This window comes from Euphorbia lathyris, chromosome 3, assembly GCF_963576675.1.
Source record: "Euphorbia lathyris chromosome 3, ddEupLath1.1, whole genome shotgun sequence".
Taxonomy (NCBI): domain Eukaryota; kingdom Viridiplantae; phylum Streptophyta; class Magnoliopsida; order Malpighiales; family Euphorbiaceae; genus Euphorbia; species Euphorbia lathyris.
In genome coordinates this window covers 64,734,565-64,806,653 of record NC_088912.1, presented here as the reverse complement: position 1 = coordinate 64,806,653, position 72,089 = coordinate 64,734,565, and the positions used below count along the sequence as shown (strand labels likewise).

Below are 72,089 nucleotides of genomic sequence, written 5' to 3'. Positions count from 1 at the left end.
ATCATTTTAAACACTTAAAATAAATTATTAGTACATAAACATAAATAATTAATTTTGAATTTTAATACCTTGGGGATCTAATTCATTAGTTGTAATTTTTTTATAATAAAAAGTCTTCATCGAAATTGGGTTTCAACAGGCTTAAGGTATACAAAATCCCGCTTACTGGATACAAGTCCACCTATCAATATGTGACACAAATCCTTGCACACTCAATGGTATAGAACCACCTCAATCTGATCAATCACATTATAAATAAAGTGAGACAATGTCCAAGATACACACATTCAATTATTAAGCTCATACTTCACATCTTTAGTTTATTGTTGTGTTTATCCTAATCTCATCCTTAAAAGTTTATTTAAGCATCAGAGTGGGTTAGCCGAACTACAACCCCACATTGGATCCTTTTTCTATCTTATTATAGACTAGTTCAATAATCTACATGATGCACCCACATCACTATTTTCTTTTATTTTCCTTACGTAATAAAATAAGATGGAATTGAATTAAATAATTATTTTTTTAAATTAATCAGCTTTTATGTGTTTGGAAGTTGAATGACTCTTTAAATGTGGGTGTACTTATCTCGTTAGTGTTATATTTTTTATTATTAAAAATATAAAAAATATATTTTCTAATTATTAATGTCTATTTTCCAGTTGGTACGCTTTGGGTGGGAGTCCATTACACGAGAAATTGGAGAGGCATGCTGACCGTATGTGGGGGGGGGGGCGGGGGGGGGGGGGGGGGGGGGGGGGGGGATTTCAGGTTACGGTTTCGGAGGGAGGCTGACAAGCATAGAACTGAATTGTTATAGGTTGTCAGGGCGACTGCTACCCAGGACGGATCAGACGCCCGCTTGGCAAGACAGAAACTAGAGGAAGCTCTAACAAATGAGGACTATTACTAATGCCATCGATCTAAAATGTGATGGTTGTTGAAACAAAATTGCTAAGAGTTTTTGATTCTGACAAAAATAATTTAATCAGAACCCCAAAATTAATTAATCAAGAGGTCTAAATTTAGAATTGATTTATTATCACTAATGTTGTTGTTAATTGATTTAAGACAAATGAATTTTTAGTAAACAAGAAGAAATGGGCTTACAAATAAAAGGCCCAAAGATTATCTAAAAGCCTCATCCAGAAGCCCTACTGATTCAGAAGCCCAGAAGCAAAAGGAAGGACATTCATTCAGGATATAGGATAGCGACGGAGCATTTACTAGGGAATGATAGCGACGGAGCATTTACTAGGGAACTCAGGTGAATTGACTACTGTTCTTGACTGGCCAAAATTATGGAAGCTGAGCATTCCTCCTCGGGTGAAGCTATTTTTATAAAGACCGTGTCACGTATTCCTTCCGCTTTGTGATTGGTTGCTGCTGAAAAGAATGAATATAGTAAATAAGTTTGCCTACTACAGATTGTACGAGGAACACGCCCTCCATCTCTTCCTTGACTTTGACTTTGCTCAGGACTTCTGGAACAAGGTTGATCTCTCTCTGGAAATTGCACCCATTGACTCTATTAGGGAATGGTTTCAAATGTTGCTATCAAACCATAAGTTCAAGGATGTTGAGGCTGGCTGCATGGTGTTGTGGGAAATTTGGCGACCCCGAAATGAACTGATATGGGAAAAACCAACCCTATCTGATGTTATTTGTGTCGATGTGGCTCTAGGGTTCTTGGATCAATTCCAACGCTATAAGAAAATCAACCAGGCCACCAGTCCTAATGCCTAGGTTCTGCATACGCACCATTGGACAAGACTATCGTATTCAAGGTTGAAGCTAAATTGGACGCAACCTCCTTTCTTGATCTCAACTCCATGAGTTAGAGTTTTTCCATTAGGGATGATGGATGGAATATTAGAGGGTTTTACTCAATTGTGATCTGATGCGCTTACGGATAGCGTTCCGATAGACTCGCTAAGTGATAAGTGTACTCCGTCGTTATCAAGTAATAATCTGGACAAGTCCAGGTATCGAATCCACAGGATTTACTCCTACAAGTATCGAGCTACTCGGTTTCTAGTGTTATCTAGGCTTTTGGGGGGGGGGGGGTTAAGATTGAGTTTTGATTATGTTAAACTACTCCTAATTAAGTTATTCTACTCCTAAGTGATCTTTCAACAATGTAATTATCCGAAAGGATATGGAATGATACGATAATGATAGATTCAACCTATTTGAACAACCAATTAGTAATCTAATCTAAGTCACTTATGCCTAAGGCGATTAACCCTACTTATCATTTTGTGGTTCCTAGCTCGTGATTCCCTTGTAAGGCCGAAACTAGCTCTAAGGCTCAGAAATTTGGGCTTAATCTTTTATAGGGTCGTCAATCCTATAGGCTCTGACTAGGTCAGATTCAGCTCGCAATGTGTGCCAAGTGTTTTTTTTGGATTTATGAATGAGTTAAACCAATTAAGCAAAGCGTAAGACAAAGATTAAAAGATAGAACAATCAATTGAACAAAACAGAAAATTGAATTAACATTAAAGATGGAGAAATTATTTGTCACGGTGATACAATTAGCCTAAGATTCCTAGACTGGATCAGAGATAAACATAATGTAAAAGAGAAGAAATCCCTTTCAGGGAACCTGTCGACCAGTGCAACCGTCTTCTTAGGACTTGAAGGATGGAACCTTGAATAATCCTCGAGGAGTGGAGCTTGAGTGTTCTTCAATGGTGGATGGAAGAGATGGAAAGGATTCTTCAAGGAGAAGGCTTAGGGTTTTTAGAAAAGATAAAAAAAAAAAAATTAAATTTACAAACTGATTAATTGAACTGTCTAACAAAAACTGGGTTGATTATTCCTAACAAATGTAACTATTTATAATGAAAAACTAAAAGCTTTCCTAATGAAAGACTAATTAATAAAACCTATCTCTAATAAAATTCTAATGAATAAAAAGCTATTCTAATGAAAAACTAACTCTAACATTATCTAATAAAAATTAATTTATCTTTGGGATAAAAAATTCAATTATTTAAATACAAAAAGCCCAGAGATAATCCCTAAAAATCTGCTAAAATATTCTGCATGATTTTTATTTGAATTTGAACTCTTGAATAGGTCTTGATTCTGATCCTTAAAAATCTCCACATTTATCTCTACAAATCTGCACATAATCTCATAAAATATTATTTAGATAATTCACCCAAAATTAATTAATTATCCTACCAAAAATCCTTTTTAATTACCAAGTCAAATTTGATTTATTTTTGGTAGGTTAATTTCTTAATTTTGGGTACAGATAAAGCTCAAAATAACATATGGAGATTAATTTACTAAAAGTGACAAAATACTTGACAAAAGTTAGGAATATTTAATAAAACGTTAAAAATTAATTTAAAAATCTAAAATTGACAAAACAATGATAAATTACTATTAAAGCAAATAAAAAGATAATAAAAAATACAAAATAATCTCTAAAACCGTACTAAAGGGGTTTTTTGACCCCTATCATGATCCCGAGATTGTGAGAACCTTCGGTGCCAAAAGCTTTGTGTCTCAAGGAAGCCATCTCTTGGCTTAAGTCTCAAAAGTTCTGTGAGATGCTTATTGAGGTAGATTCTAAGGTGGTCGCTACAACTTTCAATAATGATTTTCTCTCTGTAATGAGTTAGGTGGTCTTATTCTGGATTGTAAGCTTCTTGGCTTTGTTTTGAGTCTTATTCTGGATTGTAAGCTTCTTGGCTTTGTTTTAAGTGTTACTCAAATCACCTATGTTTCTAAGCAAGCTAATCGGATCGCCCATAGTCTAGCTCGGGCATCCCACTTTACTGCTAGCCATTCTTATTGGCCTAACGGTCCTCTCTCGTGTTGGCCCTATCTATTTGCTTAGTTTTTTCTATTTAATTGGTAAAAATAATTTTTATAATTATGAATGAAATACCAATCTTGAGATATGCAAATGGTACAGTAGAAAAATTAATTTCAACGAAATTCCAAAGTAATTAGGCATATTAGATCATAACTAATTCAGCATTACATGACAAAATTTCGGATATGAGGAATTTAATCCTATTTGTAATTTCTTGTAACATTTTAACAATATTTATAAATAGGCCCACATGCCTTCTTGAATGTCAATGTGTAGGTTCTCGATTTTCGGGCAACCCAAAATTTCAAGAGAACTTTTTAATAAAATTATAAAATTATTGGTAGAGACCATTTCTTTTGAATTCTAACCTTTAACTTTGTTACAAGTGGAAAGTGAGAATAGAATGTAATGTTTTTTGTTGACCTTTTTTTTTGTTTGTTTAAAATAGTTAGTCATGTCTTTGATTTAGGTTGTAGAATTTCAAGTACAACAAATTAATTTCTCTATTCAAATAAAGTCATACATTAGACCTACTAATTAACTAGAATATAGGAAATCAAGGTATTTTTTTATCCCACATTTTCCTTCATATACAACTATATCTATCACATCCGACCCTAAACGACCTCAATCGGCATCGGGCGTGAAATAGAAAGATCATAAGCAATACTTAGGAGTCTCCAATTTAACCCAATATCATTATATTACAATTGCAATACCAAAGTTCTAACCATAATTCTAATAATAAGCAGCCAACTTCCAAATCTCGCCTAATCGGTCGGTAACCTTCTCTATATCCTGTATTTTATCACCTAAAAACATTAAAACGTTTAAAAACGTGAGACAAAAATCTCAGTAAGAAATTATCAACTATAAAAACCAACTTTACTTAACATAGCTACATATATACATTTATAAAGGGATTTAATCAAAACCTTATAAAATATATTCAAAATTTAAGTTTATAAGATAGTCATCAAAACCTTATAAAATATTCTCAAAACTTAAGTTCATAAAATAAAATTTGTATATATGTATCCATCCTCGAATTCCACCCGTGTAGATCATAACATCAATCATAACAATATCGAGATATCTCATTTATATCTCGTTCCTTGCCTAAAAGTTAGGACTACCAGCCGTGCACTCTGGCCATACCGCCATTAGGTATGGTCTTACAAATACAACTCCTACCCCGGGCAATCCTAGATGGACAAAACCATTTATCTTTCAAAATATCACAACTCATAAAAAATCATATTTGGACTTCAATCCAAAATAATAACAACAATAACCGCAACAGATTTCTCAATCCAAAAACAATTCGTAAGAAATCATCAAATTCATTTTATTTAATATATATATACATTGAAACCAAAAACATATATGTATATATGTAAATCAACCAAATCAAGCCTTAAATCAACGTAATCAAGTAAAAGCTGAAATTCACATAGAAGCATAATCAATAGCTTCATTTGAACCGTAATTTCACAATAAAAAGCAAAATCATGAAAAATCTCAATTTTACAAAATTCTTGCATAACCTTAAAATATCAATTTCTGCCAATTCTTTGATTATATATATATATATATATATATATATATATATATATATATATATATCCATATACATAAAACTCAAAATATAGTTGATAGTTACTTACCTTGGCTAATTGAAGAAAATACACCCGTTCAATTCTCGTCTAAATTCTGTCTAAGACGTTTCCTCCAAACACTGTCGAAACTCAAAAAAATTTCAGTTAGGACTTAGATCTATACATAAGGATGTTATGGTTCCAATTTCGAGTGATTCGGACGGTCGAATCTCCGTAAATCAAAGAAACGGTGGAGAAACGGTTTAGAGAAAACTGATAAATCTGAAAAGAAAAAAAAGGAAAAGGAGAGGATATCGCCGCCTACGGATTGAATTTGAGATATGTATCACAAATTTGTAAAATATCACGTTTGATCCTCCATCTTTCTATAATCTTTTAAAAATTGCTCTAAACTTTTAATTTACAGATAGAACCATCGAATTAACCCCAAACTTTTCCTATAGCACCAAATAAAAATCACATACCCAATAATTCTAATATATACTAACATTGAAACCAAAAACATATATGTATATATGTAAATCAACCAAATCAAGCCTTAAATCAACATAATCAAGTAAAAGCTGAAATTCACATAGAAGCATAATCAATAGCTTCATTTGAACCGTAATTTCATAATAAAAAGTAAAATCATGAAAAATCTCAATTTTACAAAATTCTTGCATAACCTTAAAATATCAATTTCTGCCAATTCTTTGATTATATATATATATATATATATATATATATATATATATATATATATATATATATATATCCATATACATAAAACTCAAAATATAGTTGATAGTTATTTACCTTGGCTACTAATTGAAGAAAATACACCGTTCAATTCTCGTCTAAATTCTGTCTAAGGCGTTTCCCTCCAAACACTGTCGAAACTCAAAAACTTTTCAATTAGGACTTAGATCTATACATAAGGATGCTATGGTTCCAATTTCGAGTGATTCGGACGGTCGAATCTCCGTAAATCAAAGAAACGGTGGAGAAACGATTTAGAGAAAACTGATAAATCTGAAAAGAATAAAAAAGGGAAAAGGAGAGGATATCGCCGCCTACGGATTGAATTTGAGATATATATCTCAAATTTATAAAATATCACGTTTGATCCTCCATCTTTCTATAATCTTTTAAAAATTGCTCTAAACTTTTAATTTACAGATAGAACCATCGAATTAACCCCAAACTTTTCCTATAGCACCAAATAAAAATCACATACCCAATAATTCTAATATATACTAATATCAAGATATAAATTCTAGAAATTTAGACACGGACGTGACAATATCTATTTGACCCTTGATGGTTTCTAATTTAAAAATACTAAACACACTCCAATTATTTAAAAATATCATAAAATTAAAATAAATATTCTTAAAATATCTTTTTTTAGCATTTCTAAAATATCAAATACTATATTAATGTGTACTAAGCGAAACAAACTCGAACTTTTTCCATATTACAATTCATTCTACATGAACTCCAAATAAAAATGCAGAGAAAAAGTATTTTCAAATATGAGATCTCCACGCAAATTCTAATTTCTCTAATACGACAAGAATTTACAAGAACTAATGTTTTGATTATAAATAGGGATAATTACTAATCTAACCCAATCAATGACCCCAATTTACATATCTAACCCACCTTACTTTCATTTACCAAATTAGACATTTAAACCCATTTTGGACAAAACTACCCTCATTTTAGTTTGAAGGTTCATCTCCTACCTCCCGCTGCTTCCACTTCGACTTCCTCACCTGACCTTTCCCATTCAACTTCATTGTGGTTCATCTTCTTCAGTTTCAGTTCGTTTCAACTGCATTTTACGTTTTGAATTCATCACTATATATAATCCGGTCCGTTCTTCTCTGCATTTTCATTTTATTTTCATCTCCTACCTCGGGCCCGTTTTCATCTGCTGCGCGCGACGAGGATGGCGAGAAAACAGAAGGCGGCGGCGGTGGCAAACGAAGAGGAAGGACGGACGAAACATAAGGTAAGCATGCATCATCTTCTTCTTTGTTGTTTCCGCCATTAATGAAGCTTAAATGCGCTCGAATGCGACGTTAATGGCTACCGTGGAAATATTGTCGCATTTGTTACCTAAATGCGCTCAAATGCGATCATATTAATTGTATGTAAACCTGTCGCATTTGTTACCTAAATGAGCTCAAATGCGACAAGCTATTACCTTAAACCTTATCGCATTTGAGCACATTCACAGATGAATGCGATAAGATTGTAAGTAAAACAAGGAATTATACATAGAATATGTCAGATTTGTTAGTGAATTTAATATGTGTATGTTTAAAATTGTTACACCATGATCCCAGGGAAGCCAAAAAGGGCAAACATAGTTCCATTTTCAAATATCCCAAGGCGTCTGATTCGGATGCTCAAATAACAATGCGGTTTAATATGGATTCTGGGGTCATGATAAAGAAGTACTTGAGTGAAAAGCAGTTAGAAATCTATAGGAAAACATGTTTTGGTCAATATTTGGATATGAAGATTATTGGTTTCTCTTCTGCAATAGTTCATCATGTCCTATCACGGGAGATTAAACATAAAGAAAGTAAACACAAGGAGATGTGGTTCAGGGTGAGGGGAGTTGATATGAGGTTTGGAGATTGGGAGTTTGGCCTGATAAGTGGTTTACGGTTTCGGGTAAACACGGGAGAATTCATGGAAAGAATGTATGAATTAGAGATGCCGCAGAGGTTGCGAAAGAAGTACTTCAAGCAATACAAGACAATAACGACAATTAACTTCTTCGAAGTTTTGAAAAGTATAGAATGGAAGAAGAAGGATGCGACTGACAGATTTGACCAAGATGCTGTGATGATTGCCATGTTGTACTTTGTGCATGGCAATGTACTGGACAATGCTAATGACAAGCATGCAAAGGATTGGGTTTTGGATCTTGCAGATTATCCAAAACTATTTAATGAGTTTCCATGGGGTACGTTGGCTTGGGAGGAGACATATAGGACATTGGAATGGGCCATTAGGAAAAGAATGAAGGCAGTCAAGGCAAATGCAGCGGGAGATAGGGGACGTGTTCCATATCAACTTATTGGATTTGCACACGTATTCCAGGTATGGTTTTTATTTTTATATACGGTATTGATTTGACGTATGATTTGTGTATATATGTTTGGTGTATGAATGCGCCCGAATGCGATCACCAAAGTTACATCTGTGTCGCATTTATTGTTGAATGCGCTCAAATGCGACAAGGTTGGGTAGCTAACCTTGTCGCATTTGAGCGCATTCGAGCGCATTCAAATGAAATGCGACAAGGTTATAGTGCTTATCAAGGGATACCTCTTATTTGCAGAGTTGGATTCTTGAGTTGTGGAAGGTGACTCATGCATATTACAGCAGGAGAAGTGGCAACCCACTTCCACGTTTGCTGAGATGGACCCAGAGAATAGTCCCCTCAACCCAAACAGTTAGAGAAACGTTTTCTGTAAGTGGAATGAGATTTATATGTTTCCATTTATTTTTTATTTTTTTACCAATACATTGCTATTTTTTTTGCAATGTAAGGTTGCTGATCCTCCAGAAGCGCGTCTTGTGGTCGAGGATGAAGAGAAAGAGTTCGATTGGTACACGTATTTGGTGGACCATATTGAAGGACGGGAAGCTGATATAGATGCAATATTTTCCCAAATAGGGAAAGGTAAGGAGAAGGTGGAAGATGAGGAGGAGGAAGGTGATGAGGAGGGTGATGATGAGAAGGGACATGCTGAAGAGGGAGGTGATGATGAAGAGGGTGGTGAGGGAGCTGAAGATGATGAGGAAGGGGATGATGAAGTTGATAGATATATCATTGCATCACGTACACAAACGATCGAGATAGTTCAACTTCAGAAAGTTCTGATGGATGTGCTTGATAGGCATCATAGGTGGTGCAAGGGAGAATTTAGCAAGGTCGGTAGTAGGTTGGGCAGCCTAGAGGAACGAGTATCATTGATTGAGAGGGATATAAAAGACTTAAAGGCGACTAGTCGACCCAATACTAATCAGATCGATGAAGATAATACGAATGAGGTTGAGAAGGTTCAGGAGAATGAGGAGGCTGAGACCAGTATTGTTCGGGAGGAGGTTCGGGAGAATGAGGAGGCTGAGACAATGCAATCATATTCACGGGCGCATCACATGGCTTTGGACACCATCGAAATAGATCAGTCATCCTTTTCATTCTATCTTCATCACCATCCTCATATGGGATACGTTGGACGCATTCAGATTGCTTAGCTGTTTCATAAACACTTTTAACAGGAATTTCATTCTGAGTGATATCTTCATTCTCCACATTGTCACCATTATCGTAACAATAATCATTATCATAATACTCATCATAATGATCATGATTATCATTATTCAGATAATCATCATTATTGTAGTTCTGATAATCGATACCATTTCCACCATCTTTGTCATCCTTACCATGTATAGGAGCATCCAGTTTGATGGTGGGATCATTACTTACTACTTCCGTTGGTTTGCTTTGACCAACATGTCCATCATTGTTAGGTCGCAATGCTGAAGCTTGTATTGTTCGCATGTTTAGAGTAGCATAAAATGGAATCAAATCGGTCGGATTCATTCGGCAATACTCTATGAATCCCATTACATCTTCATCATCATCAATATGTGCTATCCCACCACGCAGTTTATTTGGACCATATCTCGTCTGCATGGATATTTGGAGATCATACGAGGTTGAATCAACGTGAAGTGCACCATAAACTTTCTCTTTCAACTTTTGCAAGTCAATCTCTATTGGCAAAACCAACAACTTCGCTTTACCACCCACGTATGTCATCACAGTTCCCTTTATGGTCCACAGTCTGTTCCAAGATAAAAAAAACACGTACACCTCTCTTTGGTTGACATACTTCTACATTTAGTAAAATGGACACATGATCAAAACATAATAAAGCCAATTCATATGTAAATACGACTCAAATGCGACATGCTACACCAAAATGTGACTCAAATGCGACAAGCTATACCAAAATGCGACTCAAATGCGACATGCTACACCAAAATGCGACCGCAAATGCGACATGGCTCTGAATGCGACAAGCTATATGTGAGTCCTTATCGCATTTGATTCTCTGTGTCGCATTTGAGCATCAGAATGCGACACATCGGGCGACAATGGCGGAATCGAAAAATCTCAAGATTCAAGCAAATGCATTCGAATACCAACTGTGTATTTCTAGTAATGTGTATGAAAAATGAAGAAATGATACTTACATGAACTTGAATGGGGTATGGATGTGCTTAGATCTTGGGTTGAGTTGATGAATTTTGCTGTGAGAATGTGAAAGTAAATGAAAGGGAAAGAGGAGATGGTTGTTATATAAGAATAAGGGTAGTTTTGTCCAAAATGGGTTTAAATGTCTAATTTGGTAAAATGGAAGCAAGGTGGGTTAGATATATAAATTGGGGTCCTTGATTGGGTTAGATTAGTAATTATCCCTTATAAATATAGAGATTCAACGTAATTTGAAAGCAACAAATCCAATTAAAAAAACCCACAAAACATAAAGACAAAAACAATAGCACAACATCATCGTAATTCTCATCCAATTAATAAATAAATAAAAATCATCTATATAACATGAAAAATATTTCAAAATAATTAAACACACAAAAAAACTATAATATTCAAAATAATAAAAACAACAAAATATCGCAATTTCAATCACTTCATTTAATTTTAACATCACATAAAATTAATGAAAACCGATAAAATCCATTGAAAGTAGATGAAAGTTATTCTAAATCGATTTGAAAACATTGAATAAACTAATAAAACATAATAAATAATGTGTAATATATTTTTAAAAAAAGTTCCAAAAAGGTAGCATAAAAAAGTTGACATAAATTCATCTCTTTTCAAAATAAATAGAAAGTAGAAGAAATTGATTGCATTTAAATGAAAGAAACTAAAAGAAATATAAAAATGATTTAAAACATAACATAACATTAACAAACATGTGTTAAAAAAATTAGTATATACATAAAAAAAAAGTTAAAGTTCATAACTTTCAAAATGTTCGTGAAAAAAACCAACTTTAAAAACATTATGAAGTACACCTAAAAATTACACTCAAGACAAAGTAATAACAATGCAATGTTTCATAAATAAGAATTTTCGTAAGCACAACTTTAAATACAAGTATCCATAAACTATTGTCACTTTCAGTTGATTTTAATTTAACTTTAACATACATAAAGGGATTAAAAGATACTAAAAGTGATTGAAAATTAAATAAAATTCAGTATAAATAAAAATATGTTTAAATTTAGTTCAAATCAAAATACATATAGGAATTAATTGCTATTACCGTTTTACACAATCTTATTGTGCATCAAATGAATGTTAAACTGCATTTTTGAATGGTGAATTAGAGGAAGAGGTCTATATGGATCAACCTTATGGCTTTGTAATTTCTGATCAAGCTTATAAAGTGTGTAAATTAGATAAATTCTTGTATGGTTTAAAACAAGCACCTAACCAATGGCATAAAAATTTTGACAATCTAATTATTTCGAATGGTTTTAAGGTGAGTGAAAATGATAAATGCATTTGTTATAAAAATGAAAATGATGCTTGCACTATTATATGTTTATATGTTGATGACTTGCTGATTTTTAGGATCTAATATTCACATTGTGAATGATATGAAATCTATGCTATGTGAAAATTTTGACATGAAAGATCTAGGAGAAGAAAATGTCATACCTGGCATCAAGATAACTAGGTCTGGAAATAGAATTTCTTTAGATCAATCTCACTACATAATATTATAAAGAAATATAATTACTTCGACTGCAAACATGCATGCACACCTTATGACCATAGTATAAAGCTTGTTAAGAACATTGGAGATAGTATAAGACAATTAGAGTATGCTAGCATAATTGGCAGCCTTAGATGGACCACTAATTGTACTATACTCGACATAGCTTATATCGTGGGATTATTGTACATATTTACTAGTAGACCTACTGCTGAGCATTGTAATGCTATGGAAAGGATCGTGAGGTACCTTAAAAGAATTATGAAACTTGGATTGTATAACCAAAGGTTTCCAGCTGTCCTTGAGGGGTATAATGATGCTGACTGGAACACATTGTCAGATGATTTCAAGGCAACCAGTGGCTATATTTTTAGTAGTTAGTGGTGTTGTTTCATGGAAGTCTAAGGAACAGACTATTCTAGCTCAATCAACTAATAAGATCAGAACTTATAGGACTAGCCCCAACTAGTGAAGACACATGTTGGTTGAGAAGTCTGTTAGCTGAGATTCCCTTATAGAAAAAACCGATTTCAGCTGTATTGATCCATTATGATAGTACCACAACTATTACTAAGATTGAAAATTGTTACTATAATGGTAAAAAAACGACAAATACGTCGTAAGCATAATACTGTTAGAGAGTTACTCTCTAAAGGAGCGGTTAGAGTGGATAATGTGCGCTTTGAAGAGAATTTAGCTGACCATTTGACGAAAGGATTAGGTAGAGAGAAAGTCCAAATTACCTCGAAAATTGTGGGACTTATGCCCCCTACGGTGATGAGTTACACATAATGGTAACCCAACATATAGACTGGAGATCCTAAGAAATAGGTTCAGGGTAACAACAAGTTATAATGTAACAAAAGTTATATCATGCAACTTGAAACATGAATTAAGCAATATTAGGTTGGGGAAATAGAAACTCTTAAATGAGATATATACTTCATTTAGACTGAAGTACAAAGCTACATAAGTACTTCTTATAGACTCACCTACGTGAATGTGGAATTGGGGGCTGCTTTCTATGAGTTTTAGGACAAAACTCTAAAGCATTTACTATACTAAGATAGACGTGTATGGCCATAAACGCACATACTACTTTAACTACATTAGGTTTGGCGTGGTACAATGTTAGAGATAGAGTTCAAAACTATGAGGCACTCTAGTATAATCTGATTATATTCACTACATAATGGTTCAAATCGAAAGATATATTTGTTTATATTCGATCTTATGTTACTGCTCAGTTAAATGTTTTAAAAAAGAAATTCAAGTGGAGATTATTGGGTTAGGTCTAAGAATATGAATTTTCATTAAGACTAAAAAAAGTCCTAAGATTTGTTTGAGTTCCTCCAAAAGATATAGAAAGTGTAAATATTCCACGTTGGAAAATTGTCATTTATAACTACAATTTATAAGGAGGGAGGGTTTTGACACTTCTAAGTGTACCTTAAGAGGAGGTACCACATTTTTGTAAAAGTTGAAAACCTAGGCGGATGTTTGAACAATTTAAGAGTAATGTTGCAAATACAATTATTGGATTTGGTAGATAAATGCAAATATGAAATTGGTTCAGCTGAAGTCGACACTATTACAAGTATTCCAAAAATAAAAAAGAGGTCATTGAAAAGCTGTCCAATGAACTGGAAATGAATGATATGCTTTGAATTCGAGGAAGATAACTCAAGATTCGGTTCTAAATGCCTCTCCTCGATGTGATTTCACTACAAACAAAATCATCAATTCAACTCCTAATTATTTGCTGCAAATTTAAGATAACATTTCTACATAATTTGAAATATAACAACACCCTTAATTCTATAATTATTATAACAATATCAGATACTATATTCAATTGGATAATAACTATTCAATAAAATCAACTTACTTACATCATTAGTACCGTTAACCAATCCTAAACTGACTAGGTTACAGGCGGGCCATAAATGGATTCTTAATTAGGCTAAGACTCGTGTATTCCATTTATCCTTACATATCCCTCTCCCACACGTAACGGAAACATATTCCATCACTTTGTCTCGTTCATACTTGTAAATAGCTCGTACGATCGGCATATAGTTGAGAACTCAAACGATGTATACTCGTAGGAGATATACAACCTCTCGACTTACGTGTGTAATTAAAAAATATTATGTTTTATCCTAGACTTCATATCACATCCACTGTAACTGTCATTATCTCAATAGTTCATCTATATTCACAAGCGTGCACATATGCACAACTATTCGGATTTGCGAAATATAGGACTATGAGATGTGAACTTGATAAAGTCTTTCCCTCTTATTACGTTCTTTCCGTAATAACTCAATAGATTTAGGCTTGATAACAATGAAGGCTTCAATGGAGAAACCAAATGGATTTCTCTAATCTGTAATGGACGGGTAATGAAACTGGATTTATCAATAAATAAATTAACAGATTTAGACTTACCTCTTGTAACGCAGATCCGTTGAAGAGCAGCGGAAGTAATCAACTTTAACTTCATATCACCCATCGAGGAGGTTACCACACCGAATGAGTAATCTCCGTTGTTCCACAACGAGGACAAAGAGAGGGAGAGGGCGACGATTTTGGAGATAGAGAGAGTAGTCTATGTTTTATGTTTTCTCTTGTGTAGTGTCTTTATATTTAGACTCCTTAGCTATCTATTTATAGCTAGGTTAAACCATTAACTCTAACCCTAATCCTAAACTGATTAGGTTGCGGACGAGTCATAAATGGACACATAACTAGGCCAAGACCCGTTTGCTCCATTTATCCCTACAATTCCATAATGTTTGTCTTTTAAAGATAAATGCACATAAATTAAGGATTGTAATATATATATATATATATATATATTAAAACAGTAATGATAGAATTGAAGTGACACTTCCTCCATTTTTACTGATTAAAACTAATATTCTAAATTATTAATTTAATTAATTTATATAAAATTAAATAACCAAGATAATATTAATTATTATTGAGCTTTGATAAAACATTAATTTTTTTTGAAGAGAATAAAACATTAATCTTTAGAAACATAGATTAATTCAATGTCTTCTGCACCTCATGCCTCTTTTATTACCAATGACTTTATATATATATTTATTTATTTTTATCATTTTTTGCATTAGATATTGTTTTATACACATATTTAGAAACTTAATTAAATAAGTTTATTCCTAAATGGTGCAAAAATATCTGGTACACTTTATGAGACACGACTTTTACATATTGATGATATTGATGAAATTGCCACATTTAAACAAAGGTGATTTTTATAGTTTTTTTTCAATTTAAATGTTTATCAACATTACGACTAATGATTTTCAGCTTCTCGGTCCAAGAAAAAAATTAATAATTTACATATTTTTACGTTCAATTTTATGTTATAGTGAATTACATTTGGCAGTCTCTAAAATTAAGATTACGACGAGGTTGAAAATTCTTATTGAAAGTAAAGTTTTTTTTTTAAATAAAATAATTATATCATTAAATTTATTTATATTTCATTAGTTTAGTTTGCAAATAGGAGTGAGGCTATAGAGAGGGATTCCCTCACTTTTTATTCTAAGGGAAGAATAGACTTACTCCAATTACCAAACAATATCCTTCTAATTTAATTAACCATAAATTCTCCTAATTTAACTAACCAAATTTAATTTAATTAAAATACTAACATCTCTCTTTCTCTCTCCTTCTCTGGAACGATTCACACGGCTCTCTCTCTCTCTAATATTTCCGATTCACGACTCTCTCTAATATAAAAAATTGTTGCTCACATCATTACTCATCATTTTCGAATTTCAATTATTGTGGAAAAAAGAATTATTTTTCATCATCTGTAGCTATAATCCAAAAACAAATAACTACTTAATTGTGAATACTTATGAAAATTTATTTAATTAATTGCTCAAATTATGTTAAGGCCTCACTTGTTTGCTCCAATTAATTAATTACTCATCTTTTTCGATTTTTTTTTCTTTTATAAAAATACCTGCTGTTATTTTACTGTTAATTGAATGCTTTTTCGCTTGATTTTTTTTTTCTTTTGTATAGATGAGCAATTTTGTATATTAGAGAGAGTCGTGAATCGGAAATATTAGAGAGAGAGCCGTGTGAATCGTTCCAGAGAAGGAGAGAGAAAGAGAGGTGTTAGTATTTTAATTAAATTAAATTTGGTTAATTAAATTAGGAGGATTTATGGTTAATTAAATTAGGAGGATATTGTTTGGTAATTGGAGTAAGGCTATTCTTCCCTTAGAATAAAAAGTGAGGGAATCCCTCTCTATAGCCTCACTCTTGCAAATAGTATGCAAGTAATAAATTGAATATTTTGCATTTAGAAATTTTATACTAATAAAAGAACTAAAAAATTTATAAGAGGGTTTCATACTAGTTAATGCTAATATTTTATTCTCACTTTGTTCCACAATACATGTCTTTTAAGAGTAAAACACAAGAATTAAGAAATGTAATTAATTTTAACTAAAAGACTTTGTTACCCTTATATTAATTGCACCAATTAATTAATTTTTAGAGATAAGGTACAAAAATGCCCATAATGTTCACAACAATAAGCAATTTTACCCTTAATATCTAAAATTGTGCAATTTTACATTTAACATTGGTAGCCAAGAGCAATTTTACCCCAACATTGGCAAGTCCGGTCAATTTCAGACATTATTATAAAACACGATATTTTGTTCCTTATTCTGCACTAATTGCATATCAGTTTGTTAAAAAAAAGAATTTATATTTTCTGTAATTTAATAATAGAATTATATATTAATATTTATAAATTCGGTGAAATTTTTTGAATTTTTTTTGTCCAACTTGTACAAAAGACAGTATATTTTTAAATTTTTTTCACGTCTAATCATATGTTTATGATCTATTTTGTTTTGAAACAATTTATGACATGTTATTAATTAGTGAAAAAATGACTCACATGTGAAGTGTAGATGACAGAATTCATTACTAAGAAGACAGTTTGATGAATTATTCCTCAAATTGATCCAACTTGACAATGTTAGGAGTAAAATTGCTCTTAACTGCCAACGTTAGGGGTAAAATTGCACAATTTTAGACGTTAAGGATAAAATTGCTCCTAAACGTTATGTGTATTTTTGCAACTTGTCTCTAATTTTTATTTATTCCCAACATAAAATGCAACTTAAATAGGGTTGTATTTGGTAAAAATAAATTAATGTGTATTGATTAAATCAAGACATTATGTATTGTGGGAAAAATTCACCAGAAAGTCATGTATTGTGGAATGGATTGAGCTGAAAAAATGAGAGATTTACCATTATTAAATGACATATTTACCATTATTACTGCCTCTATATTTTTAAAACTGCCCCTACATTAATTTATATTGTTGCTTGAAACCGTCAGTAAAGTGTCTCAAAACTGTTTCAAAATCGTCGCTAAACTTTCTTAAAACTGTCCCTAAACTATTTCAAAGTCATCGCTAAACTGTCTCAAAACTATCGCTAACTGTTCAAAACCATCATAAAATTGTACCTACTTTGAGAAAGGCTTTGATTAGGTAATTGATGACTACTTATAATAATTATATAACACTAGAAGATTTGTCACTAAAAATTATTAACTTTTCTCTCTCGGTAGTAGGAATGATAGAGAGAAAAGTTAGAGAGAGAAATGGAAAGAGAGAGATTGAAAGCTTTTAGAGAGAGAAGAGTTAGAAAGATAAATGGAAAGAGAGAGAGAGATGAGATACAGAAAATGAAGGAAGAAAGGGAGTGAGTTCTACTTTTTTTTTTTTTTAATTTGAAAGGGATGAAAGTATTTTAGTAATTCCATATTAGGGGTGTGAATTTTTAACTTTTAAAGTGGTCAAAATGCTGACGTGGCAACATTGACCGGTCGTTTTTACCGGTTGTACACTTTAGTGGGAGGTTACTAGAAGGTTGTACACTTTAGTGTGAAAAAATTTTGGTTGTACACCAAATTGTAAAAACAGGTAAATGTTGTACACCACGTATGTAATTTAACCAATTTAATTTGATAAAATTTAAAAAGTTATTTTGATAAATCAACTAAATCTGTATTTTTACTTCTAGAATAAAAACTAAGAAAATTAAAAACAAATTAATAATAAATAAGATATTCTTAAAAACATATAACAAACTCAAACTAAGATGCCGTAAAAAAAACTCAAACATAAGATTTTAGACAAAATAAACCTACTATTTTAAAAAAAATAAAAGTAGATGGACTTTAGCCGTTTCAATTGAATGAATTTACTGAGGCAATTTTTTAAATGCACCCTGAAAAGTCGTCGAGACTAGATGGCCTTAATCCAGGATTTTATCAGCACTTTTGGCCAATGATTGGTAGTGAAATTTTCGAAGCTTGTAAGGGTTGGTTTGAACGTAGGGAATTCCCTGCCAATTTGAATGATACTATCATAGTTCTGATTCCAAAAGTTGATTCCCCAACTACGATGGCTAACTTTAGGCCTATAGCACTATGCAATGTACTGTATAAACTAATCTCAAAAGTCCTTGCTAATAGGTTAAAAGTGACTCTTCCTAACCTAATTAGTGAGACTCAAACAGCTTTTGTCCCTGAAAGGTCTATAATTGACAGTGTGCAAGTAGCCTTCGAAGCTATTCATCACATGAAAAGAAAGAATAGGGGGGCAGGGAGATGTGGCGCTAAAGATTGACATTAGCAAAGCGTATAATAGAGTGGATTGGAGATTTCTGGAAGCAGTCATGAAGGGTCTGGGTTTTAGTGAGGTTTGGATCCAATGGATTATGCTGTGTGTGACAACGGTCAATTATTCAATTTCAATTAACAAAGAATTGGCAGGTCCGGTGAATCGTATGAGAGGAATTCGACAAGGGGATCCATTGTCTCCGTATTTGTTTATATTGTGTGTAGAAGTGCTGTCCCAATTACTATATAAGGCGGAAAGAGACGATCTGATAAGAGGTTGCAAGGTGTGCAGAGGAGAACCGATAGTTTCTCACCTTTTTTTTTGCAGATGATAGCTTCCTGTTCTTTGGGGCAATAGTGGGGGAAGCATAGAGTGTGCTGAGAATCCTGAAAGAGTACGAAAAGGTCTCGGGACAAGCAGTGAATGTCAATAAATCAGGTATTTTCTTTAGCACCAATATGAAGAGAGAAGCCCGATAGGGGATTTGTAATGTATTAGGGGTGTGGTCCCCGTTAAATGCGAGCAAGTATCTAGGCCTACCTTCATTGATTGGAAGGTCAAAGAGGAGTTTGTTTTCTTTTCTCATAGATAGGCTAAGAAAGAGGGTCAATGGTTGGAGCTATAAATTCTTGTCTAGTGTTGGAAAAGATGTGTTGATCAAAACGGTAGCTCAAGCGCTGCCTACATTCTGTATGAGCACGTTTCTTCTTCCCAAATCTATCTGTGAGGAACTACAATGAATAATGAATTCTTCCAACTGAACTATTCTCAGCTGTGGAGATTGAAGCTATTGACAGTATAATCCTGCCAATTAGAGAGAGACCTGGTAGATTGGCATGAAAATTTACAAAAAATGGATGCTATTCTGTCAAGTATGGTTACAAGGCTATTGAGAATGGAAAATGGGAAGGGAAACCTGGAGTGGATTAGAGTAGAATGTGGGATTTGACGATTCCGCCAAAGGTAAAAATGTTTGTCTAGAAATTGTGCTCTAAATGTTTACCTTTGAGATCCTCATTAAGGGCAAGGCATATGCTAATACCGAGCCATTGCTTGACATTGAGCATAGCTGGCATTTGTTTTGCGCTTGCCCATACACGGTTCGTTGTTGGCAGGATATGGGATTAACACCGCCTGAAGGGATCTATGATGATGTTCTTGAATGGCTGGAAGAAAAGTGCAGCAGAGAAAGTGCAGAGTTCTTAAATAAAGTAATTTGCATTCTGTTTACTATTTGGCAACATAGGAATGCGATACTATGGGGTAATGAGTTGATACAAGCGTACAACATAATTAATTTGACAAGAAAACTAATGGAAGATTGGAGGGAAGCGAAGGAGTCAAAAGGAGAGGGAGAAGTCAACGAAAGAATAGGGAGTGAGGAGGAAACAAGGAGAGGGAGGAGGTAAGGGGCGGTCAAAATTAGAAGAGAGTGGGGGGAAGGAAGGCGGGCGGGATCTGTAGGGGGAAATTGAAGGGGAGAAATTGGGGATGCGGAAATGAGAAGCGAGGGAGGGAGAGATGAAACGTACCTGGGTCAGATAGCTGGAAGAAGTGTTAGGTCAATGGTGCAACGGGAATCCGTCGATCAAAGGAACCCGCAGCAATAGGAGGGAGGCGAAGAGTTGCAAGTAAACTGTTGAAACACCTTTCCATATGATTTTGATTTGACAAAATTATTTAAGTACAATTAAATATATTCTAAACACACTAAGTTTAAATGCTTTGATTTATTATACTAATGTGTTTGTTCAATGTTGAGTTATATTGTTTATAAGACATAAATACTAAAAGGCTTTAAGCCCAATACGGAAGTCAAAGCCCAAGTCAAACAGATCAAGACCACTCGGCCCGCGTGTGCAAAACGCTGCCGTTGTGTACAAAACGCAGCTCAGCGAGAAAAGGTTCGAGAAGACCTTCGTTGAAAAACTTCGGAACGAAACTGCTGAGTTGTATCGATAAAGAGTACAAGACAGCAGCTGAGCAAGAACAACTTCCAGACAAAGTATTTCTACTTTGGGTAAAGTTCAGAAGACACAGAAAGCTGTCTAGTTGACCTTACCATAAATGGAGAGACATTCTGCCGGACTGACTAAAAGCTGCTCAGCACTGAACGAAGACAGAAGATACTTGAATCTGATTGGCCGAGAGCACTGAGCAGAACTGAGTGACAACGACAGGAAGCCATTTCCCTCCAATGGTTATTTCGAAATTCGAAATGACTGATGCCTCAGACGTCTCTATAAATAAGGCCTTTCAGTTGCTTCATTCAACACAGAACTTTATCAAACCATTACGCTGACTAAAATTCTACTCAAAGTTCTGTGAGAAAAATCAAAGCAAATACTTACACCAAATTCTATATCTTTCGTGTAAAAGTCTAGAGTGATTATTCAATCATCTAAGGTGTCTTAGCAATTGTTGTTTAGGACAAATCTTTATCATTTCTAGAGATTAGAAAGGAGAGGCTGAGTACTCGGTTATAGTACTCAGCGAGAGATTAAGAGTGAGTAGAGATATAGAGGAAGGTACTCTTGTTATACTCAGCTTCTAAGTTGTAAAAGGTTTGATGCTCTACCGTTAAAGAGCTCAGTAGAGAATTCGAAAGCTCGGAACGTGTTCCGGGGACAGGACGTAGGCTTAGAGGCCGAACCTGGATAAATCTGCTGAGTAACATCTTTCTAACCTTAAACTCCTTAATATATATATTGCTTGCTTAAACAAAACTGACCAAGTAAAGAGGTCACGCTGAGTTGTGTTGTATTGAGTATCTGAGTTCAGGAATAGACTCAAGTGCTATCTCTTGACTCAAAGAAAGAAGCTGACTTAGTCACCAGTTGACTAAGCTAGTGTCTTAATTTACTCAGTGCGCTGTGTAATCCTTTTTCAAAGAAAAAGAAGTCAGCCTTAACGTACTAAAATTTTAAATAGTTCCTATCCCCCCCCCCTTGGAACTAACTTGTTATGTTATAAGGGACCAACAAGTGGTATCAGAGCTTAAAAGCTCACTGTGAAAGGTTTAACTACCTTGAGCTGATCCCCACTATGGCTGAAAACAGCACTCGGTTTCTCCCAGGAAACCAGACAACTCAGATCTTACCTGAGAGGCTATCCATTACTCGGCCTCCCCTATTCTTCGGGTCTAACTACACCTTTTGGAAGAATAGGATGAAAACTTTATTCAGGCAACAAATATGAGTGCATAGCTTTCAATAGTCCAAGGCCCATTTGTTCCTGTTGAAGTTGTGGCTGGCCAAACAGTTGTCAAAGCTGAGGCCAAATGGACAGAAGATGATCTCAAGAAGCTACAAAACCATGCTTCGGCTATAAACATGCTTCACTGTGCGCTTGATGCTGCAGAATATAACAAGATATCAGGTTGTGAGTCAGCGCAAGAGATCTGGAAGAAGCTGGAGGTCACCTACGAAGGAACCAACAAAGTAAAGGAGTCCAAGGTGAACCAGCAGATGAGACTATACGAGCTGTTCGAAATGAACGATGATGAGGGAATCTCTGACATGAATGCAAGGTTTACAAACATCATCAACGAGCTCAAGAGACTTGGGAAGATCTTCACTAAGGAAGAACAAGTCAAGAAGATTCTTAGGAGTCTTCCTAAAAACTGGCAAGCAACGAAGACTGCTGTTGAGGAAGCTCAAGACTTAACCACCTACAAATATGATGAACTCATCGGCTCACTGCTGACCCATGAGATCTCAATGAAGAATTTCGAGGTGAAGGAAAAGTCTGAAGACAAGAAGCAAAAATCTCTTGTCATGAAAGCTGACTCCACTGATGGGAGCTCAACAGATGATGAGGAGATGGCTATGTTCACCAGGAAGATGAAAAGGCTGTTCAGAAAGAATGACAAATATTCTAAGAAGCCTTACAAAAAGTTTGATAAGTATAAAGCTGAGTCCAGCGACAGCAAATACAAGAAGGACAACTCAAAGCCCATTACATGCTTTGAATGTCATCAAACTGGCCATATCAAGTCAAGCTGCCCCACGCCGAGGAAAGAAAGGAAGAACGGCAAAAAGGCAATGGTGGCAACATGGAGCGACAGTGATGAGTCTTCATCATCAGAAGCTGATGCCACTGAGTCAGCAAAGATTTGTTTTATGGCTGACGAACTTGCTGAGCCGTGCGTCTCTGAGCATGCTAACCCCTCCATTGCATCTGACGATGAGGAGCAATCAAATGAGGTAATATCACTACCCCAGCTCAGAAATGAAATGGTTAATGCCCTGAGTGACCTCTACACACTTGTCAAAAAGTGTAATAAGAAAGTTAGAGCACTCAGCAGGCGCTGTGACGAGGTTGAAGAGGTCAAGCTGAGTGACCTCAGATTCCTTCTTCAGGACAACTCAACTTTGCATGATAACATGGAGATCATACATAAGTTTGTCTCTGAAGTCCAATCAGATTCTAAGAAACTGAGAAAGGACGTCACAACTATCCAGAACCAACTAAAGGTTCCAAACAAAAGAAATATTCCTCTGAATACTTAGTACCGAGGTACTGGTCAGCAGAGATGGAATCCTCAGCGGAATGTCCAATGTGACTTCTGTGGGAAGAAAGGACACACCACAAAGGTGTGCTGGCATGCTCAGCACTGGGGTGCTGACCAGTCAGTGAGAAATCCTAAACGGAAAGTCAGTTGTGACTTCTGTGGAAAGAATGGCCATACTGTCCAAGTATGTCGCCATAAAATAAAATATGATGTTTTACCTGTTGAACCTAACAAGCAAGGACCCAAAAAGAATTGGGTACCTAAGAGTAACTAGTTACATTGCAGGTAAGCCTGAGATGTGCTGAGAAGTCAAAGATGTGGTATATTGACAGCGCATGCTCGAGGCATATGACTGGTGATGAAACTCAGTTCATCACATTCGAGCGTAAACGAGGAGGAAGCGTAAGTTTTGGAGACAACAAAAAGGGTAAGATAGTAGGGTCAGGAACCATTGGAGGTAATCCTACTATTGAGTCTGTCTCCCTAGTCAGCGGACTCAAATATAACTTACTCAGCGTAGCTCCTCTATGTGACAATGGGAGAAAAGTTATATTTGATGACACTGGATGTAAAATATTCGAGGGTAAAACTAATGAGTTAATTTTAACTGCCCCTCGCATTGATAATGTCTTCATGCTGAACTTAGAGAAAAAGTTTTCAAAAACTGTATGCTTAGTATCAAAGGAAGAAAATTCCTGGCTATGGCATAGGAGACTTGGTCATGTAAGCATGGACCTCCTGGCCAAATTAGCAAGAAAGCAATTGGTTGAGGGACTGCCAGAACTTAAATTTGAAAAAGATCAACTATGCCATGCTTGCCAAGCGGGAAAACAAACCAAACAATCTTTTCATAGTAAAAATATTGTCTCAACTAAGCGTCTGTTGGAGTTACTACATTTGGATCTCTTCGGTCCAGTCCAGTCGCTGAGTCTGGGTGGAAGAAGATTTTCCTTGGTCATTGCAGATGACTTTTCTCGGTACACTTGGATCATCTTGCTGAGTAGCAAGGATGAGACCTTTGAGACATTTTCAAATTTGGTTAGAAAACTTGAAAATGATAAAGACCTAAAGCTGGCTCACATCCGAAGTGATAATGGTGGAGAATTCAAGAACCAACAGTTTGTTGAATTCTGTGAAACCAACGGCATTGACCATAATTTTTCTGCTCCTAGAATGCCTCAACAAAATGGGGTTGTAGAAAGGAAGAACAGAACCTTGGTTGAAATAGCCAGGACAATGCTGAGTGAGCATAGGCTTCCAAAGTATTTTTGGGGAGAAGATGTCAACACAGCGTGCTATATTCTTAATAGGGCTCTTGTTAGACCTATACTAAAGAAAACCCCCTACGAACTTTGGAAAGGACGAAAGCCCAACATTGGATACTTTCGTGCCTTTGGCTGTAAATGTTTTATTTTAAACACCAAAGATAGCCTAGCTAAGTTTGACTCAAAAGCTGATGAAGCTATCTTTTTAGGCTACTCAACAAACAGCAAAGCATACAGAGTTGACGAACTCAGGTTTTAGAAGAGTCAGTACATGTTGAGTTCGACGAAACTAACCCTGCAGGAAGATATCGGCCGCTGACCGAGGATGATCCACACTCAGTACCCGCTGATCAAGATACAGCCGCTGAGTCATTCCCTCAAGGGCTGACCCAAGGTAAAAGTGAACCTCAAATTGTTTTCACTGACCAGTCTACACCTGCAGAGATTGTTGAAACACAAACAGCACAAGACATCAATCTACCAAAGGAGATAAGGATACCAAGAGGACACTCAGAGAGTGCTATTCTTGATGCCGCTGAGAATACCCTGATGACAAGAAACCAACTCAGGAGATACCTCAGCAACGTAGCCTTCGTCTCAGTTCAGGAACCAAAGAACTTCGCTGATGCTGAGGAAGATGAATTCTGGATGAGCGCAATGCAAGAGGAACTTGATCAATTCAGAAGAAACGATGTATGGGAGTTAGTGCCACATCCAAGAAGTTAGAAGACCATTGGAACAAGATGGGTCTTCCGCAACAAGCTGGATGAACAAGGGAATGTAGTCAGGAACAAAGCAAGGCTTGTAGCTCAGGGCTACAGTCAGCAAGAAGGTATTGACTACGGTGAGACCTTTTCCCCAGTGGCAAGGCTAGAGGCTATTAGAATTTTATGCGCTTATGCAAGTTATATGAACTTTAAACTGTTTCAAATGGATGTTAAAAGTGCATTCCTTAATGGAGTTATAAACGAAGAAGTTTATGTTAATCAACCTCCAGGGTTTGAGGATCCTAAATTCCCAAACCACATTTATAAACTCAAAAAGGCTCTGTACGACCTCAAGCAAGCACCACGTGCTTGGTATGAGAGGCTGACCAGTTTCCTGCTGACTAGAAATTATGTCAGAGGCAAAGCTGATACAACCTTATTCATTAAGAGAAAGGGTAAAGACACCCTGCTGGCTCAAATATATGTTGATGATATTATATTCGGTGCTACTAATGAGTCAATATGCAAGGAATTTAGCAAGCAAATGCAGACTGAGTTTGAAATGTCAATGATGGGAGAACTCAACTTCTTCCTTGGACTTCAAATCAAACAAGGGAAAAATGGCATCTTCATCAGTCAAGCTAAATATGCCAAGGAGATATTGAAGAAATATGATCTTGAAAATTGCAAGCCAATATCTACTCCTATGGGCACTGACACTGTCCTTTGTGCTGACGAGAATGGTAAGTCAGTAGACAGCAAATTGTATCGAGGTATGATAGGCTCTCTACTTTACTTAACAGCAAGTAGACCGGACATTCAGTTCTCAGTATGCTACTGTGCTAGATATCAATCTAAACCTAAGGAATCTCATTACATAGCTGTAAAAAGAATCCTTAGATATTTGCAAAGCTCAGTGAACGCATGTTTATGGTATCCCAACACTCATGGTTTCACACTCGTTGGATACACTGACGCTGACTATGGACGAGACAAGCTTGAACGAAAAAGCACCTCTGGAGGATGTCACTTCTTAGGAAGCTGTCTTGTATCCTGGTTCAGCAAGAAGCAGGCGTCAGTAGCCTTATCTACCACTGAAGCTGAGTACATTGCTGCTGGACACTGTGTTGCTCAAGTCCTATGGATTAAGCAACAGCTTGAAGACTATGGTGTTCAAACAAAGACAATTGAGGTCAAATGTGACAACAAAAGTGCAATTGATCTATCAAAGAACCCAATTATGCACAGCAGGATGAAGCATGTCAGCATCAGACATCACTTCATTAGAGACCATGTACTCAAGGGTGAGATAAAGCTGACCTATGTCCCAACGGATGAGTAGCTTGCGGATATCTTCACAAAGCCACTGGCTCGTGAGCAGTTCAGCATACTAAGAGAAGCCATTGGTATGTTTAATCCTCTTCAGTAAATTCCACCTCTTAATATAGATTCATGCTGAGTGAATTACCATGTTGAATGACTTATGCTGTTATTTGCTGAGTGAATAGATGTATGCTGAGTGTTTAATGCTAAATGAATGAATATCACATATTGAGCAAATATGCGCACTGAGTAGTTATGTCAAACTGAGCAACCAACTACTTAAACCATCTGTTTGTATAAAAACTGACTACTCAGAATATAGAACGTTTAGAATCCTAAACGCTGAGTACAAGATCCGTTGCATTTAATGCTAAAGCACGCGAATAGCCACCTAGGATGACGTATGCGCCGAATGTGTCATAAGTGCCAGGATCATTGTCGGTTGACAATCCCAAGGCAAAACGGACATATGGATTCGATAAGATCCACCTCACACCGCTATAAATAATGGGTAAATCCCCATTTTTATCTCTTTACACTTACCGAATTCTCTGGCATAAACACCTTCTCTCTAAAAACTCTAAAAACTTCCAAACCCCTCTCTGAAACTATGACTAAGATTTCAGTAAACATCTCCGGTGCCGGTCACCCTAAGACCAGTTCCGATGAACCTCCCAAGCATACTACTCTGCCTGAAACGACTAAGGCCACTACACCGAGCAAAGGCAAAGTTGGCCAAGCCACCTCCTCCAAAGGAAAGCCGACCAAAGTCAGAACCTATACTAAGGTATTCGAAGACATTAGAGAGTGGAAGATAGACTTCTCAAGATGGTTCTCTGAGGCTTTCGTAGAAACCGAGCAACCATTCTGTGAATGGATATCGAAGAATGGATGGACGGAGCTATTCTCTATCAGAGATTCAACTTACCCTGACTTAGTAAGGGAATTCTACCATAATCTGCGGGTTGCTGACGATAACCAGGACTACCTAGTAACTGTGGTAAAAGAGAAAACAATCTTTGTCAACCCTACCTACCTTACTAACTTGCTGAAGTTAAAGAATGAAGGGACAAAACTAAGAAGAACTGGTGATCATGAAGGAACTGGGTACTTAGCCACCTTCTGCAAGCCCCCTGGCCATTCTGGAGAAATCTCTAGTTCCTCAATGGGCCAGCACAAAAAGATGGCACACTACCTGCTGACCAATTACATCTACCCTAAGATTAATTGCACCAGCTCAGCGACAAACTTCGAGCAATGCTTCATATGGCATATGCTGACCTACAAGCCCATCAATATGCCAGTTTTCTTGATTACTGGCTTCCAAAGGAGCACTGGCATTTTAAGGCTGGGCTCACTCATTACCAGAATCCTCATAGACCATCAGATTGACCTAACCGAGGAAACTGAGGCCCAAGGTTCTGAGATCACAGCTGCTGCACTGCGTGCCTTGAAGTTTAACCAACCGATTAAGAAAGCTAAAGGTGGTGATCAGCCTGCTGAGGAAACTGTCCCAAAGAAGGACATAAGAACAAAGGCTCCAGCTGGCCGCAAAAGGAAAGCTATTGGGACTCCTTCAAAAGATGTTGAGTCTCCGGCCAAGAAGCTGAAGTCAGTTGCTCAAAAAGGTCAGGAGAGACCTAAGTCAACTGAGAAGAGAAGCAGGCAAGATGAGCCTGAAGAAAGAATGAATGCTGGTGAGCAACCTCTGAAGAAGAAGAAGTCTTCAGAGCTGACCCCTATTGATGCTATACCCACTGACATCATTGTTCCTGGTGATTCTCACTTCACACAATGTCAGGGAACTGAAGCTGAGCGTTAAAAAGACGATGTGCAACTGGATGATCACTTCATCACTCAGGTGGAAGAAGAATTAGATAATGAAGATCAGGATGATGATGAAGCAGAAGAAGAAGAAGAAGAAGAAGAAAGTGGTCAGGATGACACTGAGGAGACAACCAGTGAAGAGGAAGCTGCTGACCCAACTAATACTGAGTTGGCTGCAGAAGAAGAACAAGAACAAACTGGCCAGCTCAATGCTGATCAAGAAGAGACTTCTCCTCCTTACTCAGTAGAGTCTATCCCTGCTGACATTCCTCCTCCTCCTCGAAGAAGAAGACTAGTAAAGGCAAGTCAGACAAATGTCATTGACCTTCCAGTCCAGAAGCCGAGCAAAGACCCTTCTACGCTTAAGTTAAAGTTTTTCAGGAAACAACCTTCTGTGTCTATACCAGTTTCTCTTGAAAAGCAAGCCTCTGTTTCTTCACAACAGGAACAAGCCGACTTGAATGCTTCTACCAACCCTTCAAGCCAAACCGAGCAAGTTCTCGCTAATGCTGATGCTCTAAGCACTGTGCTGTCTAAGGAAATTCATGCCCCTGTCAGCACTGACCTCATTCAGCCTACTTTTACAACAACAATCATTCCTGTCGATCCATCATCTCTACAAAAGAACCAAATGCAGATTGACAACCCCCTTCCAGTCACTGACCATGTCATACCTGAGAAAAATCCTACTCCTCCATCAACTGGTCACACTGAGGAAACTCGGCAAACTGATGAAGGATCACTCAGCTATATGTATGCCACCGAGTCTGGTAGTCAACTCATCAACTCGGTGCAGTCATTAATCAAGGATCTTCATCAAACTGTTGAACCTACTACTGGGTCTACCAACAATGAGTCAACTCAGCTGTCCCTAGTCACTCAGCTTTTAAATGAAGTTAAGGGACTGAAGGATCTGCTAAGTGTTATGATCTCCATTCAAACACAACAGCCCAAGCAGGACTCAATAACGAAGCTGGCTGAGATCCAACTGACAATGGCTCAACATCTCAACACTCTTCAAGAGCAATTCCAAACCTTGTCAACTTCGAACACTCAATAGTTAAGATGCTATTTGCCCAGCTTCACACTGAGCAAAACAAGACCAACCATCAGCTGTCTTCTTACTCTCAATGCTCGGTGGAGCAAATTAGTGAAGCCGTTCGTTTGCTGAACTTAAATAAGCAAAAGATGGACACTGACCAGATGAAGCAGAATGAGATACTGGTCACTACCCAAAAGACCTTCACCCATGTGCGTCATTACAATATCCAGCATCAATATTATGACTCAACCTTGCTGAAGATATTTCATCAAGTTTTTGCTGCACTATCTGACACAATTACTTGGGTGGGTAAATCTCAAGCCTATATACTGAGCATGCTCAGTGCAGCTGAACTCGGTATACCTCAAGAGGTCTTGGATGAAGGCATTGTTGTCTTCGATGGCATCAATGAAAGCGCCGACAAGCTTAAAGAGTTGTCCGGCACACTGACCAACGCAGTCTTAACCGACTCCTTTAGAATTCCTCCTCCTCCCGATGCTGACAAAACGGGGGAGAAAGAACAAGCTAGAACTCAGCAGGAGGCTGCTAGAAGTAGTCAGTCTAAGCAAAAGAAGAAGAAATAGATATAGGCTAACTCAGTCTTGTTCTTTACTTTGTACTTTTTGCTTATCTTTTTGCTGTATAAGCTGAGTATTATGTTATTATGTATCTTCAAAAACATCAACTGTGCTTACTGTCTATAATACTTGTTGATTGTACGTTATGCTGATAAAATGTTTGACATTATCTTGTATGTTTATTAAACACTGTCTCATAAGACCCATTGAACAATAAAATACTCAGCGCCCTCTGAATGTTAAATCTTCCGCTTAACACTGAGTAAAATAGAATATATTCCATGAGCTGACCTATGCCTAAAAACTGACCTTAGACTTACTCGATTAAACCTTAAAGTGTTTAGTCAGTAGCTCAACCCTTACAGGGGAGTCTGCTAAGTAATATTAGGTCAACTATCATGGGAGAGCTCAACACTGAGTTCCTCGCTGAATAGTTTTTCCAACATCAAAATGGGGGAGTTTGTTGAAACACCTTTCCACATGATTTTGATTTGACAAAATTATTTAAGTACAATTAAATATATTCTAAACACACTAAGTTTAAATGGTTTGATTTATTATACTAATGTGTTTGTTCAATGTTGAGTTATATTGTTTATAAGATATAAAGACTAAAAGGCTCTAAGCCCAATACGGAAGTCAAAGCCCAAGTCAAACAGATCAAGACCACTCGGCCCGCATGTGCAAAACGCTGCCGTTGTGTATAAAACGCAGCTCAGCGAGAGAAGGTTCGAGAAGACCTTAGTTGAACAACTTCGGAACGAAGCTGCTGAGTTGTATCGACAAAGAGTACAAGACAGCAGGTGAGCAAGAACAACTTCCAGACAAAGTATTTCCACTTTGGGTAAAGTTCAGAAGACACAGAAAGCTGTCTAGTTGACCTTACCATAAATGGAGAGACATTCTGCCGGACTGACTAAAAGCTGCTCAGCACTGAGCAGAACTGAGTGACAACGACAGGAAGCCGTTTCCCTCCAACGGTTATTTCGAAATTCGAAATGACTGATGCCTCAGACGTCTCTATAAATAGGGCCTTTCAGTTGCTTCATTCAACACAGAACTTTATCAAGCCATTACGCTGACCAAAATTCTACTCAAAGTTCTGTGAGAAAAAGCAAAGCAAATACTTACACCAAATTCTATATCTTTCGTGTAAAAGTCTAGAGTGATTATTCAATCATCTAAGGTGTCTTAGCAATTGTTGTTTAGGACAAATCTTTATCATTTCTAGAGATTAGAAAGGAGAGGCTGAGTACTCGGTTATAGTACTCAGCGAGAGATTAGGAGTGAGTAGAGGTATAGAGGAAGGTACTCTTGTTATACTCAGCTTCTAAGTTGTAAAAGGTTTGATGCTCTACCGTTAAAGAGCTTAGTAGATAATTCGAAAGCTCGGAACGTGTTCCGGGGACAGGACGTAGGCTTAGAGGCCGAACCTGGATAAATCTGCTGAGTAACATCTTTCTAACCTTAAACTCCTTAATATATATATTGCTTGCTTAAACAAAACTGACCAAGTAAAGAGGTCACGCTGAGTTGTGTTGTATTGAGTATCTGAGTTCAGGAATAGACTCAAGTGCTATCTCCTGACTCAAAGAAAGAAGCTGACTTAGTCACCAGTTGACTAAGCTAGTGTCTTAATTTACTCAGCGCGCTGTGTAATCCTTTTTCAAAGAAAAAGAAGTCAGCCTTAACGTACTAAAATTTTAAATAGTTCCTATCCCCCCCTTGGAACTAACTTGTTACGTTATAAGGGACCAACATAAACCAGTAGCAGTAGGAATTGGGGAGTGAGGAGGGTCGGCAGCAGGTCGATCCGCAGGGGAGAAGGAGAAGCTCGGGGTCGATTGTATTAAATGGAAAACATTGGAAACAATCGGATAGGGGAAGATTGAAATGTAATCTAGATGGAGCTATTTTCAATAGTTCGGGGTGCTGTGGCTGGGGAGAAATCGTGAGAGCTGAAGACGGGTCTTTTATGGCAGGGGCGAGTGGAGTATTAAGGTGGATGCATCCGGTTCGAGTTGTAGAAGCCATGGCGTTGAGAGAGGGTTTGGCTTGGGCGATTGAAATGGAGATGAACAATGTTCAATTTGAGATGGATGCACAAGTTGTAGTGAAGGGAGTGAGATCAGAGGAGCCGGATTTATCAAATTTTGGAGACATACTAGAAGATTGCAATGAATTAATGAAAAATAAGACGTATTCTGTGTCTTTTGTTCCGAGACTAGCGAACAGAGCGGCACACCAAGTAGCAAGGCAGGCTCTTTCCAATGCTAGTTTTTATTCGTTTTTTGATTTGCCAGAATGGCTAATAAGTGTAATTGAAGAGGATATCAGTGCCTCAGTTATATAAATTAAGTATTTTCCCTCAAAAAAAAGTAGATGGGATTTAAAAAAACGTAGATGATTCATTAATAGATAGGGATCATGGGTTCATTATTACCCAATTAATAAAATTAAAGGAGATTATTTTAATTTTTTTATAGTATCAAAGCAATATTTTTTCCATTTTTCTTCCCAAAATCTCGATTCTTCCATTTTTAATTACTGTCTCGTAAACCTACTCCTCTGTCCTCCATGCAAAGAAACTTCTCTCTATAACTCCTGCGACTCTTCCATTTCTTTTATTTTTCAAAACTTTATTTACAAAATTCTTATTCTCATACTCAGCCCCTCATCTTCTTCTCCCATCCCATCTTCTTCTCCATTGGTCATGGCTGGAGGGGCTTCAGCCAGGCTATCACAGGGGGCGAAATCCAGCGGCCAACCCCTTTTAATTGTTTTCCGCTGGCCCGGAGGGTCGGCCAACCATCCGCGATTGTGAGCTGCCTCGGAATCCGATTACCCTATTTCGGAGAGGTTTCGGCAAATGAGATTCCATTTTTTACATTACACCGTCACTTACCGTTTTTAAGAATGATGTTTGGCGTGTCCCTTCCGGTATATGCATTCAATTGACTATTTCTCTAACCCTTTATCATGTTTTGTGGTTAGATTAATTATTGCAGAGTCGTCGTCCGAGTTTTAATGTTCGAAAATATGTCAAAAGATTAGATGACATACGTGCTCACAATATGCCATATCTTCAGAGTTAGGTTCGTGACTTAAACTGTTTATGGGCCTAGTTAATAAACTCGTAGATTTGTCTTTAATACCATTTATATTTCTAATCCAATTTCATTTAAATATCATTTAACGTTCAAAAGCGACAAATAAATATTGGAAAAATAAAATTATTACATCACAAATGGCATAAATAGCCCTAATACATCAATTCTAGTCCTAGGAAATAAATTTATTAAACCTACAAAACAATAAACATTAGATGCGAGACATTTAGATCCATCTTTTGGATTTAACTACGACGCCGGACTCGATCAAGTAACACTCGTTTAAGCCTAAGGTCTAGTAAACAACATGCAGTTATGTCCAAAACCTAGTTCATTCGTCTAACCGGTTTAATATCTTAAAAGGACGAAAATATAATTTTTATCCCGAGATTGATTTTAGCCTCATTTAACATAAATAATAAATTTATTGAAATAAAACCTATTCTACCCGGACAGAAACAAGAATCCGTCTGTCTGTCCCTATCACCGATCTGGCACAAGGTGCCCGATCGGTAATAGGTGTCCCCGATCGAAGACTAGCGTCCCCGATCGAAGACTAGCGTCCCCGATCGAAGATGGACTTACAAACAGATTGTCTGTTTTCGTGTCGAAAACCCGAAATAAACACAAAAGTTACAGAAATAGTAAAAAAATTACACTTAAAAGGGATATGCTTTAAAAACCCTTTAGAAGTTACCTCTAAAGCGGTTTTCTAGTTTTATTGTGTGTGGAAGACCGACAAACACGAGTTAGAGACTTGAAGCAGCAAGATCAAAAAATCAAATTTCACGTACTTAGACCAAAATGCACCAAGAAATGGAAGGTTGTGAACCCAAAAAGGGCGATTCTATAAGTTTAATGACTTAAGAATTGAAATATAGCAAAAATAGTTGTGATAAACGTGATTTCCGGCTATATAACTCTAAAAAGATGCTTGAATTGGGTGTTGGAACCTTCAGACGTGGTTAAATTGGGCAAGATTTGTGGAAAACCCTATTCTTTCACTCACTTTCACTAAGTTTCACTTAGTTTCTCTCTTTTCTCGTAATTTCTTTTTCTTTGATAAAAAACTGTTATTTCCCCTCTAACTCTGCCAGTTAATTTCCACTTAAGTAATGGAAATGAGGCAAAAACTACTAGAAAACTGACTGAAAACTGCTCGAAAACTGTCAAAGGTCATCGATCGGTGACTAGGGTCTCCGTTCGGGGTCTTGGTAGCTGATCAAAGACCAACGTGACAAGTGGGAATTTTTAAATCCAGAACAATAGAATTTAAATAGATCTGGGTAAAATAAGTTAAAAGAATATAAAAAACGGGGTCTAGGTCTTAGCTCGTATCTCGTACAATGTCACGTAAAAGCCCATCTACACAAAACTGTTAGCAAGAATGTAACATAGGCTCATCACTAGGGCCGAAAAAAGTCCATGCTCAAAGACTGCCTCCCGATTAAGCGTTATTTTGGAGCTAAGGCATCAACTATGACCTTGGTGAAAAATTGCTTAGTCGAAAAGAGCACGGGGAGAGGAAAAAGAAAATCATACATGAGCAGTTGGCTTGTCCTTTCACGACATATTTTCACGTTACTCTCATCTTTCGTCAATCGATTTTTTTATTAAACAAAATATTTTTCCTCCCAATTGAGAATGACGAGGTAGTGAAAATATGCCTCCTGCTACACGATCCTCATTATTGGCGAGGAAATGGGTGACTTTGACATGTAATGGAATGGAGAGTTGGACTTTATAATACCTCGTCCATGAGGTTCTGAGAACTGGGCAAACTTTATAATACCTGGTCCATGAGGTTCTGAGATGATTAGAACCTGTTTGACCTAGTTCAAAAGGTACTTGAGTAGATTTAACGACCCGTCTCGATCGGCCTGCCGTTATTTTGATTTTCTAATCCATCTGGCGGCATATCAGTTGATTCTTTGATTTGGACAAACTGTGTCTGTGCAAAACGTTCATTCTGTTTATTATCTGCATTAAGAGCACATATAATTCCCTTTTCTCGGGGGTTAAAAGTATCAAGAAATTAATTCTGAATTAATTCTATAACATGAATTATAATTAATGCATTTGAATAAATACAAAGTGCATTGAAATCATAACTTATTAAATTTGTATTTAATACATTATGCAGGTCAGACGGGTCAGAGACTACGCTCACCGCACCAATGATAACTTGTTAGCTGATCTGGCTTATGTGTCCAAACGGCAATGATGATCTAACGTCGTTGTGGACCTACAAAACAGTATCCATGTCAGACGGGGGCTAAAGTCCGGTAAACCCGCTCTGATGCCTAAGTCAGTTTATGATTAGGACCGTATGGAAGGATATGAACTAGTTATGAGATAGTAGTTAATATATCGAACCTTATGTTTATACCTGTCTATTTATAATGTTCGATTAGGGTTTAAGGCTGTCACCTTCTTAGAAATCCTTATGGAGCTAGGATTCCTAATTCCTTAAGGTGTCTGAATCATGAGAGGAATCCTTTGTCTCATAGGAGTACATAAGATTCCTTTATGTTTGGAGGTTAGAACTCCGCTAGCCGGGTTGGGTTGCTATTCGTTGGGCTTGGGTCGCTATAGACGTGTTTGGGCTGTTGAAGTGGGTGATGGGCCGTCATAGACGTGTTTGAGACCTTTATTACTTGAAGTTAGGCCGTAATGAGAATGACGCTGACGTCATGCACGTGACATCATTTAGCATGATATCACCGAGTTTTGTCTCTATTAGGGGTTTGATCCGTGATTGTAATGGGCGTGGCTTTGTGGTTTTTCTAGTAACTTAGATATTTGCACAACTATGCTTGCTGAGCTATGGGGTTTGTATTATGGGTTAGAGCTAGTTGGGGTATCGAAAGGTGATTATCAAACTTGATTCTTAAGTTGTTATTCAACTTGTTCAAAGCTCTTAGGATTCCTCTATCAATATTTTTGGATTATTGAAGAGTGCAAGAATTTATTACACGAGAGTTGAGATATGAAGGATCTCCATTATTTTCATAAAGAAAACGAGACAGCTGATTGGATAAGAATTTTCGTATTAACTCTCTCCTTCACGAGCGTGGTGTGTTAGTATTGAAGATCTGCTGACATGAGAAGTATGCGTACCCCATGTGTTTTTGAATAAATAGTGATTTTCATGTTAAAAAGGTAAAAAACGAGTAAAGGTGAGTGACGGTAGGTGTGATTTACCAAAATATTTTTTTTGGAATCATTTACCATAATATTTAGTTTTTTTTTTTGATTAAAACATCAAACTTGTATTTAAGAACCTCGATCAAATTCAATACAAGCCGATAGAAAACCAGGAAACTCGGACCTAAAAAAACCAGGATCAACTAATCTAGAACCCCACTTAGCGAGTTCATGAGCAGCTATATTCATAGCCCGACCTTCAAAGATAAAACTCGACTCAACAAAAGAACTCGTAATAGTCCGAATCGATTTTACCACGACATCCATATAACTCGAATCTCTAGCAGCCAAAATCGCCTCAACGGCTACTAGACAATCCGAAGAAACAATGATCCTCTCAATCCCTCACCACCTAGCATAAACCAAGCCATTAAAAATTGATAGCAGCTCGGCATGGAGGGTAGACCAGCACCGCCCTAGGGGACACGTCCCGCCCATCACCACGGAACCATCATAACCCCTACCCAGAAAGCCCGCACACCCCCGCCCATCATCTGCAAAACACGCAGCATCACAATTCAACTTAACATACAGGAAATCTGGCGCCTTCCATCTGCACACATCAACACGCCCACCATCAACCGACCCACACCTCATACCCACCGCATCCACCGCACCAGGAACACCTGCTAAAAAAGCTCGGTCATCAAGAGATTGATCACTGTGATTAACTCGATTGTGATCGAACCAAATCATCCACACAAAAGCACAGAACCGAGCAAATTCCACAATAGGCAAAGCCAAATAAACAGCCTCAAACCAATCTAAACATGACTCCCCTTCAATCAAATAAACTTTGACAGCAAACCCACCCAACTTCCACCTTCTTCGAGTAACCATACAATATTTCATAAGATGCACCAATGACACACAATCTCGCCCACAAAACCCATAAAAACCAGAAACCGGAATATTCATACGAGCAAGCTTATCCCCACTAGGCAAAAAACCATGACAACATGCCCAAACCAAATGTTCAACTTTTAGTGGCAATTTAAGCTTCCATAAATGCTTCCAAAACCGACGAGGACCATTTGACCCACCCGGCATATCATCAAACAAACGATTCCTCGACAGTGCTACCAAATACCCCGATTTAACCTCGTATCGACCATCACGAGAGGGAGGCCAAAAAATTTTATCAGCAGCAGCCCTACTAATAGGAAGACATAAAATTGCCTCCGCATCGTCTTATAAAAACATCTATTCACCACCGCCCGATTCCACAACCCCACCCCATCCATAATCAAAGAATTTACCCACCAAGTCGGAGGAATACATTTAAACACCAACGGCCGCCCACACGGCAAACCCGACACCCACCTATCCGTACCCAAATTAATAGACGAACCATCACCAACCCTCCACATCCCTCCTTGAAACAAAATTGGACGAACACTAAGCAATGATCGCCACACAAAGCTATCAGATGCCCTTCCCGACACCGTATCCCAAGTCATCCCCCGAACATACTTAGACCGAAAAACCTGTGCACAAAGAGAATCCGGACTCTCAATAATCCTCCATAGCTGTTTAACCAATAAAGCCTGATTGAAAGAGAATAAATGTCAGAACCCCAACCCACCACACTCCTTACTTACACACAATTTATTCCACCGAGCCCAATGAATTTTTCGTTTACAACCAACCTCCCCCCACCAATAACTCGCAATAATCGCTTGCATCTCATCACAAAGGGTCTTTGGTACCAAAAAACAGCTCATCACATATTGTGGAATAGCAAAAGCAACCGCTTTAATCAACACCTCTTTACCCCCTCTCGAAAGGAAGCACTCATTCCACCCATTAACTCTCTTATACAAACGATCTCTAAGATATTTAAAAATAACCTTTTTAGACCTCCCCAGAATAGTCGGAAGACCCAAACATTTCGAAAACGCATTAACAGCCCGAACACCCATAAAACATCTTAGACCCTCCTTAAAGTCCTTATCTAAATTGGAACTAAAACTAATTTCAGATTTGTCAAAATTTACATATTGCCCCGACGCACCCCCATAAAGAGCCAAAATTCTCTTCACGACCATCATTTCCTCAAACGAAGCTCTAAAGAAAACCAACGAATCATCCGCAAAAAAATAGGTGAGTAATCATAGGACCCCCCAACCCAAGCCTAAATCCATGTAAACTTCTATCAACTTCAGCCTTCTTAATCAAAGATGAAAACCCTTCCGCACATATTAAAAACAAATAAGGAGAAATGGGATCCCCTTGACGGAGTCCCCTACTAGGAATGACCATCCCTTTAGGCTCCCCATTGATAAGAAATGAAAAAGAAGCCAAAGAAACATACTTTAGCACCATATCCACAAACTTACACGGAAACCCCATCCTCTTCATCACCATCTCCACAAATCCCCACTCAACCCTATCATACGCCTTGCTCATATCAAGTTTCAACGCACAATAACCCTTCCTCCCATAATACTTATACTTCATAGAATGAAACATCTCAAACGCAATAAGTGCATTATCCATAATGAGCCGACCCGGGACAAACGCACACTGTGTTTGGCTAATCACTTTATCCAACAAACCCTTAATGCGGTTAGCCAACACTTTAGACACCAACTTGTAGATGACATTACACAAACTAATAGGTCTAAGATCTTTCATAGAACAAGGAGATTTAACCTTAGGAATGAGAGTAATAAAAGTATGATTGAAGTTAGGAGGAAAATTCATACCGTTCAAAATATTCAGCACAGTGTCCGTTACCTCTCTGCCAACAATATCCCAAAAAGACGAGAAAAACAGAGCCGGCATTCCATCATACTTTTTTGGAATGCCAATTTCACGTTAAAAAGGTAAAAAACGAGTAAAGGTGAGTGACGGTAGGTGTGATTTACCAATTTTTTTTTTTTTTTTGGAATCATTTACCATAATATTTAGTTTATTACAGAATGAGTAATAAAAAGAAAATTGGAATAAAAAAAGAATATAGTACAGTAATGATTCAAAAGTAAAAAGGGCAATATCGGGGGTAGGTGAAACTGAACGCGTGTATATGTGGTAGGCTCTCCCATACTCTATCTTATAAATATAGATATGCACTAATACCAACTTTATTATAAAATTCGTGCCCTTCCTTCCATTCCATACCAAACAAAATCATGCCTGCTGACACATCTTCACTTCCCGGCCACGGCCAAACAGTCTGCGTCACCGGCGCCGGAGGTTTCATTGCTTCCTGGATCGTAAAGTTGCTTCTCGAGAGAGGATATTCTGTTAGAGGAACCGTCAGGAATCCAGGTATCTCGATATGTGATCTAATTATTATTATATTCCATTTCCGATTCTGATTCCGTTTCCGAAAGACAGTAACTGATTTATGTTTGTTATTTGTGGATGTAGATGATCCTAAGAATGGTCATTTGAGAGGTCTTGATGGTGCCAAGGAGAGATTAACTTTATGCAGAGCTGATCTTCTCGATTTCCTTAGCCTCCAGGATGCCATTAACGGTTGCGATGGTGTTTTTCATACTGCTTCTCCCGTTACCGATGATCCAGTATGTTCCTTCTCCTTTTCCTTTTCTTTCTTCTTTTCTCTCCAACTTTCCGTTTGGTTGACGGAAAGCAAAACCACTCAGGTTTCGTGGGTCCCCCTACAGTTATCAACTTTGCATTATCTTTTTTTTTCTATTTTTTTTTTTTGCCACGGAGGACCACTTTACCTATAACTTCCAGAAAAAAATAACATATTACTTTTACAGAAATAATTTGAAAACTAATCCATACCTTTGTTTTTTTAACAAAATAATCCATATTTGAAAATAGGTTTATGTGTTTTTTAATGTATAAATAGTACTCCACCCCTTTCAAAATAACTGTGACATTTGATCAAATAGAAAATAATTGATTTATATTAAATACTTTACTATTTATTTCTTTTTATTAATAATCCTTATTTACTGTGTCACTTATTAAATTGAATCATTTTCTGTATATTAAAATTTTAAATAATAAAAAATTATAATTAATATTAAACTCATTACTAAAAATTTCTACCAAAAAAAAAAAACTCATTACTAAAAATAAAACAAGAAAAAAATGTATTAAAAAACTAAACCACATAAATAATATGAAATAAAAAAATTTGATCAAATTAGTAATTATTTTAAAATAGATGGACTACTACTACTCTTTGTTGTTAGTAAAACTCATTACTTTTATATTGATACTATGAATTTTCCTATACTATTAAAATAGAAAGTTTTAGAGGGCGAGCCTTGGCGCAACGGTAAAACGTTGTTGCCGTGTGACCAGAGGTCACGGGTTCGAGTCTTAGGAGCGGCCTCTTGCCAATTAAATTGGCAAGGGAAGGCTTGCCCCCAATACACCCTTGTGGTGGGACCCCTCCCCGGACCCTCGCTCAGCGGGGACGCGTAATGCGACCGGGCCGCCCTTTTATTAAAATAGAAAGTTTTATGAATTAAATTTATTTACTACTATGTTTATGAATAATGTTTTCAATTTTCTAAAATTATTATTTTTAATGTTTTCTCCTTTTAAAAAGTAACTTTTTGTTTTCTATAAATAATAGGTAAATGACTTCAAATTAAAAAGTTAAAAAATTAAAGTTATTTAAAATATAATTAATTTATTGATTTTTTTTTATTTTCACGTAATTAATAGTCAAATCGATATTTTCAATCTAAAAATTCTATTTAGTTATTTTTGAAATTATTCTTAATTTATAATCCGATAGAAAGTACGTGGAAATAGCTAAATAAATAATTAAATTTGCCGTGATTTTTTTTTTTGGTAAGAAAGGAAAGGAAAAAAACAAAACCAACAAAAAACCTACACCGGGATCAGTCTAGGAAGGCTGACTCCAATCCTATCCTCTAGGAGAGAAGGCTAAATTTGCCGTGATTAAATTAAACTAATCTTTTTAAAAAAAAATAACAAAACAAAATCCTTAAAAAATAACAAAATTAAATTAAATTTTATAATAGATGGGTTTGAAGGAAATCTTATTTACATTTATAGATCGTTTTTAGTCTTATTAGGAAATATTCAATTCTCAATCGTAGTTTCTAGATATTTTACCATTATGTGAAAGTTTGGTGGTTAATATGATAAGAGTTAAAGAATATAATGTAAAGAAAAATGAAGTAATGTAAATTGGTGGTTAATATGATAAGAGTTAAAGAATATAATGTAAAGAAAAATGAAGTACAACAACAACAAAGCCTTAGTCCCGAAATGATTCGGGGTCGGCTAACATGAACCATCATATAAAACCGTGAAAATCAAGTCGTGTCAGCGACACAGATTCGCTCCCTCCACTCCATCCTATCCACTACCATATTTTCCTCAATTCCCAATAAACTCATATCACTCTCGATCACCCTCCTCCAAGTTTGCTTAGGTCTTCCCCTACCCCTCACCACTACATCCCTTTGCCACTCTTCGGTTCTCCTAACCGGCGCATCAAGCGCTCTACGTCTCACATGGCCAAACCACCTTAGTCGGTTTTCTCTCATTTTATTCTCAATAGATGTAACCCCTACTTTTGTCCTAATTATTTCATTACGCACTCGGTCCTTTCTCGTGTGACCACACATCCATCTCAACATACGCATCTCCGCCACCGACATCTTATGGATGTGGCAGTGTTTCACTGCCCAACACTCCGTACCATATAACAATGCTGGTCTAATTGCCGTCCGGTAGAATTTTCCCTTCAATCTATTAGGCATGCCGGAATCACAAAGGAAACCCGTAGCACTCTTCCACTTCGACCAACCAGCTTTAATCCTATGGGCAACATCTCCATCTACTTCTCCATCCGTTTGGATAATAGATCCTAAATACCGGAAGCAATCCGAGGCCTGAACAACTCTCCCATCTAGGGTGATTGTCCCTGCCTCCCTACTCCTACGGCCGCTAAACTTACACTCCAAATATTCTGTCTTACTTCGACTCAACTTAAAGCCTCTAGATTCTAGAGTTTGCCTCCATAGTTCCAACTTCATCTCCACTCCTTCTTTCGTCTCATCAACCAACACAATATCATCTGCAAACAGCATGCACCATGGTATACCATCTTGAAGTGAACTTGTTAGTTCATCCATAACGATGGCAAAAAGAAATGGGCTTAGTGCGGAACCTTGATGCACTCCAATCGTAATAGGAAACTCTTCAGTTTTCCCAACACTAGTACGTACACTCGTGCATACTCCCTCATACATGTCCTTTATGATGTCAATATATTTCCGCGAAATGCCTTTCCTTATCAAGGCCCACCAAAGTACTTCCCTTGGTACCTTATCATATGCTTTCTCCAAGTCAATGAAAACCATATGCAAGTCTTTCTTCTTATTTCGATAGTGCTCCATTAATTGTCTCATTAGATGGATGGCTTCCATAGTTGATCTTCCCGGCATAAAGCCAAACTGGTTTTCCGAGATCTTCACCGTCCTCCTTAGCCTTTGTTCAATCACTCGCTCCCAAAGTTTCATAGTGTGACTCATTAATTTGATTCCCCGATAGTTGGCACAATCTTGGACATCGCCTTTGTTCTTATACAAAGGGATTAAGGTACTTTTCCTCCATTCTGATGGCATCTTATTGTTTCTCCAAATTTTGTTGAAGAACGTCGTCAACCATTCGATTCCTCTTTCTCCCAAACATCTCCAAATCTCAATAGGGATGCCATCAGGTCCTACTGCTTTCTTCAACTTCATCTTACTTAATGCCATTTTGACTTCACCCTTTTGAATTCTCCGCAGGCATTCATGATTTATCATATCGTGATGGATACTTATATCTCCAACATCTTGTTGGCGATCTCCATTAAATAAGTCATCAAAATAGGACCTCCATCGTTCCTTGATATCCTTATCTCCAACTAGGACTTTCTGGTCCACATCCTTCACACATTTAACTTTTCCGAGATCTCGCGTCTTCCTATCTCTCATCCGAGCAATTCTATATATGTCTCTTTCCCCTTCTTTCGTATCCAATCTTGTATACAGATCCCGATTCACCTTTGCTCTAGCATCTCGTATGACCTTCTTTACTTCCCTTTTAGCCTCTTTGTATTTTTCGTAGTTCTCGTCACTCCTACATTTCCCCAATAGTTTATAGGATTCTCTCTTACTCTTTACTGCTTGTCGTACTTCTTCTGTCCACCAAGATGTGTCCTTACCCGGTGGCATGCTACCTTTAGATTCCCCTAGAACTTCCTTCGCTACTTCCCTTATACTATGCTCCATCTTATTCCATATCGAATCTATATCTGAATCCATATTGCAAGTCCAAATATCTTTTTTGGTCATCTCATCCACAAATTTTTGTTGATTCTCCTCTTGCAATTTCCACCACTTAATCTTAGTCTCTACTTGAGGTGTTTGTTTTCTTATACATTTCCTACTTCGAAAATCTAGCACCACTACTCTATGTTGGGTTGTCGTACTCTCACCAGGGATCACCTTATAATCAATATAACTCTTTCTCCAAGCACTCCTTACTAAGAAGAAGTCAATTTGGCTCGCATTACCGCCACTCCGATAAGTCACTAAGTGGGATGTTCTCTTCATAAACCATGTGTTCATGATACTCAAGTCATAGGCTGATGCGAATTCCAAAATATCATTTCCTGCTTCATTCTTATCTCCAAAACCATACCCTCCATGAACACTCTCAAACCCATCTCGCCTAGAACCCACGTGTCCATTGAGATCACCCCCTAGTACCATTTTTTCATCCCTAGGAACCTGTTGCACCACTTCCTCTAAGTCATCCCAAAAAGCTTGTCTTATAGACACATCTAATCCTATTTGTGGCGCATATGCACTAATGACATTCACAACCTCATCCCCTATCACTAGCTTAACACTCATAATTCTATCGCTCTTCCTAGACACCGCTACTACCTCATCAATATACTCCCTATCAATAAGAATACCTACTCCATTTCTACCCTTATCCTTTCCTGAGTACCAAAGCTTATAACCCCAAGGAGCTATCTCTCTAGCCTTGGCTCCAACCCACTTGGTTTCTTGTAGGCATAATATATTTATTCTCCTCCTCTTCATAACATCTACAATTTCAGCTAATCTTCCTGTCAAAGAACCTATGTTCCATGTCCCAAAGCGTAACTTACTACCCTTACCCCTACCCCTACCATTACCGTGGACTAGCTTATTTACCCGCAACCCTTGCATATTTGACACCACCCCCGGGTCCTGGGGTGGCGCGCCGCTTCGGGGCGACGACCTAGCAACCCTTGCACATTTATCACTACACCCGGGTCTAGGAAGTGCAGCGCGTCGCTGAGTAGGGAACGCCCCAACGGTATTTATATTATGGTTCATGTCATAAGATGTGACTAAGTTTTACGCTGGCCGCCACAAACCTACCGCAACCCTTCTCCTTTGTCCGGGCTTGGGACCGGCTGTAAAGGCCACCAAGTGACCCTCACAGGCGGAGTTTAAAGAAAAATGAAGTAATGTAAATAAAAATTAAAAATTAACTTTGTTTTTTAGTTTATAAAATATAATTGAGACTTAAAAATTTAATAAAAAAAATCTAAACTTCATTGATTTTGTTTATCAAATTTTCAATAAAATCTACTTATATTCAGATTTAGAAAGTATTTTGGAATTTAAAATTTGTATTAAATATTTAGAATCAATTACAATTAAGTTTATGGATTAAGCAATTTTAATTTTTTATGAAATAATAAGGATAATTTAATTTTAACCTCTCAATTTTGTCTTATAGTTGCTCTTTAATACTTTTGATGTTTCACATCAAAAGTGAGAGATAATTAATTGCTCTTTAATTCTTTAATATCTATATTATATTAGCCCCGTTGTTAGCCACTGGCCTGGTTTGGATTTTTAGGGCTTAGATTAGCAGCGATGTACCAAAGCAATAGCTTGAGGGGGCGTTTGGTTCGGGGGCTTTAAAAATGGGAATGGGAGTGGGAGTGGGAGGGTTTCATTCCCTTTGTTCTTATTTGTTTAACAAAAAAATTCATTCCCTTTACCCATTTTAGATTATAGGATTACCACACTTTAGGTTAACCCATTACCCCAAATCTTATAGGGAATTAGATTCCCTTTCCCAATTTTTTTGTTCTTTTTATTTTATCGAACCACAAATCTCTGAAATTTATGAAATTTCTGAATTTCTGAATTTCTGAAATTTTTGAAATTTCAGAATTTTCAATAAGTCCAAAATTTCTTGAATTTCTAAAATTTCAGAATTTCAGAATTTCAGAATTTTAAAAATTTTAGAATTTTCGAAATTCCAGAATTTCTGGATTGTGGAATTCTAGAATTTCTGAAATTCTAGAATTTTCAAAATTCCAGAATTTTTTGAACTTCCAAAATTTCTAGAATTTCAGAATATCTGGAATTTCAGCATTTCTAAAATTCCAGAATTTTTGAAATTTCAGAATTTTCAGATTCTGAAATTTTAAAAATTCCAGAATTTCAAAAATTTTAAATTCAAGTTCCAAAATTTCCAGAAGTTCAAGAATTTTTTGAAATTCTAGAAATCTGAAAGTTCAATGCTTATTCATTTCCTTTCCTTTGGTTTCCCTTCTTCATTCCTTTTCCTTTACCTCATGTGAACCAAACGCTCCTGAAGGTGAACTGAATTCTTTCTTTTTTTTTTAATGAAAAAGAAACCACGTCGTTTACGTTCAGAACGCGTCATTTCACTTTAGAAAAACAGAAAAAAAGAAACAAATTAGGTACCTAAAATCTCAATCTCCTCTACCCTCAATCGTAGCCCCTGCGATTTCTCCCGCAGCCTAAAATCCCTAGCGTGCCCCAAGCTTCCTACGCCGTCGTTCCGTGTACCTTAGCCATGGATTTTTCGTCATCTCATCATTACGTGGTCCTCGAATTTGTTCATTTATTTTTGTTGTTTTTAACTTCTAATCTGCTGTTTCTGGTCAAACTTGTTCTTCCTTTTTCTGATTTTCTTCCAATATTTGGATTTGATTGGGATTCTTTCTCCATGGATAACGATCATGGCTTCAAATGGTTTATTAACTTGGCCTAATGCATTTGTTGACCTTGTACTTAGCCCAAAATTCAAACGCGAACAAATCATGAAAAGGTCCTTGATAACCAGACTGTACAGTGTTTGGTTAATAATAATTGAAAATTGGATTAAAGGTAAAATTGGTTCACTTGTAAATGTTAAGATTATGTTTGAAAAAATTAAAACATTTTAGCTGATGTGATGTTTTAAAATCTGAAAAGACATGATTTGAAGAGTTGAGGAATAAAAAATTTGTAGGAGCAAATGGTGGAGCCTGCAGTGAATGGGACAAAGAATGTGATAATTGCAGCAGCGGAAGCCAAAGTCCGGCGGGTAGTTTTCACATCTTCAATCGGTGCGGTTTATATGGATCCGCATAGGCATCCTGATGCTACTGTGGATGAATCTTGCTGGAGTGATCTTGAATTCTGCAAAAACACCAAGGTTTACTCATTCATTTACTTTGCTTTCTTCATTTAATTATTGAATAAATGAACATATATTTAATTGTTGACTGAGAGGAAGTTGTTTGGCTATCTTTGAATTGAGACCCCTTTCCTGTCCTGTCCTGCGTTGAGTAGTCTTAGCATGGGCTGTAATCGAGCCGAGCCGAAGCTCTGATAGCTATAAAATTAATGAGCTCTTATGAAGTTTGCTCGCAAATAGCTCTTTAATTATGTACAGAGAAACATGATCACAAACAAAGTTCGTGTATAGATAAACAAGATGTTTACAGATAGTTCATCTATTACTCATTTATTATATTTGTAAACAAACTCATCTAATAGCAAATGATAACACAAAACTATGTAGTTTTCTACAAAACTAAAGTTTGTCCATAAATATTCTAATCGAGCTGCTCGGTAGCTTTGGTCTGTTCAACCTCGGTTCGTTTACGAACCGAGCTAGTAAATCATGCTCACGAGCGGCTCATTTACAAATCGAGACGAGTCGAGTCGAGCTTTTATCGAGCCGCGCATCGAACCGCTCATGACGGCTCGACTCATTTACAGTCCTAAATACATGTGGTCAAGATCTGTAATACCAAAACCAACGTATATTTACTGCTGTCTACTTGCTTTCGTTTACCAATAAAATTCAACATGTATTATTTTCCTTAATTAAAATTTATATATTTGTTATAATATGATTGATGAAATGCAGAATTGGTACTGCTACGGAAAGGCGGTGGCGGAGCAGGCGGCATGGGAGGTGGCTAAGGAGAAAGGGGTGGACCTAGTGGTGGTGAACCCAGTTTTAGTGCTGGGACCACTTCTTCAATCAACTGTGAATGCGAGCATAATTCACATCCTTAAGTACCTAACTGGCTCAGCCAAGACCTATGCCAACTCTGTTCAAGCTTATGTTCATGTTAAGGATGTTGCACTTGCCCACATTCTTGTTTATGAAACACCCTCTGCCTCTGGCCGCTACCTTTGCGCCGAGACGGTACTCCACCGTGGAGAGGTCGTCGAAATTCTTGCCAAGTTCTTCCCTGAGTATCCCATCCCTACCAAGTAAGTTTCTTTTGCTTATTTGGAAATTTGATTATTGACAAATTTTAATTAATAATTAACTCAATACATTGTGTGCGCATGATATAAGTAGTTAAGGAAAGTTGGCAAGTTAGTGATTGGTTACAAATCTCACTTTCCATGAACTGGTTCTTTCTGCTTTGATATTCTATATTAATGTTGTAGCACGCACACGACTCTAATTGTATATACATATACTATTAGAAAATATGCATATTGACATAGTTCTTTGACTAGCGTAGATATGAATAAAATTACTCAAGAGTTGTGGCTGCTGTGCTGCTAACTTTTTTATTTTATTTTTCAGAAAAATATAAAATTATTTTGTTTTATTAATCCCTTTGTAATTTTCCACTTAAACATTTCATTTTGCAATTGACGTGGAATCCTACCAATCAATTGCTCGGTGGATTACTTAAACCTATATCCATCGTGTATCCCAATACGAATGCGACAAATATATATATATATAATATAGATTATAATTTGTGACACTATTATGATGAGTCATTGTCTTTTATTTACTATTATTATTGGTTGGGGGAGAGGTTGTTATTTATTATTATTATTAATTGAGAAAAGTTAATAATTTGCAAATTAGGGAATGAGAAAAATTTCTAGAAATTAGATGTATAGTATTTGACGTATAGTCCTCCATAGAAATTCATTCTAATAGGAATTGATGTATAGTCTATATGCTCTTTTAGACGTTGAATTTTGTATTATGATTTATGCATTTTTTTTTTTATATCAAATATACTAATACTTTTATAGATTATATTTACCTAATTATATTATATGGTAAATTTTAAATTTCACGAAAGAAAATCATATTTATAATATAAGAAATGGAAAATGGAGATTTCCATTGAAGGAGATCCATCTCCATCTCCATCCCCAATCCTATCTACATTAAGCAAATTAAAGTTATAAGTAGTTGTAAATTGGAAGCTAGGGCCAATAGGATTATAGATGTATATAAATAAAAAGACATGGGTGCATGTTGTTTTGTTTATGGTAGTGGTGTGGGGTGGGGTGGGGTAGTTGTTGACTTGGTACATAGGTCACCTATTTGAAATGATGAAATATATGTTTGGGAAAATTAAAGAAAAATATTAGTGGAGTTACCTACTCCAATCCAAATGTCATTGTCGAAAAAGAAGCTTGAGGTGTTATTTCAACCTCTATCTATTCCACATTCAAGTTGAGAATATGGATTCATTTAGTTAGGTGCATTTTGGTCCCACATCGCTTTCCATATTTTATATTTTCAATTTTCAATTTTCAATCATTTTCTACCCATAATATAATTATTAGAATTCAATTTTCAATCATTCTTTTAGTTTTATAGTTATCGAGGAATAAAAGAATATGATTATCCATTCTTCAAATTATTACCATGATTATAATTTATCCATTGTTGAAATTAGTAACAGAATAAATGTTAATGCAATAATTGCTAAATTTTGATGAGAATAAATGTTTGAATTCCTAGCTAACTCTCTAGAAGAGGGGACAAGGGATTAGTTAGAGAGTGTGTACGATGTGGCTTAAATGAACATAGTTCATCCTCCAACCACAAATTATTAAATTTTGTTATTTTAATGTGCGTCGATTGTGAAGTTGGACAAGTCATAGGAATATTCCATAGTAGGGTAGTTGGATTTTATTATTATTATTATTTGATCTAATCCATAGTATTTAGTTTGATGTTATTGAGGTAGAATGATAATATTGTTAATGTTAAAAATGGTACAGGTGTTCAGATGAGAAGAACCCAAGAGCAAAAGCATACAAATTCTCAAACAAAAAGCTCAAGGAGATAGGATTGGAATTTACACCAGTTAAGCAAAGCCTATATGAAACAGTTAAGTGCTTGCAGGAAATGGGACACCTCCCATTGCCAAAACACTCAGAAGATAGTGTTAGGATTCACTCTTCTTGATTCATTCCATCATAAGAATGTTTATATATATATATACAGATTCAGGAGTCTTAATTAATCCTTTTTTATAATTTGAAAGTACCATATCTCATCTCATATGTACTTGCCTCTTCAATTATTTGTAATTGGAACTTGTGCTTTCCTAATACAATAATTTCAACCGCTTCCACTTTTTTTTTTTTTTTAATTTTTTATGCTTTTTGTGTTTATCCCATTAGGTTTAGGTTTAGGTTGAAATAATAACTATCAATGAGGATAAATGTTTTCCTAACCAAACCAAGTAATGTAATACATACATGTGTGCATTATCAACTCATTCTACTATGTCAAATTGTTGCAATGATCTTGTCTTATGAATATGATTTTCCATTTGAGGTCTCAAGTTACAAGTTTCAAACCAAAGGCACCGACCGTGACATACTACATTTTTACAACAAGCATCAAAATTTCAGCATAGGCATGAGGGAGCGACTGCTAACTACAATGTCTTAATGGGTATGTGCCTATTGCTGCAAATGTAATAACTGTCCATGGCTTTTCAAAACTAAAAGGTGATGATTTTCTATAACAACCCATTAAAAGCGAGTGTGCTCCTGTTTGCTTGATCTCTCTACAGATTCTCAATCCATAAAACTTCGCTATTTTCGCTCACGGTACTATATTCTGGAAGAAAATCTATTGTATCTATTTCAGTGTCTCCTTCTATGTCTCTCTCATAAAAAGTGGTCCCCAATTAATACGTCTCACACAATAAAAATGAACCATTTTTTATGAGAGAGATATGGAATGGGACATTAAATTGGAGACAACAGATTTCCTTATTATCCCATAAAAGAGAGATTTCAAATCCCAATTTAAATCACTATTAGTTTTCTTTTTTTTTGAAGACCACTATTAGTTTTCTAAGAAGAGTTCCATATGACATGTTTTCAATTTTATCAATATACTTTTATATACGTGCCAATTTGAGATTAGCTATATTTGGGAAACCTATATAAAAAGGAGTTGGGAGCAATTGATCTAATCCTCATCTAACTAACCCTCCGTCTCATCTTTAACTATTAGCAGCAACTCCTCCATTATACTCACATTATTAACGTGGAATGTGGTTCTCTTTAAATAACTTCTTGATATTTAAGGTTTTTTTTTTTTTTTTTTGATAGAAACGCTTAAATCTTTAATAGATGAAAGAACAAGTACAACAACAACATAAAGAATAAAACCTTACAAGATTCATAAAAGCATAAAAACGACTACAAAAAGTAAAAATAACCATTCATGAAGCAATAAAATAGCTTCCAATTTAATGTTACAAAGTTCAGTTTTTACTCTCCATCTTAATTTACACTTTTATCATAAGAATATCAACCATCACCTCAATGATATTAATCTCACAACCAATACTTTCATCATAAGGACCACCTCAACGTTATTAATCTCATAATTGATACATTTATTATAAGAACCTCAATAGTCACCCTCAAGTTATTAATCTCAAAATTAATACCTTCCTCGTAAGAACGTCGGTGGTCACCTCAAGATTATTAATATCACAAGTAATACAATTTGTCACCTTAAAATCATCAACTCACTAATTGATATTCTCTTTAAAAAAATTACTGTTTTACTACAAATGTTTCTCTTTTTTGAAAGTATAATAGGAAGGTTACAATTAACAAACCAAAATATAACTAAAGAAAAATTAAATTTAAACTAAAAAAATATTATTCTAACATCTGTCATGTCATCTACCCGAAAAGTCTCAATTTTTTAAGAAGAGTATATAAATAGAATTCATATATATATATATATGTTTGTATTTTTCTAATTAAAATGAATCAGTCATATGTTGACATGAAAGAAAGTTTAAAAGAAGAATCGGAGAACATATGGTGGAGTAATGCATTTTTGTTGTTGTTTTATGGGCATAGTTTAGCTTTAAAGAATGGATTTTACAAATGGAAAACTAAACTAATTGCCAATAATCTTAGTAGGTTTATGTAGCAATCAAGAGGTTAGCTATTCATTATATATATATTTTTAGGATTATTAAATTTTAGGTTAGGGGGAGACAAATCAAATAGTTTGGTGGTGTATAAACAAACATAATAACAACAAGAAGATAAAAATCATCTTTAACCTTAATTAATTGCTTGAAAACTTGTTTAGTTTTATTTTTATTTTTTTAATGCAACTTGTTTAGTTAATTTGATACATATTCAACTCGTCACATGAATTTATTTCTTGCATTATAATGAAAAATTAACGTCCTTGGGCAAACCAAGACAAGCGTGAAGGAGAGTTTACATAGCGTGAGGGAGATTTCATAGGGAAAAAGCCACACGGCGTGTCAGACCTTCACACTTCGTGTGGACTGTTTGCTAGAGTTCCTGTAACTTTTGAATTAATTCATATGCGACTTTCTTCACACATCGTGTGATACATATCAACAACATTATGAGAGGACTTCCCCACACGCCGAGTTGAAGACCCTAAGCCCGTGTGACTGTCCCAAGACTAAGCCGCACGTCGTGTCAAATAGACCACAAGTCGTGTGGCCCAATTTCATGGCCAAGGAAGACAAGTCCTTCATAAACCTGCCACCAATCTCCTTCAGTTTATTTACTGTTTTGTCATTTAAGCCTATTTACTGTTTTACCATTTAGGCATATTTGTTGCCATTAGCTTAATTCCTCCGATTTTACCCCTATAATATAAGTCTAATTTGTAAGACTAGTAAGGACTTTGGGGACTTTTCTTACCTAGTACATAGACGTATTTGTAAGGATAAACAACTATTATCAATCAAACGCCAAAATTCCTCTTTGGAAGCAAGGTTTCTAACCTTTTGGTATTAACTCCTACTAGTTTAGCTAATAAAGAAATCATTCTTTGTTGGTTTAAGATTAAAACCATCATTATTGTCACGAATCCGTATCAGTTGGTATCAAAGCCGATCATTTCATAATCCGAAACTTCTTTGGCAATGGTTCAATCGAGGCTACCACAAGAAGCTATGTGTTGAAACACAATTTCCACACTAATTTTTATTATAAAAAAAATATTCAATGATAATTTATATTTCATAATAAGTTAAACATTAAAATTAAATGTTGATTTTAATTGGACTAATTGTTCATTAAGTGTATGTTTGATTAAAATAAGAGAAAGAAAGGTAAAAAGATAAAGGCTTTGAAATTGGATCAAAGGCCCCAAGGCATATTTCACCCAATAATTGGATGGTACCAGAAACAAGGCCCAAGCCAAAAGGAATGTTTGTTCCGGAAGATGAAGATCAAACCATATCAAGATCAACGCTGACTCTGGACCACTAACATTGTATCACTAAATAAGGAAATAAGTACAAGAAGCATATGACTTGTCTTCTGGTCAACTTGGAATCTTTACCTCATTTGTGTAGACAAACTGACTGTCTCTGCCAAGTACTCAGAAGTATACATGTCCATGGGCTCGGGTATCCACTCGGCCTGCCCATGCCCGTGTCCCTTGGGCCGGATTTGAACAATGATAATTGTTGTTAGGCCCAGGTCGGTCCAAACCCGCTAAAGCCCGCCTATTTTTTGGGCGGGTTTGGGATTAATAAAAATAGAACAGGTCGGTCCAGTTTGGCCCGCCTATTAATATTAATTAATAAATTTTATATATTTATAGATTTATATATTAAATATTTATTTTAAGTATTAAAATTTATTTTTTATAATTAAAAAAATTATGTATGTATGTTTAGGTGGGTTTACATGGGTCGGGCTTGGAATTTGATTTTTAAGCTCGAGCCCAGCCCGACCCGATCCCACCTAAATTACTAGTGGACTGGGCTAGGCTTGGGCAGAGGACTTTTATAAAAAAGCCCGCCTAGCCCAGCCCAAACCGACCCATGGCCACGTCTACTCAGAAGCATGCTGTCTCCTGGCCACAACGAAAAAAAGAAGATCAACAATTGGCTGTGTGTACTGAATGCTGAAGATGAAAGGGAGAGGAGGAGCATTTCCCTCCAACAGTTATTTTGAAATTCGAAATAACTCAGCTTCAAGTGTCGCTATAAAAGACCTATCACTTTGCTCATTTTGGACTTGATGATCAACGCTGAAATCTAGAGAAAATCATCCTTGAAGTTCCAAAAGCAAAACAAAAGCTCATACACATTTACTGTTTTCATTCGTGTAATAGCTTGTAGTTTTTCATTGTGTTCTGAGTAAGAACAAGCTTATAAATAGTTTAATCAGAAGCTCTTCTGTTCACTTCTGTTATAAGTGAATAGTAAGAGAGGTAGATAGATAGTTGATGGTGAAGTGTAAAGGACGGTACTTTGTATCTATCGTAAGAGTTTGTGCTCTACATGTTGAAAGAGTTCACTAGTGGATTAAAACCCAAAAGAATGTATTTTGGGAACTGGATGTAGGCAGGATGCTGAACCAGTATAAATCGATGCGTAACTATTTCTCTAACCATTTCCTCTATATATATAGCTTGCTTTTGTGTTTAAATCTACAACCTGTGCTTCTGATTATTATGCTCAATAACATGTCTAATTAACTCACAGAGGCTCTTCCAGTTAAGTGGCATTGTGTATAAAACGTTCAGAAGCATAATCAAACTTTGTTCATGCCTAACGCAACAAACAAAGTTTGCCTCTGATTCCGAGTTTGTCTTGTCTTATGCTATTGATCTAAAGCTGTGAGAAATTTATTAAAGGTTAAAATTTACCCAATAGTTTCAGTCCCCCTCCCCCCCCCCCCCCCCTTCTTGGAACTAGATTCTATCTCACAAGGGACCAACAACTGGTATCAGAGCTTAAGCTCTATTTATTAAGATAAAACTATCTTGAGCCAGATCACTAATGGTAGTCAATTGCATAAGTTTCATTCCGGGAAATGAGACAACTCAAATCCTCCCACAAGGATTGTCAATAACCAGACCTCCTCTGTTCTTTAGATCGAACTATACGTTCTAGAAAAACATAATGAAGAACTTCATCGAAGCACAAAACATGAGTGCCTAGTTGGTAATAGTTAAAGGCCCCTATGAACCATATGAAACAGTTGAAGGAGTTAAACTCTTAAAATTGAAGATAAGTGGTCAGAGGATGACTTGAAGAAGCTCCAAAATAATACACCAGCTATCAATATGCTTCATTATACTCTAGATGCTGCAGAGTATAATAAGATTTCAGGATGCGAGTCAGCACGGGGGATATGGAATAAGCTGGAAGTCACTTATGAGGGAACCATCAAGGTTAAAGAGTCAAAGGTCAATCATAATATGAGACTCTATGAACTTTTTGAGATGAAGGAAGGTGAAGACACTTATGAGATTAATGTTAGATTCACCAACATCATAAATGAGCTCAAAACACTTGGAAAAGTCTTCTTAGAGGAGGAGCAAGTAAAGAAGATTCTCAGAAGCCTTTCGAAAGGTTGGCATGAAAGGAAGACAGCCATTGAAGAAGCTCATGACTTAATGACGTATAAGTATGATGAGTTAATTGGATCCATTTTTATTCATGAAATATCAATGAAGAATTTCGAAGCTAAAGAAAAGTCGGAAGATAAGAAACAAAAGTCGATAGTGCTGAAAGCTGATTCCTCAGAAGAAAGCATTATTGATGATGAAGAGATGATAATGTTCACCCATAAAATGAAATGGATGTTCTGAAAGAGTGATCAGTACAAGAAGTCATACATAAGGTCTGAACGGCCAAGAAGAGAACATGGTAAAAGCAAATATCAGAATGACTGTTCCAAACCTATCACCTGTTTTTAATTCCACCAACCTGGACACATCAAATTTAACTGTCCAGTATTGAAAAAGGACAAAAAGTCTGGAAAGAAGGCAATGGTAGCCACCTAGAATGACATCTATGAGTCTTCCTCCTCATAAGGTGATGCTACTGAGACAACCCATGTTTGCTTCATGGTTGTGGAGACAGAAGAGCAGAGTGCTGATGAAGCAGAAGCATCAATTGCATCTGAAAATGAAGATCGGAATCTTGAGGTAACATCTCTTCGTGTCTTTAGAAACACCCACATCTGAAGACAATCTTCTTCCTAGAGAAGTAACGTTCACCACTCCAATTGGATGTGGATAAAAGTTGAGGAGGGCTTTTAGGTAGGCAGCTTGTGGTTTGATGCTTAGCAGAGGTTTATGGAACAGAGGAAAGTAACATTTAAGAACCTAAAAAACGTGAGAAACTTTAGATAAGTCAGATCGCCTCTAATATAATGCTTGAGGGAATTTTGGGAATTGGGAGTTTCCTTGCTCCAGTCTACATTCTTGACATGTGTGAGTGTGAGGTTGGAGGGACCTTGTTAGATGGGACCACATGGATTTGACGTGTGCTAGCCCTGTGTTGATTAAAGTGAAATTATCACATTTCAGCTTGATCATGCGCGTGTCGTTAATCCACGTGGCACATTTGGTTACTCTTCATCATTACTTTTGGTGTAGCGTGCCATTAGTACACATAGTACAATCAATTATTTGCTATTATTGCATGAAATTTTTTTTATACTCCGAGAGTAATATACGAAACCAATCAAACTCATGTTGCATACCAAACTCCAATTTAGTATCAAAACCTAACTCATGATGATACCTGATTTAAGTACACAACAATTTGGTATAGGAGCCTCATGAAGTTAATAAATTGAAAACATTCAACTATCAATTAATAAAGTTAGCTTGAATAATTAAGAGACTCTAGAAAATTTTAAATTTGAATAGTATTATATACATTAAACTTAAAATTGAAGAGGCCTCTGTTTAAATAGTGTCTAACGCAGTCCGAGAATTGAGGTGCTCTTTTATGTTTTTGGTAGACAAAAGTTGGTCCAAGGCCAGGGCAAAGGTTTTCGTTGAAATAGGGAAACTGAACCAACTAATAAATAGCAGTCCACAATGAAATGATCTTTCTTTTCAAGGACAGTCAAATAAAAACCACCACACACCAACATTTACAACCCTACACATTAGTTGAATTGTGTGGCTGCCCCTAAATTAATGTCTACAAAAAAAAAAAAAAAAACTTCCTTACTTCTGTTTCTCTAATATCCCTACAGAAGCTCATTAATCTGCCTTACCCAGCTTCGTTCTCGATCCTGAGCCTCGTTAATGGCATCATCAACCTTTTTCACCACCAGCTTCATTGCGCTTATACGCTTCTCCGCCTCTCCCATCCGTTTCTGCAATTCCACTAGCTCCATAAGTGAACCTTCCAGCTCCTTGCTTGCGGCTTTTATTACTAACATGCTATTCGCCTTCACAGACTTGAGCACTGAATGCATCTCTGCTATCTTTTCGATTTCAGATATCTTCTCTAGCGGTCGGGTCAGCCATGAGATTTTCAGCTTCGAACCCTCTAATTCTTTCATTTCGTTTTGGATGATTTTAATCTCCAACAACGTGAAAGGAACACTAGTTTGTTGCAGCCGGAGGACAACATTGCATACGATTTCAAGCAAAGAAGCTCTCATTAATGGTGATTTGTATAGGCAGTCAGCAGCGATATCACCATACTTTGCGAATATGGTTCTCAATATTGGTGCAACATTAGTCTTGACTTCATAGCCTTGCACTAATATCGTACCACTGCAGGCACCAGTTCCTCCAGTAATGGCTGGAAGAGCGTCAATAGAAGATGGGACGAACTCTTGGTTCTGCTGCTGATTTTGCGAACTGATTGGGCTTACATATTTGCTCAAACAAGTGGTAGAAATGCCTGATTGTTGCATATATCTGCAAAAATTTGTTCATAAGATCAGAAATACTTCTAAGCACAATAAACGTACACCACAAATTTTCTCTACAGTATGTCAAAAATCAGCATGAAAATATGAGAACAAAATCACATAAATAGTCAGCCACATGGTCCATATGCAGTACAGCAGCAACAAAGGCAAAACCATATGTTTGGCCCCCTGTGCTTCACCAAATTTTGACTTTCAGTACCTCTACTTTCATTTAGTAAGCTTTAGTCCTTAAAAACTTTTGTTAGAATGTATTCCTTCATAGACGAAATTGTCAAGCTTGGCATACAGGGAAATATACTTTTTAATGGACGGTACTTGCTTCATTCTGATGATATTTCCTCCATAAGAGGTACACTTCAACAAAAATTAAAGTTCAAGGGCCAAGTTCAGGGGATGAAAGTCAACATTTAGCAACTATACAAGTCAAAATATTATGTGTTTTTTTCAGCAACAAACATAATATTAACTGGATCCAGTTTTGCCTACTTATACATTTAGCAGGTTATCAATACAACTATCAGTTGCAATGCACGTATAGTTTCTTCAATTGAATGAACATTATATGATACTAAATTTTGCATGAGTGGGAGACTGGGAGTAATTCCAGAAAAATAAAAAGAGCGGCAATGGCATGTCGAGAAGAAATATTCAAGAAATATTTTGGAGAGTTCAGCAAGCTTACGGGTTTAGAGAACAGCCAGCAACTGGAAAGTCCATGGATTGTCCCTGTCAACATATGCCATATTACTTGATGAATAATACATTTACATCCAAAACAACCGTAAAATGCGAGGAAAGATTTAATTGTTCAATTTAATCAACCGAAATGTGAAATTAACAAATATGCATAAACAATCTAAGAAAGTTTATTCATTTGCATTTAGCAAGCATCTTTTCATTGAAGAACTTGTCAAAGACAATAAGATGGCATTCTGGTTTTAAAAGAAATCTGAATATTTTCTAACCCAATAAGCAACAATTTCAGAGTCTTGCACGGCAAAGAAACTGCTTAGGAAAATAACAACAGGTTTCTGTCTTAGTTAAGTGGAAAAAAACATATTAAATGTGATTGCATCTAGGAAGCATGACACAGGTAGTCGTAAGGGTACAGGTGCGAGTGTGAGTGCGGCAAACGGCATTTTTAAGAAATGTGAGACACGAGTACGAAAGGCACACCCCAAATTTATCATAATAACATTCATATGTCATTATAAACCATAAATAACATCCATAAGTCGTTAATTCATCAAAAATAAACATTTAATACTTTAAACTATTCAAACTACAAAAAAAGGGCCAGTTTTGCTATATTCTTTTCTTTAGATCTTGATTTCTTTTTTTTTATTAGGGTTGTATTTTATTTTTATATCAACCCCTCTTTTTTGTAAAACTATTAAAAAAAACTATATTCTACTAAATTAACTAAGAAACCATGTCCCACAAGTGTCCCCAAAGTGTGCCCATATTACAAAAAAAAAAGAGGGAACACTTATTTTGGAGTGTGTGTCCCCGCATGTCCCCAGAGTGTCGGAGTATCCGATACCCATACATTAACCTCCTAGAAATTTCGGTGCTTCCTAGAATTGAATATGATACATCTCAAAAAGGGGTATAATAACCAAAAGGATCCTTCCATTATCAAAATCCACAAAAGCAAGAATACTATTCAACTCCTGTAACAGTAAATATCGGAACTGCCAAAAAAGTGGTGATTCTTCACCAAAAACAGAAAGAGGAAAGATATTCTCGCAAAAATAGCATTGATTTAATAAGACCAGAGTGCTTTTGGGTTGTACCTTATCATAATTAATTTCTTCTGTTCCAGCATTTGCATAGGTCGTTTTGCACCTAGTCTTCTTCCCACGCAGGATGGCTGGTCTTTCATAATTAATCTGTTGAAGTAAGCATCAGGTGGAGAAATGTACCACGCAAACCATGATTAAATATCTCCCCATAGTTTGTTGTACAAACAGATAATCGGTATTCACAGATAGTACAATTTCCCCAAGTACACAATCCTATCATCTGTTAATTGGATTCTATTTGTATCATCATATCACGACTGGAATTCCTTTGTGCCTCAATAAATGAATGTCATATATTGTGCTACTATAATAGATGTTGATGATGGTACTGCTGATGCTACATATGGAACACAAACTCCAGCTAAAAAGTCAAATATTCCAGAGCAAAATAAGCATACATTAAAGCATGAATATGAGTTTCAAGGAAAAGAGATGTGAATATTCAAAAATCATTATGAATCAAAGGAAAACTGAAATATTTCATTTAGGCAATAGATTGCCAAACAGATCTTGAATAAGAGCTCCAGAGCTTCTCTTGTGTATATCACCCAAGAGAACAGCATCAGGATTCAGAATCAGATAAAAATTTCGGAGAAAAAACCAGAAAGACAACCAAAAACCTTTTGTCCCGTTTAATACCAGGCAGATGTCTATAAATATAACCAGAGAAACATATAGTTAGGATATGAACATACCGAATGTTCACCGGAACCGCGTATATCCAACGGCTTGATATTATCAGTTGCATTTTGGCAAATAGAACTGACTAGTTGGTCATAATTATCCAAAGAATCCCCTATGCTGTTCAATGCTTTCAAAATATAAGGTGAAATTTTTGTAGCACAATTCTTCATAACTTCCCTCCCCAACTTCCATGAAGTTGGTGAAAGGTTCTGAGGAAAAAAAAAAAAGCTCCTCCTAATTAGTATTATCAGTGCAAATAAGAAGGTAGTTCAAGAGTGATCATGAAAATAATTATCACCTGATTTCCTTTTCTGACACTAGCTAAAAGGTGAATGACAATCTCCAAAGGAATATCATCACTTTCCAATAATGCTATAGTCATTATTCCCACCATGGCAGTTGTTACAAGATTTGAGTTGTTTGATCTTCAAAAGAAAAAGGGGAAAAAAAAATTATATATCAGTTAACTAAAGAAGGTATTCATCATAATAACCCTTCCATAATTAAAGAGTACGAGATAATATCTGTCAATGAAACAGAAAGATGAGGTTCAAGTAGATCTGGTTGTTTGTGCAATCTGTAAACATTCATGGCATGTACAAAGAAACTTTCATTTTATACTCGTGCATAAATAAATTATAATGTTGTAATTTATGTAAAAACTAGAAGCTCCATAACTTGACAAGCTGCGAGGTATGAACCTTGTAAAGGAATTTTTTATTTTGATTTGGGGGTGGGGGTACAGCCCTCTCAATGATTTCGTCATTCAAACGGGAGACCTTGCTTAGGAGAAAGAACCAGAGTGACACCACATTAAATATATTAGTTACCTAGTAATCGTCAAAAAAAGTTGAAACATCTCGATAATCAAAGCATGACACTCGAGATCCACCATCACCACGACAACCCTTGTCTTTGCCACAGTAACAAGTACTGATACCACCTTCGAGTAACAGCGGCTGGACATGTGAGAGAGTTTCCAAAACACAGCAATAAACAGATGAAATATTTCCTGCACATGCAAGCATAGGAGTATTACACAAGGAGAAAGGAGAAATAATATAATAGATGGTGAATGGATGATAGATGTTGAAAGCACCTTCATTTGTTCATCGCTATAAGGAGCATCTGGTGCTGTTATTCTCATGATCTCGCTAATGCAAACAGCAACTGAAACTTTCACATCTGTATCTGAATGTTTCAAAAGCTTATCAGAAACTAATGCATTCCTCAAAGGTGAAACTGCTGCAACCATTGTTCCACATGCTGATTGATTCACCTTTTTCAGATGAACTTCAACTCTCTATAAGACATATAAAAGTAGAAAACAAAGAGAGGACACTAGATATATCAGAGCCATAATAACTCAAGAGAAACATTCAAATACTAAGAAAAATCTAAAGAAAGATATTCAGAGGCAAAGCAAATCCAACCACTAGAATGTATGCCAAAGAAAGGTTCAACTTCCAATTCATACATAAGCTGCAGAACAAACTATGTAGTGATATTCAATCAAATTTAAGCACTCATTGCATTGATAAAGAACTTATTTCATAAGCATTTAGTTTAAACAAATTCGTAACTGAGGCTGTCAATTAGCAAAAATAGTCCTAAACCAAACAGCTATACATCAGCAAAACTTCATAAATTACTATTTTCAGTAGTGAAGAAAAAACAAGAATAGAACAAAGAGTAAATCACATTCCCAATATAAGAAGTGGAAAAAGGGGTTTCATTTGAAGCCGTGCTCAGAGAATTACAGGAATAATTAAAAACGCAAATTTATAGTGGAAAATGAGAAAGAAAGAAAGAAAAAACAGTATACAGAGCGACCCATGCTTTGACAATAACCCGAAGAGAAAACATTCCATGAAATAATTAAATAAACAGAAAAATAAATACATGTGTACTAATAAACGGGAAAAAAGAAATGGGTGTTGGTTGCTTACGTCAAGAACAGAGAGAAGGTCATCAATGGAAAATGGGGGATTAAGGAGTTTATGTCCATCGTCCAATAGTTGTAGTTGAAGCTCTTTTCCCGCCATTTTTATGTTTCCTCCTCAGAAACTAAAAGACGCACAGAACATAAAAAGAATGAAAAAGACAGACCCAGAAAGGGAGAAGTGAAATTGGGAGAGTTTTCTAGAATTGAAATGGAAAACGGCATAAAAGAAAATATTTTTGAAAAGCAAAAGAAAAGAGTCCGTACTCAGAAGAGTGACTGACTGTTTGGGTTTTGGTTGGATTCGATTCCATTTCATCATTCTCAATTTCGGGGCGGAGCCACTAGTACTACCCGTTTCGTTTGCTTCCACAACGGCGAAACTATGAAGCTTTCATTTTTATATTTAAATTGTTTTTTTTAACAGTATATTTAAATTATTTGGTGTCACTAAAATTAGGAAAAACAATTCTTAAATAAGTAATAGTAGGACTCCCATTCATTCCAGAATTGTAAATTTATTTATTTTAACATGTGAAATATGTTTCTTCAAAAAAAACATATGAAATATGAAAGTAACATTAAATAATATTCTATTTGCTTTAATGATAATAAGATTGATAATTTAGGAAGTTTAATGAAAATTTGGAATAAGAGTTTAAAATGAAAACTAACAAATATTTCATTAATTATAACTATTCACTTTCATACTTTTTCCGTGTTTTCCCTTTGAAAATAGAAATTTGGGGAAAATAGGGGTTACTAAACCCAACCACTAATTTATACTTCTAGCCTCGGGAATAGATCGAACTACCCTTTACATTAAATTTGAAAAAACCCAAAACCTCTCAAGAATCCTATAAGATTTTTGCTCAAATCCGAACAAATTAGTGAACTGAATCATGGATGGTGACAAAAGCCGTAAAGGGAAAGCTAAAATGGTAAGATTTACCGTTTTATTTCATTGATTTTTACATCGAACTGAAATCTGTGGGGTTTTTTTGAATTCGCCGGAATCGCAGTCGGGTGTATGAGCATCACGCCCGACCTGTGGTTCCGGCGTGAGACAATCACGCCCGACCAGTGGTGCGGGCGTGATAGCCACATGCCCGCACCACTGGTCGGGCGTGATGCTCGAACGCCCGAACCGCAGGTCGGGCGTGATGCGCTTACGCCCGCACCACTGGTCGGGCGTAATGTTCATACGCCCGACCAGTGGTCTTGCCGTGATTCCCTTACGCCCAAGGTTTTTTTTTATAAAAATTTACATTATTTATAATTTTATTAATTTAGTGTAATTTTATAATTTTAGTTTAATTTTAGTATAATTTTAGCATAATTTTATAACTTTAGTATAATTTATTATAATTTTATAATTTTAGTATAATTACAATTATTTACAATTTTATTAATTTAGTAGTATTTTAGCATAATTTTATAACTTTAGTATAATTTACATTATTTACAATTTTATTAATTTAGTGTAATTTATAATTTATATGTTACCATTTTTTATTAACTATATGTAATTTTTTTTTGTAGATGGAGCGGCCTACTAGGGGTGGGAAATCCATCCCGTCATCTGCTCGTCGTCTAGATATGAACGGCGAGGATGATACACCACGCAATACGAGATTGTGTGGTATTGATATATCCGAGCGTAGGCGTAGAGGGGCTGCGAGGGACCAGTTGAGGAGGGGACCAATTGTGGAGCAGGCCAATATTGATGGATCGGAGGGGGCGACAGATTTTGATGACAGAGAGCCTGATAGCGATACTTTTGAGGACTACCTGGATGTGGCAGCCCGGGCAGTGCGACAGTCTGCAGTTGCACGTGATCGCGAGGTTGAGGATAGCGATGAGCAGCCGACCCCGGGAAGACAACCGACCCAGCGCGTAGGAGGTCGTTTTGCGAGTACAGGTATTTTTTTATAATTTTAGTATATTTTAGTATAATTTTAGTATTTTAGTATAATGTTAGTATAATTTGTTATAATTTTAGTATAATTTTATAACTTTCAGGGACAAGCAAACGTCCCAAAGCTAGTGAGGACGAGAGCTGGCTAATTACTGGACCGGTGCATGGTGGCCCCGTTGATGGTTCCGTGATTCCTAGTTTTCTAGGACATGTTGCCTCACGGATGCTGGGATGAGAGATTCAGTCGTTTTTGACATGCTACAACAGATCATCAGCATGCCGAGATTTGTGTCAGTGGTTTTCTGGTGCGTCACCCGAGGTAAGAATAATATAGTGTGTCAACATTTATTGTAATTTGTAATTCAGTAATTGTATAAATTGTATGTGTCATTTTACAGATGAAGGAGATGATCGAGAAGACTGGTTTGTCTCACCTTCCACATGCCATTTTTAAGAACCTCGACACTCCGCTATTGACTGCGTTCGTGGAGCGGTGGCAGCCTGATACGAACTCCTTCCACATGTCGTTCGGGGAGATGACTATCCAGCTGCATGATGTGTGGCAGATTCTTCGGATCCCGATCGACGGTCCGATGGTGTCCGAGTCTCCCACTATTGACGGGCTTCATGCCATGTGCATGATGATGTTTGGGGTGAATCAGGATCAGCTTCTGTTGCCGGGCCGACATTTATGGGGTGGTGGAGGTGTATTTGTTCAGGCTATACACGGGCTTGTCATCCAGGGTAGGGATGACACTACTCGGGCCACAGCATGGATGTGGCTTATGCTTGGATCCACTCTGTTTGTTGACAAGAGTGGAGATGGGATTAGGCCGACCCATCTTGCTGAGGTTTACGGCGGTGTCAGCGGGGCAGCTGGACTATCATGGGGGTCTGCTACACTTGCCATGTTGTACTGGCAACTGGGAATAGCGAGCAGAGAAGATTGTTCAGGTATATGCGGATGTTTGACCCTACTGCAAGCATGGATATACGAGTATTTTCCGGTGTTCCGGCCGCATAGAGGAGCTCACTTGATCCCAGCTGACCATGCCCGTGCACTGAGATGGGAGGTCGGGGTACCAGGCAAGACGACCACCCGACTAGATACCATACGCGAACAGCTGGATCGTATGACGGCGGCAGAGGTATTTTATAAAATTTTAGAATTAATTTAAGTATTATTTATAGTATATTATTATTTTTTATTGAGTATTATTTTTTTCAGGTGACGTGGTTGCCTTATGGTCCTGTCCCCGATGATGATCGGCTTCGAGTGTCCTACGCCGGTTGGATACGGTGTAGAGACATCGTCGAGCCGTATATGTTGGGGTTTTGGTGTCCTATAGACAATTGTTCTAGGATACAAACTTAATGTAAATGAATTGTTCTTTATATCATTTGTTTTAATGAGATATATGTTTTATAACTATATAAAGGCAATCCCTTTTAAGCACTAAATAAAGTCTAATAAAAGGAAATCCATAAGTTTGTTTAAAGTGATTATAAAGTGTTCATACAAGCATGAAGTGAGACAAAACTTTATTATAAACTAATAAACTTAAAACCACCCCAAGTCAAGTGATATGTTTAGGATTGATATATCACTGTTGAGACTTGTATGTAACAATGTCTTCTGTCCGACAGAAAGCTGATCTCACAAGCTTCATATATACAGATATCTGGACAGTTACATAGATCCGATGAAACGTTGTTCATTAGGATTGGGGATCCGATTTGAGATAACAGGATGGGTAGATTCATCCTTGTCACCTGTTCATCTCATTGGTATTAATAGGTATAACTAATCCTCAGACTCAAAGGAATGTTAATTGGTCATCCTGAATTACTGAATGTGAGACTTTGATCCTGCTGTCCCACGATCCTTAACAGAGATGACTCTGGGGTGTGAACGGCAAAGGTTGGGTGTCACAGGAGGTAATGTCAGGGTAGTTATACATTGGATTGAGCATTTATCACTCCCGATTAATGGGAGATACATCCAAGGATCGCTTGTGGAAGACTCGACTCTAAATCCTTGCAAGGTGATAGCTTAAGAGTAAGAAATACAAATTTCACTTAACCTATCTATTTGAGTTGACTCGGCCTGTACAAGTAAAACGAACGTCTTGCTATATGTGACTTGACATCACCCATAATCATAAGATTCAGTTCAAGGATGTAGTTGATAAAGGATCGAATTATACTGTAACTAATACGGAAAGGTTAACGACAGAATCAACCTGTCTTCTTAACGGACTCTGGGGGAATGATTACAGACTTGCCAATAACATACTCAGTACATCATTCCGTTATGCAAAGATTAAATATAATTCTTGAAGAAATTAATTTAATAGTTGCATACGGCCAGAAGTAGTAAGAACCTAATGGATCACACATAAGACTTGGAACCAAAAGAGAGATGGATGTTATTAATTGATGGAAGCCCAATTGAGCCCAGTAAGGCCCATTTAATTAGAGGGGGCCGAAATTTATATATAATAAATAAGGAATTATTTTAATTCTATTAATCCTAATTTGATTAGGAATATGAATTAAATTAATTAAGAGATAATTAAGTTAGGAGTTTTAATTAGATTAATATACTCCTATTATTATCCAATTAGGTTATTTATTATTATCCTAGATATATTAGATATATAATGAGATAATAATTGGGAATTCTATTCCGAATTGAATTCCTATTAAGTAACCTATTCCTATCTAACTAGGGTTTAGATACAAGTGATTATATATACCCCCTCTATACATGAATTTCGACTAACCCTCTCTAACTAGCACTAAGTGATTTTCGAAATCCCTACCTTAGAGAAAAAGAAAGAATTCGACCCCCCCCCCCCCAAGTTCAAGGACAAGAATTCATATGGCTTCCATCGATTGATTAATTTCATCTATCTCCTTTTTCTTTGATCTTGTGTTGGTTAATCAGAGGCAATCTATTTTGGTTGCATCTTATACGGTTGATTCTAACTTAACCTCACCGTGTTTTACTTCATGTTTGGGAACTCGGAGAAGAGTTGTGGGCGCTTCATTAACAACGGTAGATTGTTCTTCAAAAGGTATTTCTTCTTATCCCTCTTTATATGAAATAACGATTAACGGATCCTATGGTTAAAAGGAAGTAGGCTAAATTTTTTATATTTCCGCTGCTATACCTTAGCCTAATTTCCTTCAGTGGTATCAGAGCCATCGTTAAATCCGTTATTTCATATATGAAAATTTAGAAGTTTTTCAATAGGATTGAATAAATATTTATGGTTAGGATTAATTAACAAATTGTTTGATTAATTAATTCTAAAGATAAATAAATTTTAATTAATTGTTAATTAAAATAGATTATGCGTATGTTCCTAATTATTTCGGTTGATAATCATTATAACAAAATCTATTAGTTTTATAGTTAGGTTAATAAAATTAGTTTTATTAATTCTAAAAGATAAAACGGAAATCTATTGTAGTTTTTCCTATTTCTGAAAATCGTTTTTAAAACCGTTTTAAAATCTGATATATATATATATATATATATATATATATGTTTTATATTAAAAAATAAAAAATAAATACGACAGCGGCTCGGGTCGCGCCTCACGGCGCGACCAGCCGCCGTCGCGCGGCTGCTGCCTCGCGGCAGCAGCCGCGTGCGCAGCCGCGGGGCTGCTGCCAAACGGCAGCAGCCCGGCTTCGGGCCCCCGGCCCGAATCCCACTTGATTTTAATCGTTAAAATCGGCTTGAATATAACTTGTATATATAAATATATGTTTCGAAAATTAATAGTTTTCTGTTTTGATTATCGAATGAAAATTCGTTTAAAAGTTTGTTTTTACCAAGTTGTAAATCAAAGTGTTAAATGAATTGAAATCAAAATAATTGGGATATGCATAATCGACGTTTTATATGGTTATATTAATCTAAGAATTAATATAAAGATACAAAACGATTAGAAGTAAAATTGGATGAAAGTTAATTTGGCGAGTTAATGTGATTAACCTAAATATTACATAAGACGGTTATGTAATCAACCAATTAAATTTATTTAATTAAGTCTATGCATGTTTGGAGTTATGGACATATTTGGACCATCTTTTAGTCTTTTGGTATTTTTGAAATAGGGCCTGCGCGTCCTGCCTTTCTACTATCTATTGTAATTTCTCCTCTCATCTGATTCCCTTCAATTCAATTGAAGTTTTCTTATAGTAGTATAGAAATTAATATGTAATTTCAAGGCGCCATGGAGAAGACGGAGGACCTAAAGAGAAATATGTAATAGTTAGTATTTCCTTAGGTTTGCCCTTTTATTCCGTCTCTGGTTCGACGGAATAATTTAGATGATATGTCCATAACGCCAATGTATGTGAATGTATGTGTCTGATGTATGCTAAAGCAAATCAAGACTAAGTTAGATTATGAGACTTAAATAAAATCCCTCGTTAAAAAGTTAAGTAAATAAGCAAGTTATTAAAATCGGTTGCCCCTCCCTAATATTATAATTCAACCGACAGTACTGGGGCCTTTGGGTTGTTGAGCAAACTCAAGCTCGGGGCTTATGGTAACACCTGAATTATCGAAAATCATTCTTTCATGAATATGGGGTAATACTTAAATTAGATTATGATAATTGGATGAGCAAACTCATGTTGTCATAAACTAATGGGCAATATGGTTGGGATTAATGTGAATAGCATATTAGTTACTAATGTGGTTAGTAACCCAATAACCTAGGAGTCACATTTGAGATGTGATTGATTACATGAATCTACCTAACAAATGAGACTAGCTTGTTGAGCAAACTCAAGGCGAAATCTCAAGAGTTAGGATCCTAGCTCACTAAAGGATTTGTGAAATTCTTCGAATTAATATGGAAGGCTATTAATTTGGCAAAATAGTGGAAGCAATCTGAAATAAATTAAAAGGCCTATAATTTTAGATTGTTATACTTTAAAGCAAATGAATGACATACATTTACTCTTTCTCACTCTCAGGTTTTATTTAAACACACTCTTAAAATCATGACTAACACCGATCTGCGTTACATCCTTACCGATAACAAATTGAATGGTTCAAACTTCACCGACTGGTTTCGTAACCTCAAAATTGTTTTGAAGTTCGAGATGAAAGGGTATGTACTTGATACACCGATACCCCCTTACCCAACTGATGATGCTCCCTACCAAGAATTTTATGCTTACTTGAAGCATAAATCTGATGATGATCAAACGGGGGACATCATACTTGCATCTCTGACACCGGAAGTTAAAAGGCAACTACATTCAGATATGGATGCCTATTCCATGGTCAAGCACCTCAAAGAGTTATTTGTGAATGAAACTCGGTTCGAACGCTTCGAAATAACCAAGGAGTTATATAAAAGCAAGATGCAGGTGGGCACATCTGTAATGGCACATTGTGCAAAGATGATCAGCCTTATCACCAAGTTTTCTAGTATTGGAGATGCGATGGACCATGAACTAAGTGAAAACTTACTTCTTCAGTCCCTCCCCGAGAGTTACTCACAGTTCATAATGAACTACCAAATGAGTGGCTTGCAAACCTCTCTTGTAGAGCTTGCACATATGCTCGAGTCAGTCGAGCCCATTATAAAAGAAAACGAGGAGATACTGGCCCTTACTATTGAAGGATCGAGAAAAAGGAAAGTGGTCTCTCCCAATCCAAACCATCTTGATAAAAGCAAGGGGGCTGTGCTCACCGAAATAAAGGGATAGGAATCTAAGAAGCCCAAAGGAAAGTGCTACTATTGTGGTGACTTGGGGCATTGGAAGAGGAACTGCATGGAGTACCTAACCTTCCACGAGAAGGAAAATAACGGTGCTTCAGCATCTGGTATGTTTTATATTGAAATAAATACAGTTTCACTGTCTGAATCTTGGGTACTTGATACCGGATGTGGATCTCATATTTGTACGAATATGCAGGAGCTAAATCAGACTAAGGAACTAAAGAAAGGAAGCATAAACTTGTGAGTGGGAAATGGAGCAAGAGTTGCCGCCCTCGCAATTGGAGATTATGTTTTACCTTTGCCCTCTAGGCTTGTAATAGAATTAAGGAATTGTTTATACGTTCCTGAGATGTCTCGTAACATTATTTCTATTAGCCGTCTTGTTGACGACGGTTTTCATATTTCAATAAAAGACAAGAGTTGCAATTTTTATAAAGATTCGATCTTTTATTTTTCAGGAATTTCACAAAATGGGATTTATGTGTTAGATAACAAAATTCCTGCTTTTGCAATTGATACCAAAAGACATAAGCTAGATAATTCAACTCACTTGTGGCATTGTCGTTTAGGCTATATAAACAAGAGATGCATGCTAAAGCTACATTCAGATGGGCTTATAGATCCAATCGATTCCGAATCATTGGAAACATGCGAATCATGTTTAAAAGGTAAAATGACAAAGACACCCTTTAGCAATAAAGGTGAGCGTGTATCAGACACTCTAGGACTCATTCATTCAGATGTATGCGGTCCTATGTCGGTCCAAGCAAGAGTAGGATTCAGATACTTCATAAGCTTCATAGATGACCATACTCGATATGGTTACATCTACTTGATGAGGCACAAATCAGAAGCTTTTGACCAGTTCAAATGATTCAAGAATGAAGTGGAAAATCAATTAGGAAAGAAAATAAAGACGCTTCGATCCGATCGAGGTGGCGAATATCTTTCTGATGATTTTCTGAATTATCTAACTGAATGTGGGATATGCTCACAATGGACACCTCCCTATACACCACAACACAATGGTGTATCCGAGAGGAGGAACCGTACCCTATTAGATATGGTACGATCCATGATGAGCATGGCCTTACTTCCAAAAACGTTCTAAGGCTATGCCTTAGAAGCTGCCCTCTTCACCCTGAACCGAGTACCAACTAAATCCGCTAGTTCCACACCATATGAATTGTTCGTTGGTAGGAAACCCGTGTTCTCGTTTATGAGAGTATGGGGTTGTTCAGCGTATGTCAAACGCGTTGCGTCCGACAAACTAGATTCTAAATCTGATAAATGTTTCTTCATTGGATATCCCAGGGAAACCATAGGGTATTACTTCTATCATCCAGATGATCAGAAAGTAATAGTATCCAAGCACGCAACCTTCTTAGAGAAAGAGTTTCTCGAAGAAACACAAAAGGGAAGGGTGATTGAACTCGACGAAGTTCAAGAAGAAGAAACACCGACTGAAACAACAGAAGCGGTTGAGGTACCCGAAGTAGTCCCATTAGATGAGACTCCAGTGGCACCTATTCGTAGATCACGAAGAGTTCGTGAACTCCCAGTTAGATATGGTTTTCTAGTGGGAGATGATAATGAGGTTCCCGTGTTAGACGACGAACCCGAAAACTACGAAGAGGCTCTTACTAGTCCAGATTCTAAAGCATGGCTTGAGGCCATGGATTCTGAAATGGATTCCATGTATACTAACCAAGTGTGGACTTTGGTTGATCCACCCGAAGGGATAATTCCCATTGGGTGCAGGTGGATCTTCAAAAAGAAGACAAACATGGATGGAAAGGTTAGCACCTACAAAGCTAGGTTAGTAGCGAAAGGATATCGTCAGAAGCAAGGAATTGATTATGATGAAACTTTCTCTCCTATGGCTATGTCCAAATCAATCAGAATCATGCTTGCAATTGCCGCTCATTTTGATTATGAGATTTGGCAAATGGATGTGAAAACAGCTTTCCTGAACGGAAACCTGCTTGAGGATGTATATATGATGCAGCCTGAAGGTTTCATATCGAAGGATGCAAATAAAGTTTGCAAACTTCAGAGATCCATTTATGGACTCAAGCAAGCATCTAGAAGCTGGAATAAGCGTTTTGACGAAACCATAAAACAATTTGGTTTCGAACAAAATTGCGAAGAAGCTTGCA

The 72,089-nt window shown here is 36.5% G+C and overlaps 3 protein-coding genes across 3 annotated transcripts; 2 read left to right on the top strand and 1 right to left on the bottom strand.

Annotated features, from left to right (window-relative positions):
- The first annotated feature begins 39,635 nt into the window (after positions 1-39,635).
- LOC136222174 (cinnamoyl-CoA reductase 1) lies at positions 39,636-50,232 on the top strand. Its single transcript, XM_066009685.1, has 5 exons — positions 39,636-39,823; positions 39,926-40,080; positions 46,838-47,023; positions 47,744-48,096; positions 49,873-50,232. The coding sequence occupies exons 1-5, from the start codon at positions 39,685-39,687 to the stop codon at positions 50,057-50,059; spliced, it is 1,020 nt and encodes a 339-aa protein (XP_065865757.1). The 5' UTR covers positions 39,636-39,684; the 3' UTR covers positions 50,060-50,232.
- Positions 50,233-56,824: 6,592 nt separating this feature from the next.
- LOC136221899 (sister chromatid cohesion protein PDS5 homolog E-like) lies at positions 56,825-62,651 on the bottom strand. Its single transcript, XM_066009373.1, has 9 exons — positions 62,524-62,651; positions 62,264-62,381; positions 61,414-61,617; positions 61,145-61,326; positions 60,613-60,739; positions 60,326-60,523; positions 59,622-59,717; positions 58,508-58,551; positions 56,825-57,811 (listed from the first exon to the last, which is right to left on the bottom strand). The coding sequence occupies exons 2-9, from the start codon at positions 62,357-62,359 to the stop codon at positions 57,130-57,132; spliced, it is 1,629 nt and encodes a 542-aa protein (XP_065865445.1). The 5' UTR covers positions 62,360-62,381; positions 62,524-62,651; the 3' UTR covers positions 56,825-57,129.
- A 1,175-nt stretch (positions 62,652-63,826) lies between these two features.
- On the top strand, positions 63,827-64,887 carry LOC136221992 (uncharacterized). The gene is made up of 3 exons (XM_066009469.1): positions 63,827-64,177; positions 64,279-64,493; positions 64,573-64,887. The coding sequence occupies exons 1-2, from the start codon at positions 63,856-63,858 to the stop codon at positions 64,407-64,409; spliced, it is 453 nt and encodes a 150-aa protein (XP_065865541.1). The 5' UTR covers positions 63,827-63,855; the 3' UTR covers positions 64,410-64,493; positions 64,573-64,887.
- Positions 64,888-72,089: the final 7,202 nt, after the last annotated feature.

Excerpts from the sequence above, each read along its gene's own strand:
- LOC136222174 (XM_066009685.1), top strand. The coding sequence starts at position 39,685 with ATGCCTGCTGACACATCTTCACTTCCCGGCCACGGCCAAACAGTCTGC. Across the intron at positions 39,824-39,925 it reads AGGAACCGTCAGGAATCCAG|ATGATCCTAAGAATGGTCAT; the intron begins GTATCTCGATAT and ends TTGTGGATGTAG. Across the intron at positions 47,024-47,743 it reads AATTCTGCAAAAACACCAAG|AATTGGTACTGCTACGGAAA; the intron begins GTTTACTCATTC and ends GATGAAATGCAG.
- LOC136221992 (XM_066009469.1), top strand. The coding sequence starts at position 63,856 with ATGAACGGCGAGGATGATACACCACGCAATACGAGATTGTGTGGTATT. Across the intron at positions 64,178-64,278 it reads AGGTCGTTTTGCGAGTACAG|GGACAAGCAAACGTCCCAAA; the intron begins GTATTTTTTTAT and ends TATAACTTTCAG.
- LOC136221899 (XM_066009373.1), bottom strand. The coding sequence starts at position 62,359 with ATGGCGGGAAAAGAGCTTCAACTACAACTATTGGACGATGGACATAAA. Across the intron at positions 58,552-59,621 it reads AAGAAATTAATTATGATAAG|GGACAATCCATGGACTTTCC; the intron begins GTACAACCCAAA and ends ATATGTTGACAG. Across the intron at positions 57,812-58,507 it reads GCTGGCTGTTCTCTAAACCC|ATATATGCAACAATCAGGCA; the intron begins GTAAGCTTGCTG and ends AAATTTTTGCAG.